We start from the raw sequence: 72,089 nt of genomic DNA, 5'->3' as shown, positions 1-72,089 counted from the left end.
CAAGGCTATCCCCAAAACATAAGATGGCTGTTGGAGCTCTGGCCACAGGTTCTAATCAAGGAGAGAAAAAAATAGGAGCAAGGGGGGTACATGCTAGTTGTCTGTTGCCCTTTTAAGTAGTTTTCCCAGAAGACTGACACATAAACCTCCACTTCTACCTTATTGGCCATGCCTATCTACAAGAGAAGCTAGGAAATAAAGTATTGTAGCTGGAAATATCTAATAAGAAAGGAAACAAAAACAATTCTCTTAGCAAGAAAGAAGATGGGTGGAAGGGGCAAGGACATTTGTTGAGTAAACAGCACTCTCTTCCACAAAGAGAAAAACAAAGGAAAAACACATTTCCTGACATCAGTCTTTCAATGTTCTTTTTTCTGCTTTGAAAGTTTGCAGGTAGGAGAGAATTTTCTGAGCAGAATGACTATAGAAACACAGAAGCATATTAAAAAGCAAGCTTCTGATCAGAGTACAAAGATTTCTAATCAACACTAATGTTCTCTATCTCGTTCCATTTCCTCTGCCTAACCCTTCCCCGTCTTTAACAGTCATTTGTTCAGCCACTGGATTCATGTCCTATGCTGTGGAAAGACCCACAAAAATGAGCTGCTGCCTGATCCTTTCCTCGATCAGGGTTTTTTTTTTTTTTTTAGATTTTATTTATTTATTTATTTGACAGACAGAGATCACAAGTAGGCAGAGAGGCAGGCAGAGAGAGGAGGAAGCAGGCTCTCTGCTGAGCAGAGAGCCCGATGCTGGGCTCGATCCCAGGACCCTGGGATCATGACCTGAGCCGAAGGCAGAGGCTTTAACCCACTGAGCTACCCAGGCGCCCCTCGATCAGGGTTTTAACTCCAAATCCAAAACATGAAGAGAAATAAACCTTCTATTTAAGCACTATACATTTAAATCACTTCCCTTTACCCTTCTCCCTGCCTCACAGCCAACACACAGGCTAGTGTGTTGAGGAATGATTACAGACAGAACCAACATGACTACTTGAAGATCAGATAGGCCACTTCACAGCAACTTAACTTGACAAGGAGAAAGAATGAGCTAGGGGCATGCTGAAGACCGATCTGCAGTGGACAGAAAGAAGAAGGTGGCTGGGAAGCCTCAGGCTGCAGCCGGTGTTGGAGGCAATGCCCAAAGCATATGAAGAGCTCACACATAAATCAGGCGGACTCTAGGACCCACTGGGTGACAGAACAGAGTGTTTAGGAACCAGCCACTGACATCTGAGGAAGTTCAGCCAAAGGCAGCAGGACTCCAGCAGTCTGGCTGGGAGACCATTTGATAGTTCATTAAAGATCTGCAGAAAGCCAACGGTTGAAAGTAATGGTGTAGAAGTATACTTGTTCCTTAAAAACTTAAGGAGTTTTGGGGAGCCTGGGTGGCTTAATGGGTTAAGCCTCTGCCTTCAGCTCAGGTCATGGTCTCAGGGTCCTGGGAGCCTGCTTCCTCCTCTCTCTGCCTACTTCTCTGCCTACTTGTGATCTCTCTCTGTTAAATAAATCAATAAAATATTTTAAAAATTAAAAAAACAAAAAACAAACAAACAAAAAAACCTTAAGAGTTTTGAAGACGGTAGACCAACCTATGCCTAAACAAGTAGAAAATGATATCATAAAAAATTACCCCCAAAGCACTAGGAATTAGAGAATAATTTGACTTTGGGGAAAGCAGGATATTTGAGATGCCTTCTTGAAAATGTATGTTGGGATCCCTAACACTGATACTACTGGAGGACAGAAAAGTACTTAAAATTATAGGATTAGGTCACAGAAACCTCAGATTAGTGTTCTCGAGCAACAACTGACAAAATACTGGTCAGGCCAATGGTTGAGGTAAGTTTCTTCTCTCTCTCAAATGCTTCATTTTATCACATACAAGGTTGTACGTTTGCCCTTTGCCCTATCACCTCCCTATAAAAAGTACCTAACAATGATACTAATCATAGTAACAATTATAATAAAGAAAAAGGTGGGGTGCCTGGTGGCTCAGGTTAAGCAGTTAAGCATCTTCAGCTCAGGTCATGATTTCAGGGTCCTGAGATCAAGCCCCCTAACCCCTTACCACCCCGTCAGACTTAGCTCTCACCTCGGAGTCTGCTTGTCCCTCTCCCTCTGTTCCTCTACCTCCTCTCTCTCCATCTCTTTCATAAATAAATAAAATCTTAAAAAAAAAAAGAGAGAGTAAGACAATGCAATAATCAGTTTCTTCCTTTCTTGGAGTCTACTTTTATTAGCTTTATTGAAGTATAATTGACATATGATAAATTGTACAGATTTAAAGTGTATGATTTGGGGTACCTGGGTGGCTCAGTCATTATGTGTCTGCCCTTGGCTGAGGTCATGATCCTGGGGTCCTGGGATCAAGCCCCACATTGGACTCTCTGCTCAGCTGGGAGCCGGCTTCTCCCACTCCCCCTCCTCCTGCTTGTATTCCTTCTCTCACTGTCTCTCTGTCAAATAAATAAATAAAATCTCTAAGTAAGTAAGTAAATAAAGTGTATGATTTGATAAACTTTGATATACACACACACACACACACACACACATATATATATATATAATCTGTGAAACTATCACCTCAGTCAAGATAATGAAACTCTAAAAGATACATCACTTCTAAAAGTTTCCCAATGTCCCTTTGCAATTCCTCCCTTCTGCCTCTCCCTGTCACCAACCCCCATCCCCAAGCCCTGGTGGATCCATCACTCCACATTAATTTGTGTATTTCCTAGAATTTTATATAAATGCAATCACAGAGTGTGTGAATTGTTGGTCTTACTTTTTCCACTTAACATGAGTTTCCTCCGAAGGATACCTCATATCAATAGTTCATTTCTTTTCAGTGTTAAGTGGCATGTCATTTTAAGTCACTTGTTTTTAGGTCTATCATTTTTGTTTCCTTTTTAACATCTTTCTTTTTTTCTTTCTTATTGTCAGCACAACATGCTTATTATAAAAAAAAACAAAACAAAACTTTCACAACTGTACAAAAGGATAAAGAAACAGGGAAAAATCACCAACAGAAAGCCTCGGTATTTAAGTTAAAAAGAAACAACCAAAATGAAACACAAGTACCTAAAGACTAAAGATCCTTTATGAGTGTCGAGGAAGTAAGTCTTTACCAGTTGGTTGGTGCACCTTGATGGAACCGAGGGATGCTACTGCGCTTGGGACGCCCTTGCTGAAAGCCTTGTAAACTACACAGTATGCGGCTGTCTACGTGGTCTGAAGGCTGTCATGTAACATGTTTTGCTTATACAAAAGTTGTCTCAATGAGGAGAGATTGTGAAATAATGCAAGATGCTACATCTAAGAAACACAAGGGGTATACATTAAAAAAGAAAAGTCCTGGAGATCCACAGGCTAAGGACAACCAATAATCTTCATAAATGGGTACTACCTCCAAAGTTTATGGTCTGAGCCAAGAGAAGGAAGGCAATTTGATTATCACGTATTATCAGGAATTTTTCTACTGTTGAACTGCAACGAATTTCCCTTTTTTTAACATTAAAAATCCTTAGGGATTCCCCCATTGACCAGGATATACACTCAGCAGCTGTTTCTTTTAGCCTAGCAAAGATCAACCTGACCTTGGCCCATCAGTTTGTACTTCGAAGAGTGTACTTTATGAAACATGTGAGTAGAGAAGTATTCATGCTTGGCAGAATTTGCTGTCTCTTTTGCTCAGTATTTTACCATGATTAATCCCCATCCATCTCTCTCTGCTGCTGCCGCTACCAATGCGTTCAGTCTCATATTTCTTCTCTATAGCAGATGCCTTTCAAATGTTGTTGGATTCTGGCTGGGTGTGACCTTTTATGGGGCACTGCTGCCTCCTATCAGGCTTTTATGGGCCTGTTGGTTTGTGCACATGTGCAGACATTCTGACCCCGTGACCTCCAGAATAGATTCTATGAGAACAACTGTATCTGACCTTTTCAACATTTTGGACACCCAAACTCTCTCAAGTGCATGGGTGCGAAGAATGCTCCCTGGTGGTTTTGGCTTACATTCTTCTCACATCAGAAGAAACAGTCTGGGAGAATGTGAGGCCAGGTCAAAAATGCTAACAGAACAGCGATGTCGCTGGCAGCCCTTCAAGCTGCCCGGTATGAATTTGAGCATAAGGCAGTGTTTTCACATTTTTTCTGTTTTTATTGTGGTTTCAGTGAGCAGTTCCAAATATACAAATTACACTTTCTAGTATAATCCAGTCTATAGAGAAAGCAATGGCTAACAAAAACTCTAGAAAACTTTGAAGCCATTTTTTAAAATTCCTTCTCAGATCTAATCTTTCCTCCTTTCTGAGTCCTGAATCCTATAGCTAAACGAGCTTACTTTATATATACTGTTTTAAAATGTAGGAATCCGTTTTATGGTATTTCCAGCACTTTTGATTTGAATGTTCTGTGCTGTTACAGCTTACCAACAGTGAGCTTACTTTCATAAGCACTCTAGTATATGCTTAAGGATGCAAAACAACTTTTAAAAATTGTCAGTCTACTTCTTAAAAAAAAAAAAAAAGAAAGAAACCTCTTAAATTGGAGTTTTTAAAGTTTTAAATGCCAGATTATAAAAAAAAAAAAAAAAACTATATAAAACCTGCTTTTTCCTAGTCTTCATCACTTTCTCAACTTCCCTCTGCTAATAAGGATCTGGGTTTTGCTCATAAATGCACAGTGTATCAGGATGAACGGGATCACTGAGGCCTGTTCCTTTCCTTTGTTTCTCTTGACATTGACCTCACTTTTTCCTCAATGAGCTTTCTCTTTCTCTCCTCAAAACTGAATACTTTTCTCCTCTTAGTCTAACAGCCATTTTCATCCTCTTTTTTGATGGCTGATAAAGTCAGGTACACCCAATTCTTCCTCTACCACAGTATTCAAAAAGAGGGATTTCTCATCCACTCACCTTTTTTCCCATTTTGAGATCTGTACTCATTTTTCTTCCTCACTGCTGGCATAATTCAAAAGAATATATTTGCCCTGGCCCAGCATACCAAAGTCACATCAGCACTTCTGCAATGGCTCAAGTACAGGATTATGGAGGGGCACATCATGGGACACTTGGGACAGCTAAATCAACATCTCAGGATTGGAAGGAATACACCATCAAGACCTAAAAGATATGATTTTTATTTTTCATACACCATACAAGAATCCAAAGCCAGTGTAACTATATACAGTGCTTCTCATCACTATCACTGGTGGTTTGTGAGGCTCATAAAAAGAAGGGTCTATAACAAATTCTAAGACAAGGCCAAGAAGATGAAATAGCACATTGTACCACATTCTGAAGTGAGATATAAAATAATTTGGGTCTAGATATTTAAGTGAAAGTCAGCAGGATGCTAGTTACGGGTAATAATATAATTTCTGATTTAGCATTACAGTTCAAGATGCAGTGATCTCTCTAAGCTATTACATGTATCTAGGGAGTAGGGAAAGGATTCTTAAAATATGGCAAAACATCAATTTAGCTACAGTCAAGTGAGACCCTACATCATATAATAATAGTTCAATGTTTTTGTAACTAGATTGAACACTGATAGGAGAATGGATAGCTATATATTTGTTACACGTATGAATCTTATTATTATTACTATATTTTGATAATAGACTCTAGTCATTATGGAAGAAGTTTACACTTGCTCTTTCACTTTATATTAATTTCTTGTAAAGTATGCTGGGGTGATATTATCTTGTTATACAGTCATATTAACTTTAATATATTAATATTTACATTTAAATAAAGATGAGCACAATATTGTCAAAGCACCAAAGGTAATTATAGTAATTCCTTAGGCATTATTGATGACTTTTTCAGATTTTATTTCTTGCTGATAGGATGTGATCAAAGATTTCAGAACAATTAAATGACAAAATACAAATTTTAAGTGCACAGCTAAAATAAAATGAGATTGTGCAAAACAGGGGAGTATTTTCTTATGGTATTAATCTGTAGCAACCTAGTTATGTACCATCATATTTGATGGGATTTCTGTTCTCGAAGTTTTGGCTTTTGTTCTCTATAGGAACACCTCTGAATATCAATTTTAAGCCTGCTAATTATTTTCTTGGACAGAGGGTGTTATGTGTATAAAAGATAGCATTTCAAACTTTTCTTTATGGCATTAACTTATAACGTAAAAATGATGTTACTTTAGCATATAACATATAACTTATACATAAAATATGATGTGCTATACACTTTTGATATCTTTCATATAGATGTGTGTGAGATATATACAATCCATAAACAAAGCCAGTTAAAACAGACCTCTAATACCATTATTATATTTTCACTTACTTTTTTTTTGTTTTTCTTTTTTTGGATCTAATTTTGTACTTATATTTTGCAAATATAAGTCAACAATAGACAACTGAGAAAAGGCGTCAAGGCAATTGTTACGTCTTGGCTGGTGAACTCTTAAATCAACAAAGGAGCCCGTCTCTCTGCTAATCAGCCCAGGCGGGTCCCCCGCCTGACAGTTGAGCTCAGAAGTGAATCTGCGCTGCGGGGGTTTCTCTCTTGTTTTCCAATTCAACGTTTGCAACACAAAGTGAATAGAATAAACTTGTGGGGGGGGGGGGGATGGCAACTAATACTTTGGGCTGTCTATATTTTGAGGATGATATTAAGAAATAAACTATTCTTTTAAAATATTGCGTACTAATAACTATAATGCCATTTCCCGACGCCGCCAACAAGGCGAATGCAGAGGGAATGCTGTCCTCCCAATTTTCTGGAATGTAGGCACTCAGAGAAAGTTGAGCCTCTGGAGATGGCATAAAGAGGTGATTTGACAGAGTTTGAAGCAATTAAAATGGTACCTTGATTCTTTCATTTCCACACGTGTATTCATTTTGGGGAAACCCGGCATACTGAAGCGCGAGCGGAGAAGGGAGCAACCTAAGACTGAAAGCTTAACCTTCCCAGGGGGTTTCATCTCTGAGGCCACAGCCGGAGGTAGAGCTTTCTTTCTCCACTCTTCGCCTTTAGGAGATTGGAAGGTCCCCAGGCAGACAGCCTCCAGGTGGCACACAGGGACTTCTCCTCTTTTAGTGACCGGAGCCTCGGGAGGCAGGATTCATTCACTTTTGTTTTCACGTCCCCACCTGGGCCCACCAAGCGCGTCGGAGGCCAGCCCGGGCTCTGGTCCCAAACGTGGGTGGCAAGGAAATTCACACTAAGGAACTGAGTGGCCTCTCCAGGGGCTGCGCTCGTCAGCCTAGGAAGGAGACAGGTCGGCGTGACGTTGATTTTCTCCTATAGCCTAGGAGGAGGAGTGAGGGCAAGGGGTGTAGATTCAGTTCGCTTTTTCCCCTTTTGTCAATGGGAAGACGAAATCGAAAAACGCCCTGGAGCGCAGAACACTGGGGGGGCGGGGGGTGAGGGTCCAGCTAGCAGAAGGTTGGTAAACTGGAAATCCTGGAGGGAGGAGACCCAGGGGATCCGGAGGGGGCGGGGGTTGCGTCTCTTTGTTTCACGCTTCTCTTATCCCGGGACCCCGGCTAGGCTAAATTTCTAGAGACATATGTGCTTGAACACGGAAGGGTGTGGGTTCTTGGAAATACTAGAAACTTGATCGCAGGACTGAGCCCGCAAAGAACCATACGACAGGAGCTCCTGGGCCCTGGCTGGGAGGCTACCTGGGATAGGGAAGTCGACCTCCGCGCCGCGCAGCCGCGCGGGTGGGAAGGGTAGGAGTTCTTGACCCTTTCCGGAGCAAGTTATTAACTCGGTTGAGTTGATCAAATGACATTCTGTCTGGAAGGAGTCGTCTCCAGAGCCCCTTTTCGTGGTATTTAGCAGGTAGAGTAGCAGGGCGAATCCGTCTCTCAACCTGAAGTCTCAAAGAATTGATGAGTTTTCTTAAGAGACAGGATCCGGAGGCGAAGATAATTCTAAACACACACCAGCCCAGAGCTCCAACCTCTCATTCACGTCAGCGGAGTCGAAGCAGACGGCAACCTTCAAATTTTTCGCTAAAATCTTATCTCTCGAATTGATCAACCACTTAGTAAGGTTTGAAGATTTTTCTCCAGCCCCGAATCCACCTTCTCTTCCACTCAGAATCTCCTTGCAGATGCCACCAATGGTTGCCCCTCCCCTTAAAAACAGCCCCTACCAACACATCTCTCAGCGACACTAAACAGCCCTGACACACACACAGTTCAGCCACCAGTTTAATTCAGAGCAAGTAGCTCTAACTCCTGATATCACCTTCGCAACCCACCCGAGGACTCCAGCCCAGGACACCTTGCTATGAGGCTGCTTTTTGAGCGCTGAATTTTGAGAGTAAGGGAAGGTTATTTGAGGCATCCTGATAGATTTCCGGGCTTCCAATTCCCTCCCCCGCTTGGCTGGTAATTTTCTGCTGCTCCTCCTTCTCCTCCTCCTCCTCCTCTTGACCTCCTCCAAGGTACCCTCGCCTCCCCTCCTCCACTCGTTCCCAGTAAACCTCCAGCGGGCGGTGGAAATCAATCCTTTGGCGCTAAACTCAAAGCTGCCCTTCGGACAAAATTGTAGTGGGGGAAAGGGTGTCATTTCTTTCAGAAAGAATGTCATTTGATCAACTAGACCGAGTTAACTTGCTCCCGGTTTCCTGAAAGCTCGGGTGAGCCCGTGGGTGTTTTGCTAGATTCAGTGCAGATATGTTAGCTTTCAGCAGAATCGTCCAGGACTTGGGAGATAAAGCTTTTTCTCCTCTCCAGACTCCCAACTACCCTCCACGAGAATTCGATACATTTAATGAAAGCTTTGCCAGATGTAGGTTTCAGCGCGTCCTTGGGCCAGAACCTCCCAGTCGGCACATTGCACTCAACTGGCTCCAACCTGGGCTCCACGCACAGCTCTGGTCCAGCTAAAAATTACCTGTGTCTAGTCACTAACAGCTCCAAAGGCAGTAACAAAAACAAACACCCTCCCCACAAAAAAGGGAAGAAAAAGATTTCACCTGACACTACCAGCTGCTTTTGTGTGATGATAATACTTCCAGAGGCAAAATTTTAAATGAAGGGTGCAAATTTACTCCTCCCTGCAATGAACAGCGAACCTCGCACGCTCAAGACTGAACTGAGGTTTGTGGCTTCCTCGGGGCCGGCAGCGTGGAATTCTCTCTGCCCTGGTAACCGAGCAGCAGACCGCACAAGAACGCTACTCCCCGGGCTGCCTCTGCCAGTAAAGAATATCGGGAACATTGGTGACAGAAACAGTTACCTGAACCCAGAAACGTAGGCTAACAAGTTCAGCCTGCAGAAGAAGATTCTTGCTAATTCACCCAGATTGTTTTAACTGGTTAATAAAGCAACTGACACTCAACAAAACCACATTCACAGCAGGAGTCCTAGTCAATAAAATGAGAATCACAACTGAAGGTTTGTTGTTGTTGTTGTGAACAACTGCCTTTATTATTATCATTGCTTGGTATTTTTTTAATGGACAATTAAAGGAAAGAGAGACAATCATTTCAAAACCCAATGGTACAGAAAGATCTCTTCCCTTTTCCTCTGAAATTAGTCTCTTGATTCATCCTCTGTAAGCCACCACCTAAAACAATTGCAAGAAGGGCAAATTGGCTCTAAACACCCATACTCTCATTCTGGGTGGAATATAAATGGCTAATCATTACCCCCTTTAAACGCACATAATTTTATCTGACCCTTGGATGTGATTTAACATGCGGATGGTTATAGAGCCTTATTCTACATGATTAAGACTACACAGAAAAAGCAAAAGTGAGAAGGGGATTGGAGTACATATACACTATATTACATGCCGATTTTCTGAAGTGAGTATATTCATTTTGACCTCCAAATTACACGTTTCTTTCTAATATCAGAAAAAATAAATCCTTCATATATATCTATTTTTTTTATTTTCTCCCTCCCCCGCCCCGGAAACTGGAAGACCAGTTGTTATTCTAGTTCTTCAATCCCAGTTCTAAAGAGAGCTTTACCTCCCTGGGAATAAGTCCCAAACCAATCCATAGTTCAGAGAAAGCTGATCAAAACCCCCTTTCCTTCCCAATCTTGGTTAGTGGGGAAGGAAAAAGCTTTTTCCTTTGCTGTACATAATTTTCCAAAGAATTGACCTAAAATTCACTTATATCTGCCTGAGCTTGTTGGGGAATAAATACATTCTAAATGTGTAATGCCACTTTTCAATTGCAATTAAAACCTATTTAGATTTCTGAAAAGTAGCCTGAGAACATATTCGTTCAGGGCTCTGTATCTGGCATTAAGTTTGATGTGGAAATGTTTAAATTTTAAATCAGAGAAAGGAAGTAACAGCACACAAACACATAGGCTTCAGAGCCCACCAGGAATTTTAGGTGTAATAGCTGCATTTTGGAAAGTGTGTACAAGTGTACATGAGTAGATGCCACACCTTCAAGAGTCAGAATTTACTTAATCTCAGCATACCTTTTATATTCAGACACTGTTAAGTATATTAGGGTGGCCTGGAGGTAATGGGGACTATACTTAATAGCTACCAATATTCTTCTTCTCTCATCAATAGAGGAGCTCACAACAGGGGATTCACAGAACTGCTGAGCTGAAAGATGTATTTTTGACCTAACAGAACATGCAAAGGTCAAAATAATTCCATTTTTGTCAGAAGGGAGAGGGTCCAATTTCCCCTTTGAACACAAGAGGTCGCTCCTGTGATCAAGTACTGGGGGAAAATATTGCTAATCATGGTTTGTTGTATTCTATAAAAACATTACACAATTTTTTTTACTGATACATTTGATGCGTTAAATGCACATGTAGCAGGCAGCTAAGGAAAGAGGAGAATAATATGTGGTCACATTTGAACTTTCGGGAGAAGTGAAAAAAACGTTTGCTCCCCTAACTTTGGTTCTGATGCAAAATGTATTAGCAGCAGACACAGAACTCCAAAGCACAATCGTCACGGAACAACATACTGGGTTCCTTCAACTTTCTCCCTTTATCAGGGAGTATCTTCCGTATGAGTAAAGATTTTCCTCCAAGCCACATGCCAGCTTTTCTTTTGGAATTGCTACCATCAGCAGCAATAATTCTTTGGAATAGGTTATTAGTTTAGGAAGTTTAAATACCACACTGGGTGACTGGTTTGAAGCAGAATGGATAGTGAGGGCGCTTTGTAGATCTCAAATATGTCATCAGGCTTCTGGCAGCTTCTGTTGTTTAATTCCATGTTATAAAGGTGGCATGATGGAATTTGATTGGTTAAGATCCTCTATTTACTTTCTGGCATTATAGTAGTATCTTTTTTTTTTTTTTTTTTTTTTTTTTGTAACTAGAGTCAACTTGGTTATCTGTAAGGGAAACCTGCCCTTATACCGGAAAGACTTGCTTAGATTTTTGATTACCAGCATCAGCTTTGCAACAGCAGCAAGACAAAAGGCTCCACGCATATAATACTGGAGACTAGAAACTTTAAACGAAACAGATTTTTAAGCAAAAAATTGGATAAATTTAACAACCTATATCTATTCCAATTTTCAGTTTCACACAGAGATATACTTTAAATAAAAATAGAAGGCATGAGATCCAGCTAAGACTCTTCCTTGAGAGAAAACAAAACAAAACAGATAATGTGTTCTTGGTAAAGCCCTGCTAGATCAGGAGGAAACTCAAACATCTTAGCTTTTTTTTTTTTTTTTTTTTTGCGCTCTGGAAAAGCATATCCACGCAAACCCAGCCACTGCGGCTAGCTGAGAGCTCACCGCTCTTATCAAGGGTTAGATCTAGCGAAAAGTACAAAGAAAGGAGTTTCCTAACACAACTGGGTTTACTAGCGGCAGCAAGACACCGAAATTAAGCCTTCTGCTGCTTGGGTTTGTGGACCTTTTTAGAGAAAACTGGCAGTCACTTTAGATAAAGATTAGCTATTTAGAAGCTTTGGGAGGGAGACGTGTGGGTGTTCTTCGTGGCCTTTCCTTTATCTGTTTTTGGGAGACTGTAAAAGGTGACGGGAACATGTCAGAAATTATTGAAAAAGGTTAACCACGAGTTGGAGCCAACGTTCTTCTCTCTCCAGATTGTTTCCCGAGAGAAAATGATCAGATAAACCACCCCGGTGAAGTAAAACAGGTATGTCACTGCCTTTCAGTATTAGATCCCTGCCTACGTACTCCCTTGGACTAACACATTTTTTTTTTTTTTAATCTCTAGAGACATGGAGAGCTGTCCTTTTAATTGCCGAAACACCGCCAGCAATTGCACACGTTTGGTTAAAAACAAAGGACAGGAGACCAGCATACAGAGGAACGGGACAGGATATACATAATCGCTTTACAAACTTTCCACTACCCCAAGATATTTCAGTCTTTGGCTTTGGGTTAGTGGGCTTCTAAATTCTAGGGCTAAACTGCAAAAGCAGACCTCAAGGACTGTTAGGAGAGAGTGGTCCGCGGAGCCCACCTGGTTTTACCTGCGTGTTCTCAACCTGATTCTCCGCTAAGGCAAGAAGCGCTCTTTTCCTCCCACCCCACCCTTTTTGGAGAGGTGGTGGGTAACGGGGTAGTGGGGGTAGCCGTAGAGAACAATTCCTGTAGGTTTATTCATCCCATTCCCGGTTCTTCTTCCCCTAGGCAGCTCCCGGCGCGCCAGGCGCGGCCAGTTCGGGAACTCACCCTCCCCGGCAGCCAAGCCCGGCCAGGCCCGGAGCTGAGCGCTAAAGCGCGAGACCAAACCGAGCCAAAAGGCCTGTTCTAAGTCGCCCGTTTTCCAAGAACCCTAGAAGGACCTCGTCATCAGGAAGACCTACCCACCAGCCACTCGCCACCGGCGGCAGAAAAGTGCCCCGCGCGCAGCACGGCCAGCCGGATTGCGGGGACCCCAGGAGCGCAGGGCGGAGGAGCAGCGCGACGGGAGGCGAGGGCGCAGACGGCACGGCCGGCAAGGAGCAAGGGAGGGGGCAGGAGGAGGAGGAGGGGAAGAAGAGGAAGGCCAAAAGCCAGAGCAGCCGGGCAGCCCGAGCTTCGGGAGAGAGCGGCCTCAGCCCGGAGCAAGTTGCCTCGGGAGCCCTAATCCTCTCCCGCGGGCTCGCCGAGCGGTCAGTGGCGCACGGCGGCGGCGAGGCTGAAATATGATAATCAGAACAGCTGCGCCGCGCGCCCCGCAGCCAATGGGCGCGGCGCTCGCCTGACGTCCCCGCGCGCTGCGTCAGACCAATGGCGATGGAGCTGAGTTGGAGCTGAGAAGTTTGAGTAAGAGATAAGGAAGAGAGGTGCCCGAGCCGCGCCGAGTCCGCCGCCGCCGCAGCGCCTCTGCTCCGCCAGCTCCGCCGGCTTAAATTGGACTCCCAGATCCGCGAGGGCGCGGCGCAGCCGGGCAGCGGCTCTCTCAGCCTTGGCAACCCCAGGGGCCACTATTTCCCACTTAGCCACAGCTCCAGCATCCTCTCTGTGGGCTGTTCACCAACTGTACAACCACCATTTCACTGTGGACATTACTCCCTCTTACAGATATGGGAGACATGGGAGATCCACCAAAAAGTAAGAGGCTCTTTTACCTTGTGGGGCTCGGTGTGCTGTTCTTGTGCGGGGGTCTCTCAGGCACGGGTGCCAAGGGCTCTTTAGAGTTGGAGTCATTGCCTGGAGAGAGAGAAAAGGTGGCTTTTTCTTGTGGCCGCCACGCCTGCATGCTTGCTGTCGGTTCTGATCTTCGGGAAACTGATCGTACCTGGTGTTTTGAGTTCGCCTGTGTGCCCTCCAAAACGATAGCCTTCTGGGGCTAAGAGGTGATTTCCTCCTCGGGAAGCTTGAGCTCTCCGAGAAGGTTATTCTGTTGCAAAGGTCTGCCTGTACATACAATACCCGGAGATGTGAATTAGCATTAGACTTGCAAAAGAGAACGAGTGACAACTGTATTGATGTCTGCTCTTACTAACAATATCCAGTCCTATGTGCTATTTAAGAGCCTGCTTCATGGAAAATATAAGCGTTTACTTAACGCTTCTAGTCAAAACCTTTTCTTTGACTTGACTTATCCATAATCTTTCCCAATGATTACGGCAAAGAGGGAGGAGGGAGGAAAAAGAAATACAAAATGAACGGGTGTGATTGCGTGCTAGGCTTACAAATGTAGACTATTCAAAAATGCGTTTTACATATATTCCACCTCCTTTTTAAAATGAGTCAAGGTTTTGATGGCACACTTCAATTACCATCCCAAAGTGCAATACTCTTAAAAAAAAAAAAAAAGAAGAAGAAGAAGAAGAAGAAAGAAAGGAAGGAAGGAAAGGGGGGGAAAAACTCCCAGAGTACGCCCTATAAGAGAACGACACTAAAAGTGTGTTTATCTCTGTAGGAAGTAAACGGTTAGTCAATCATGTATTTATTTTCATTTCAGAAAAACGTCTGATTTCCCTATGTGTTGGTTGCGGCAATCAAATTCACGATCAGTATATTCTGAGGGTTTCTCCGGATTTGGAATGGCATGCGGCATGTTTGAAATGTGCAGAGTGTAATCAGTATTTGGACGAGAGCTGTACGTGCTTTGTTAGAGATGGGAAAACCTACTGTAAAAGAGATTATATCAGGTACGCCATTTACATTGCTTCCTTAATTTTGTGAGATTTCCGTCTCTCTCCACTCTTTTCTTATTATTAGATGTGGCTTTGTCTTTTTGCGAAGTATGCCTTAGTAGGGGTCTAGTGTGCAAAAGTTACCCTTTAAGTATGTTACATAAATTATTCTGTTTATCTCACTTTTTAGGGGGCATCCCCCCACAAACTCAGTAGTGGTTTTCGTAAATTGTGTGGTGTTGAAGCTTGTTTAATTGCTCTTGAAATTTGTGATGCTCAAATTATTTTCTTCTTTCATCCTTCCTCTTCCAAAACAAGCAGAAATTCAAAGATGGATAACTTGGGCTTTCTAAACTTTCTTTTTTAAAGGTTGGTTTTATTGTATCGTGCAGTGTTTTTCCCTATTCATTTATTTTTATAGTTCAGTGTTTTATTAGTAATTTACAAATTTTGTGGAGATGTCAGTGCAATAGGTAAAATAAAAGTTTGACCTAAGGATGTTTAGAAGTGCACTTTGAAAGTGCAAATAGAAATATTGCCCCATTTATTTTTAGGGTAAGAGTCCTTTCTTGGAAAATTTCAAAACTAACCCAATATTCCCTGCAAAAAGACTGGAAATTTAATCTTTTTAAATATTAACCCTTTGGTGACATCTGACTATCTTTTCTTTCTTATCTTATCTGAGCTGATGAATTAGACAGAGCAGATCAAATTGCCCATCATCTGTCTACGAACAATTGGTATATTTAGATAATTGAACAGCTTCCTTTCTCACATTAAAATCTGGTAACTGATAAAATGAGCGAATTGCCCATACTGACAAGACTAAAACCACATAGGGGACTTTCTGAGTTTTTTTTTTTTTTTTCCTTTCAGCTTATTTTGTGTCTAAACTTCATGCTTCACAAATCTCAAGTTTTCTCTGACCTGTGTATATACATAGGTCAGAAATTTCATTTTCTGCCTTAGGAAGCCAGTAGAATTCCTAAAGAAAATTTTATTGTTTTAATAACAAACAGAAGAGATAACACCTTCACTATTATATTAAATAGTATCAAAATATTATATATTTTTAAAATTTCTTCAGTGGCTATTAACAAGTAATTAGCTTTTGTAAGTTATAGATTTTCTGGAGCTGAGAAGTGTAGTCAAGAGTTAAGTATGTGGTCACAATTTTTACCTATTCACTTAGTGTCCGGCACTTTTTCTTACTGTAAAATCATGAAATAGAGAGTATAATCTTGATAGGTAAAACTGAACAGTGTGTGTAAGGGTTTATTGATACTTTGTGGAGTGGGGGTGGGGAGGAAAGGAGAGTGGGAGGAAAGAGGGGAAGTGGGGGACTGGAGAAAGGGGGAGGGATTTTCCAAATTGTTTGGTCACAGGCAAGGTAAAGTCCTCCTCCTATGAAATGGAAGATCTCACAAAAAGTAGGCGGAGGGAGGAAAAACTTTAGAATCTACCTTCTAACCTCTGACAAATGAGCCGTTTTCATTGTTTACTTGATGAGTGTGTGAACTCCCTATTCTGGAGAGGGAGAACTCACTTTGCACCTCTAGGACGGTCTTTCCTCCTGTGGAGATAGTGTTTTCCTCAATTGCATACAGACCTTCATGTAGCCAATTTCATGTACACATTCGTAGAAAGAACCAATCGCTTTCGCCTTTTACCCATCTCTCTCTCTCTCTCTCTCTCTCAGTTGTGTGCCTATGTGTGTGTGTATGTATGTGTCTATGTGTGTCCCCCTTTGAACTCCTATAGTTGTAAAAGCAGAACAGAGACAGTATTTAGGTCTGAACGCCCTGCTTTCCTTGGGGGAGTGAGGTGCCCTCCTCCCATTTTGTGTGGATCTTTTCCTCTGGTCCATTCTCTGTAGGAAAGCTCCCACTTCTGTTATTACTGATACATGGAGAGGGGGTCAGGGCTGTGCCACCTAGGTGGAACCTACAAGGATTGTCCCTTGGTAAGGAAAGGTCAGGAGTGAGGAGGACCTTAGAAGTGGGTCTTTTCATTCTTCTGGCTGGTCATGGTTCTCAAGCACACTGAAATAGAGGTAGATGCTTGAACAGCTTGAAAAAAAAAATTGAGGGAGCAGGAGCAGATTTTAAAGATGCTAAAGGAAGAATGGAGAGGAAACTTTCTGTTAACACTGTTGCCCGAGAAAGAATCTGTAGTTGGAGAAAAACTGCAACATGCTTATTGTGCAGAAGGGGATCTGGAAGCCCTCGGAGGTTTCATTTTGTTACTCTGCTTGCGCATCTGTGTATATTTACAAATGAATGGAGGGACAATCTTCTCCCCTCACCTCTCTTTCTCTTGGGAGGAGTTTTTGTAGCAATTTTAGAGACATTTCTAGCAGCAGAAATTGGGGGATAAGAAGGCAAAAGTGTGGGGCCAATGACTACGAGAGTCCCGCCTGACTCCTTTCTGCCAAGATCTGCCTGTAAGAGTAACCCCGGGACTGGGCTAGAACAGAGGTCCAGGTTTCCAGCACATCAAACATTATTACTTTGGGGGTGTTCAGAAGTAAGAGCTACAGTCGGTGACACGGAAGTTTGTGGGGGGGGGAGGGAGGAGGTAAAAGAAAGGGAGGAGAAGAGAGAGAAACTTAATGATTTCTTTCCTCCCATTCCCAGCCGGTCGGCTAACGCTAACTTCAATGTCCCAGGGCACTGTGGCCCTGGGTCCCCAGCAATCTTGGGCCGGGGCAGTGCCGGCTTGAAGTGACCCCCTCTGACCCCCTTTCTGTGTTTTCCTCCTGGTTCCTGCCCGGCGGCGCGCAGGTTGTACGGAATCAAATGCGCCAAGTGCAGCATCGGCTTCAGCAAGAACGACTTCGTGATGCGCGCCCGCTCCAAGGTGTACCACATCGAGTGTTTCCGCTGCGTGGCCTGCAGCCGCCAGCTCATCCCTGGGGACGAGTTCGCGCTTCGGGAGGACGGGCTCTTCTGCCGCGCGGACCACGATGTGGTGGAGAGGGCCAGCCTGGGGGCCGGAGACCCACTCAGCCCTCTGCACCCGGCGCGGCCGCTGCAAATGGCAGGTACTCCTTGCCCGGAGGGAGGCCGGCCGGGGGAGGCTGGTGCTGGGCTAGGCCAGGGCGCACCCAGTGCACGGGTCACCGCGGCCACCTCGGTAGCCACAGGACAGTCGCTGGGGCCCCGGCCCGCAGTTAAAAGAAGTGTTCTGGGAGCAGTTTGTGCCGTACTTTGCTCTTTTGTGCACGATTCAGTGCACTCACTGTCTCCCCAGACCCCCCTCCCCAGCACATCTCTCATCTGCATGAATAAATATGGGTACACATGAACATACATCACTTGTGCATACATGTATACACACATCCAAACAGTACTTCCAGCTCACCTTGGCCTCCAAACCGGGGCTTACTGAAAATGGGCTTCAGCTCCAGCCAGGTATTCTTCCTGCCGCTGCCTAATTAAAGGGGTGGAGCTCTGGGCCCCCAGAGCTTCCTCCTTTAACCTGGTGAAGGAAGCTTAGGTGGTCCTAAGTCATTTAGCCTTTGAAATCTTCTTTCCTTGCAACTGTCCTGCACTCTAAAACATTTTTAAAGTTTATTTTTATCCTTTTGTGAAAGAATGGATATGAAAAGATACAGTCTTAATAACTGCCGGCCGTTGCACAGAGCTGTAATTTAAAACTGTCAACAAGCTAATCTGCAGTAATTGCCTTTTAAAGGGAGCCTGCCTCTTTAAACCGTTCGTTCTATGTGATTTGGTGAGAATTTCATCTTCAGGCCTGTCGCTGTAACACTAAATGGACCCAATAGATTTTGACCTGACCCTAGGGGTCCTGGAAGGTGCAGGATTTGTACCATACGTTTCAGAGAACCCTTTCCCCAAGAAGGAGAGTAGAAACAGAACAAGGTTGGCCAGGAAGAGGACCTGCATTAGAAGGCAGACAATGTTTCCAAACCTTACTTACCCTCAGGAATAGATCTACTCCTCAGGAATAGATCTTCCTGGTGCATTTTTGAAGTATTAATTCTTACTAAACACTGGCAGTGAGGAAACAGAGCTGTCCACTCTACTTTTTCAGAGGCTGTAAGACTTCTGTTTTGGAGGATGTATGGCTAGCTTGCACAGGGGCAAAGCCAAAGTGGCAATTTCTGTTCTGTACAACCTGTACTCTGCTTGTGGGCAAATACAGAAGAGGTGGAAATATTGGGAGGAAGTCAGGAGACAGAACACTTCCCAGCTATCATTTATCTAGAGCCTAGGCAGCTCAACAGTTTCAGTTTTCTTTTGCATGGGGTCAGCCCATCTCAGGAACAGCCAGGTAGATTTAGTAGTAAGAAAAATCAAGGACTGGGGTTATGGCCAAAATACTGAATTTCTTTAGCCCCTTGACATGATTGCCCTCTCTGGACTGAAGTTCAAGGCTTTCTGGCATGATTCTCTTTGACCTTTGCATTAGAGACCTCCTGGCTGGTATAGTGTCTCTGGTGGACATTGGGGTGTTCTCCATTTCCCCTTGTCCTATCTGTGCCTGTTGTCCAAGAGTCTGGAGGTGGTGGGTACTCCTGTAACCTGGGCCCAGTCTGGGTATGAGGACAAGCGAGAATGGAGGAGAAACAATGCTGAATGATGCTGCCCCTGAGACCTGAGACTTAAGCCCCTTTGCTAAGGCTGTGTTGACAAGAGCAGGGTTGGAGGCAGTGTTCTGGGCCTGAATTACTCAGCATTGGCCTCTTAGATTAGAGAGCCAGGTATTATTCTCCCGTTTGCTTCCTTGGTCCCCACGTCTGCCGAGAGGCTGCAAAGTACTGTCCACTGACTGGGAGCAGCACGGGAGGGCGAACTGCCCGGCCCGCGCTTACCGCGCCCCTTGCCTCGCAGCTGAGCCCATCTCCGCCCGGCAGCCAGCCCTGCGGCCCCACGTCCACAAACAGCCTGAGAAGACCACCCGCGTTCGGACTGTGCTGAACGAGAAGCAGCTCCACACCTTGCGGACCTGCTATGCCGCCAACCCCCGGCCAGACGCACTCATGAAGGAGCAACTGGTGGAGATGACAGGCCTCAGCCCCCGCGTGATCCGGGTCTGGTTTCAAAACAAGCGGTGCAAGGACAAGAAGCGGAGCATCATGATGAAGCAGCTCCAGCAGCAGCAGCCCAATGACAAAACTGTGAGTGGCCCTTGGGGGTGCGGGACCTGGGCGGGGAGCAGGGCAACGCTTAAGGTGCAAGGGGCTGCCCAGGTTGGCCTGCAGGTGGGTTCCATCCTGCTCTAGGGCAAAAGCCGGCAGCCCCTTACAGCCTCTACCCATGCCCAAGGGAGAAGCAACCGGCAAGGGCCCCTGCTGAGCCCTGCACCTCCACCCCCAGCCCACGTGGGTGGGCTTATGCCCTTCAACCTTGCCCCCACCCCACCCAGGGACCAGAATAAGTCCTGGTCCTGTTTTGCCAACATTCAGGTTGTCAGTTCCTCAAGCACCAGAGTGAGAGACTCCTCCTTGGCTCCCCATCTAATTCAGGGGTCGGTGGGTGGGTCACCCTGGCCGTTGACCTCATGGGTGTGCCCCTTGAGCCTGGGCAAGGCCTGCCTCAGCACCTTCAGACAAGTCAGGTCCACCAAGGTGACCTATGACGACAGGGCACCCTCTGCTCTAGGTCAAGCCCAGGGCTCCATAGATCCATGGCAACACCCACTCCACAGGATTTCTGGTTGCGTTAAACTAAAGAGGTTCTTTTTTTTTTTTTTTTCTTTTTACCGCTTTAGCCCTATTTTTAAATGCCATAAAACCCCCGCTGTCATTCAACTTGGCAGGCCAGCCAAGCCTGGGCCGGGGCACTTTTCAAGTTGGTGAGTGTGTAATAGCACACAATAGCGGCCAGACCCAAATGCTTGGGGGTGGGGGTTGGCTCTGTGAAGAGAAGTGCCTGGAGAAAGTATAACTGAAACTGCCCAGAAAACCCACCGTGTCTAGAGGCTGCAGCTTTCTACCGCTGTGATGCCATAGTCTGTGAAGGCAGATGGGAGGAGCTGGGATGAGCTAGCTGTGAACATAAATGGAAAGGAGAAGTCAGAATAGAATTTAGTTTAATAAGGTCCAAGCAGACCGACTAGTCCCACCCACAGAAGCAGAAAAACCATACAATAAAACAAAACTGAACTCTGGCTAATATCCATACATGCAGCAGATTAACTGAGTCAATAATGGCCACTATATAGATAAGATAATGCCAGGGTGTATTTGCTTAGCCTGTGCAGACAATGGAGGGAGGGAGTCCGGTCATTAACATGTTGGGATTGGGGGGGCCTATTCACAGAATATCCAGGGGATGACAGGAACTCCCATGGTGGCTGCCAGTCCAGAGAGACACGATGGTGGCTTACAGGCAAACCCAGTGGAAGTGCAAAGTTACCAGCCGCCTTGGAAAGTACTGAGTGACTTCGCCTTGCAGAGTGACATAGATCAGCCTGCTTTTCAGCAACTGGTAAGTGTCAGTCAGCTCTCAGAGTGAGGAGGCTGAATCTCTAGCAAAAAGAAGATTCTGGTGTAACTGTCACACCATGAAAGATTCAAGGGGGAAAGGGTCCCTCCCTGGCTCCAGGGTTGAAGAGAGATGAAGGAGGTTTGGTGTAGATGAGGCAAGTGCTGAAGGGAAACAAACTTCTTGTGAGTCTTTTCTGTGAGTTCATAATTTGACCATACAGGTTGAATTTTCTATCAACTGGCATGCTTTGAGGGATAACCTCCAAGGTATCTAAGTACCTAAACATGCATGGAAGGGTGTATGGGGTTGCAGAATCATACATCTTAGACTTTTAGAGCTTGAAAGGACTTTAGAGATCACCTTGTCATTTTGATCAGCAATGAGTAAATTTACTCCCTCTCAGCTCTTAGAGAATGGTGTATTTAAAGACCAAAATCAAGCTGATAGTATTAATAACCGATGTTATAAGACATAATCAGTGTTCTTATCAATGGGAAGCAGGCACCTGTCTGAGTACTGTTTTCACATGTATCAATAGAGAGTTCAGTTATTTAAAGACATGATGGATACCTTTCATTATTATTATCCCTTTTCTGGGACCAACTTCATCTACAGTGTAGGCCTACTTTAACATTTGAAGTGTATGAGTTCAGATGTTATATACAGTCACATACTGTGGGGCATGTCTGGCCAAAGGAACATGAGTTCTACCAATCGGAGAGCGCATGAAACCTGTTTAGCATTAATATGTTTTACAGACCCAGAGAAGAGAAAATTAACTCACCTTATGCCTACAAAAGGCTTAAAGGTCAAGATAAATAAGATTATTAAATATATGTACTTTGTGATATGGCATATATTCACGTATTTTTTTTTTCTTAAGTGGTCAACAGTCCTGTGGAATCTCGTTCTATAAAACAAGATCTATTCTAAAAACTTGTTCCTTTCTTCTAAAATAAAACTTTAGTTGAGGTTAACTTTTTACCCTCGCATTTACCCGAAGAACATTTTCTTTCTCTGTGGCAACATTTAGGTAACAGGCCAGAGGCAGTGGTTACAAGGACTTGGCCTGGGGTTTACATTTGTAAGTATACCAGTCTAGAGGCTGGGCAAATTTGAGAAGCCCCTTGACCTCACCATGGGAAAGTTTAATAGGATAAAAAGGAAGGTAGACTCTGGGATTAGGAAAAAACTTATTTTAAAGTGAGGTTAATCTTATGAGTTATTTGAGCAAAACCTGGATCATAGAAGGCAAGTAAAAGGAGGGCTCCGGGCAGCCAAGTGTTTGTACCTTCTAAAACTTTAGTGTTAGATGAGAGCAGTGGGAGGGAAGCCAAGGCAGGAGGGGGTGGTGTGGGGGCAGAGCAGAGAAGGAGGTTTCCAACAGCAACACAATACTTTCGGTTTAAAAGAAGGAGCCAGATATTTATAATGCGATGACGTTATAATATATGGGTCTCCTCTTGGAAGGAAGAGCCTGATTTAAAGAGAGAGAGAAAGAGAAAGACAGAGGAAGGCCAAAAGACAGCAGGACCAACAAACAACAAGGAAGAAAGCCCACGCTGTGAACCCTCTGAGGAGTTAATCATTGTTCTGTGGAGCCTTCTCTGAATCTCCTGTCACACGATCTGAGCGTGTGTTATGGATTTTCCAACTAGAGAAGAGAGGCTTTGATGCCTAGAGACTGAGAACTCCCTGCTCCCAGGGCAGCATGTAGCCAGCAGGATAATTTTATTTCGAGCATGCATGGTAGAGTTGCGATGCCATTTTACAGTGGGAAACACATTTGTTCTTAAATAATTTAATGCAACACAATGTTGGGAATTCAGTTTCAGATAAAACAGAGATCTCTTGAAAGATGGGAAAGCAAGAGGATTTCTTCTCAAGTTCTTTCCTTTGTGGGCTTTCTTTAAGCCTGTTAAAATTCAGTCATATATGTAGATATCTTTATCTGTATATCCATCTACACATGCAAACCCTCGCACGTATGGATACACATATGGCGTGTTTATAATCCTTTTAAGAATACAATCGCAGCCTCCTTTATTCATTTCTCAACCTTCTACACAGGTGAATTTTTCAGAAGGAGGACCGGGCTCTAATTCCACTGGCAGTGAAGTGGCGTCGATGTCCTCTCAGCTCCCAGATACACCTAACAGCATGGTAGCCAGTCCAATTGAGGCATGAGGAACATTCATTCAGATGTATTTTTTTTTTCCCTGTTGGAGAAAGTGGGAAAGTATAATGTTGAACTCCGAAACAAAAGTATTTAACGACCCAGTCAATGAAAACTGAATCGAGAAATGAATGCTCCATGAAATGCACGAAGTCTGTTTTAATGACAAGGTGATATGGTAGCAACACTGTGAAGACAATCATGGGATTTTACTAGAATTAAACAACAAACAAAACCTAAACCCATCATACGCTATCCAATGACCTTAGGAGTACTGAAAAAAAAAAAAAAGACGTTTTTAAAACGTAGAGGATTTATATTCAAGGATCTCAAAAAAAGCATTTTCATTTCACTGCACATCTAGAGAAAAGCAGAAATAGAGATTTTCTAGTCCATCCTATTCTGAATGGTGCTGTTTCTATATTGGTCATTGCCTTGCCAAACAGGAGCTCCAGCAAATGAGCAGGAAGAGAAACTGGCCTTCTTGGCTGAAAGAGTCCTTTCAGGAAGGTGGAGCTGCGTTGGTTTGTGATGTTTTTAGTTGACTTTAACGAGGGGTTAATTGAAATCCTGGGTCTCTTAGCATGTCCTGTAGCTGGTTTCTTTTTTACTTTTGCCCCTCCCCCTCCTCCTCCTCCTTTTTCCTCCTCTTCTTCTTCTTCTTCTTCTTTTTTTTTTTTTTTTTTTGAGATCCATCCTCTATCAAGAAGTCTGAAGCGACTTTAAAGGTTTTTGAATTCAAATTTAAAAACCAACTTATAAAGCATTGCAACAAGGTTACCTCTATTTTGCCACAACCGTCTCGGGATTGTGTTTGACTTGTGTCTGTCCACGAACTTTTCCCCCAAAGATGTGTATAGTTATTGGTTAAAATGACTGTTTTCTCTCTCTGGAAATAAAGAGGAAAAAAAAAGGAAACTTTTTTTTTTGTTTGCTCTTGCATTGCAAAAATTATAAAGTAATTTATTATTTATTGTCAAAAGACTTGCCACTTTTCATGTCATTTGACATTATTTTTTGTTTGCTGAAGTAAAAAAAAAAAAGATAAAGGTTATACCGTGGTCTTTGAATTATATGTCTAATTCTATGTGTTTTGTCTTTTTTCTTAAAATATTATGTGAAATCAAAGCGCCATATGTAGAATTATATCTTCAGGACTATTTCACTAATAAACGTTTGGCATAGATAAATAAATGCAATGATCCAGGGTCCCTCTTTTATATGTTTACAAGTAAGCCATTAAAATGTCTGAAATTAAGGACTGCATGTAAATGGGGTAAACTGACATACAGTAGGGGTGATATTCAATTGCAAATAGTTAAGGTCGAATTTGCCAGTTTGTATTTTAATAGTTGAATCAAAAGTGGATGGAACCCTTTGGTTCTCAGCAGTGATGTTACTGTTTTTTTTTTTTTTCTTTTTTTGAAAATAAGATGCTGTCTCCCGTTCTGCTCCCTGCCTCTCCTTCCTCCTTGTCTCTTTCTTGCCCTGTCCACCCCACCCAAATAGGAAGAGGGTCCTGCTTAAAACGGGTTTTTATTTCGAGTCACTATTTTATTTTCTGGGAGTAAGTGCTTTATGCCAAAGTCTCCTGCTTAGGATTGTTGAAATGACCTATATTTCAAGTATAAGCTCTTGCTAAAAGAGAGCCTTTCTGCCTAGTCAGTGAGGTATGACCATTATTTACCAGTGGCTGCTGTCAGCCGATTGAGAAATGCTGCTTTATTTGCGCAGGAAGAGCAGGCCTAGAGGGGAGAGCGTTTTCTCAGCAATTCCCAGACCGGTCAGCGTGTGTCTTTTCTTGTCTCTCTTCCCCACCCCCAACTTGTTTCCAGCCTCCTCCCCTTCCCTTTTTCTCCCCCAACTCGAATTCCCCAAACCTTGGAAGTATCTCGGGCTAGGGCTGAGAAGCACGGTGGAGGCTCCTCGGGGAAAGAGCCCTTTATGGGATGGGGCCGGGTGGCGTGCTCCGCAGGCCCCCTCCGCGTTCGGACTAACGGGGACTTGCTTTCTAACACTCCCCCTTCCCACTCCCCGCCCCTGCATTTAGCAGTAGTTCCTGTGTGAGAGCTAGAACCCGGGGATAGATAAAGGGCCCTGCCCGAAATCAGGCTTCTTGGCGCTTCTTCGTTTGCGGGTGCAGACTTAGGATTTGAGGCTTCACACTGTCGCCTCCACTTTCTCCACCCCGGGATGACACTCCGACTCTTTAGAAACCGGGTTCATTTGTACGCTCCAGTGTCATGCCGGTTTACGTAATTCTTAAGGAATACGAGAGCTAACGTACCCTAGTCGTGTGTCCTGTGGCGCGTGCCCCTTCGGACCCCTGACGGCGGGCAGCGCGGAGGCCCGGCTGGAGACCGGGGGAGCCCCGCGGCTCCGGAGCTCTTCAGTTGCTTTCACCCTCTCCAAACCTGCCGCAAGTCGGGAAACGAGCCTCAATTAGCCTTTTGTTTGGCATCGTTCTACATAACGGGTTAATTACAGGCTCTAACGTGGGGGCAGAGAGAAAACAAACTTTGCATTGAAAATGTTACAGTGCATTAGACATGCCCGTTGATTACTTTGATTGTTGTGTCTAATTCTTCACACAGGGGTAATAATTTGGCCGGCGGTAATAATGGCTTGTGGTCTTCTGTTGAGAAAAACAGGAGTTACGTCTTATCTCACACAGATCTTCTGCTGGAAAGATCTCGCTCGCTCGCTCGCTCTCTCGCTCTCTCTCTCTCTCTCCCCTCTCCCGTCTCCCATCTCTCTCTAATGTCCCCCATCGGACTTGGCTCTTTTACCTTTCTGTTCACTGTTTCTATCTGCCTGCCTTTTCAGTTTCCCTTTTTCTCCCCGTCATACCTGGGGTGGCTAACTGATTAAGCGCAAAGATGGCAGGTCCAAGGCGGATATTGGTGTCTGCAAAGTTACTGACCGCCCAGGTCCTCGTTTGGAAAACATTAAATGCCCTTCCCCAGCCATAGCCTCTGGTGGACTCTACAGAGGTTAGATGGGAAAAATTTATTTAGGGTTTGAACGCAATGGAGGGACTTAAGTGAGGCACACAGCTTTGTGATGCTTTCTCATCCTGACGTTTATTCCTAAGGTTAGGGGGGTGGGGAGTGGGGAAGGAGGTGATGTTTTACATAGATAGATGTCAGATTTTCTGAGGTCCACAGCTTGAATTTAAGTACAGTAATTTGGGAGGGGAGTGATGAACGATTTGGTTTCACTTGCTAGATTCAAGATATTTGTTGCCTGATGGCTGAGAATGGATTGATGGGTCGATAGCATTCCAGTTCTTGTATTATTCATATGAAAGGTGTGTTCCCCTCTAGACTCCTCAGCATGTGCTCTAAAATGTGTATCTGAAATGTCTCCTTGTTTGCAAACCATCTCTTGCGCATACTCTCCTTTTCCCTGCACACCTCTGGAGACCTAGCTTTGAGCTGTGCTCTTCTAATGAAATTCTCCTGTTTGCTATTATCTTTGATCCTCCCTCTCCTTATTACTCTGAATTCTTCCTTCTGGACATTATGACTCATTTCCTCCAGCTTCTGCAAGCTAAAACTTAATGCAACGGAAAACATCCAGGATGCTCTCCTTAAATCAGGGAATCCATATCTATACTCAGAATCCCCCTACCTCCCATTGTTTCAGAGCAATAACATCTTCTATTTCAGTCTACTCTCTCTCTTTCCTTTTCATTACATGGGCCTGGTTTTCCTTACCATTAAAAAAGGTCCTTTCTAAGTTAGAATCATATTTGAAGAGACTTTTTTCTTCGTTGAAATAACATTTCTGGTTATTTGACATACTTTGTGGGTGTGTGTACCCACTTACCAATTCACAACTTGGTTTTTTTTTTTTTTAAATTCAAGATTAAATGGATGACTTTGTAATGCTCTGCTGCTATTCACCCTAATAAGCCTGTTAAACTCATTGCATTGACCTCTTTTTTGGTCTATCTCAGCCCTTTGACTACTAGCTAAAAGACAGTGTGCTTTTAAGGTACCTAGAAGTACTTGGCATTTCCCTACCATCTTGAATCTTGAAGCCATAAGATCGTTCTCACTGAAATAACTCTTGCAAATCCATGTGGATTTATTTAGCCCTTTCCATTTTCTTAAAAAAAAAAAAAAAGGAAAATGTTAAAAACTCTGTTCAAACTACCAGAAGAGCTAAATTTGGATAGAACTCAGTACTAGGGGTTTTTAATCCCACCCCTAGAACTAGTAAACTAAGCAGAAAGTACTTATTTTCTTATTTTCAAGTTTAGCCAATTTTTGTAAGGGAGATTTATAATCCAAATTATGCTTGAGTTGTATTTATTAAGGGCTATTTACTTCCTTTCTGCTAATCAACAATTAAAGATTAGTCACAACAAGGCAAGTCAAATTTTCTTTGGAAGTGCCTAGAGAAAAGGGCGAAGGATTTTTGTGTGTGTGTACCTTTATTTAAAAAGTGTTATTTTTTTTAAAGTGTTACTTTTAAAAATGGCCCCAAATCTTGAATTCTCGTTAACTATTTAAAATAAAAACAATTCACTTATACAGTGTGGGTCAATGTTTTTAAGCTAAAATGCAAGTAGTTAATTCAGGGCGCTGGCAGCGATTCTGTTTACTGATCTTTTCTGATTGTTGTTTTCTTGATAACTGAGCAAGCCACTGAATGGCTGTTTGAGCCCAGGCGCCACAAACATAAACTTCACAGCTTACAATGTCCCAAGTCGTGATGGAGGATCTCTCCACACCTCCCGGAGACTTCTGAAGTGTAGACAGAGAAGTTGGTTCACAGGGAGAGAAGGAGGGGGAGGGGGGGAGGGACCGCTGCTGAGTGTTTGCTGTGAGCATTGTTACCATCACATCCTTTAATTTTTATGGCGCTTAAGCTGTTAGCTCTGAGAAGCCAGTTTCTGTGCCTTGGAGAAGCCAGTCTCTCCCCAGAGCCGCACTTAAAACTACTTGACTCTTTTTATTAAAAATTTTTTTTTTCCAAATCTTTCTGCCTAATCATCCTTTGGAAAAGCCCTCGGCAATGATAAGCAAAGCGTTCTAAAAAGAAAACCTTCTCTCCCCCCACACCCCTCTAAAAGAGAACGCCTAGATTTGGAGAAAAAGTTGTGGGATAAGATTGCTTTTCGCCAGGTGGGGGAAAGGCACTTTAAGACAGTCCTGTGGGAGATTGTACTTAGCCCTCTCCTTGTCTGGGATCCTCTTTCCATTCCATTGATTGAAGGTTCCTGTGTATTTCAGGGTGGTGGTATTTGTGGATTTGATTGAGATGGCTACTTATTTTTGCCGATCTTCCTTGTGGTTATTCCCTCTGGTGCGTTTCCCGTGGGTGGGTGGGCGCAACGAAGCGGGGACCGACACTGGTCTAACCAGCCCCGCGACTCCTGCAGGCAAGTCAGCCCTTGATCCCTTCAAGAAGGGACAATCGTGGTCCGTGAGAGGAAAAAAGGGTGTTGCTGGGCCCTTCTCTTTCAGGAGTTGATCAGGTTGGCAGATCTGGAGGGCTAATCCAAACAAGGCGCTTGACTTGTGAGGTCGCGAGTCTAGACAGAGCTGGTGGCTCGGCGGCTCCTTATCTTTCCCTGGAATCAGCCGAAGAGGCGCTCCCCCGGCCCAGTGCGCTCCGCTCACCCTTGCCGGAGCCAACGTTCAGCACAGACGGCACAACAAACACAGCACCTGAGGCTTTACAGCTCGCTTTATTGTTTAATGGGAATGCTGCAAAACAGTCATTTGTTTTCCTGGACCCGCGCCCCGGCCTCTTCGCGTTCTGGCCACCGACTCTGGGTGGGGGTGTGCACCAGCGCCGGGCTGTCCGGTCCCGCACCGCGAGGGAGGGCGCTTTCGGCGTCTCTGTCCTGCCTCCTTTCCTTCTATCCAGGCCCCCAGAGAGGGCCTCTGGTTGGGGGTTGGGGGGACGCTGCTGCCCTTTTCTTTACTCTGAACCCCGGAGGCGGAGTGGGTGGAGGGACTGTGGAGAAAGCCTAGGACGAGGTGTCTCGGACTAATCCGGTATCTCTTCTTGCTGCCTGGAAATGACAGTTCTGCGCTATAGCCATTTATGGTTTGCGGGGTCAGTGAGCTCTGACTCAAGGGCGATCAATAAAAACATTTAGTTCAGTAATAAGCTGCTCCCCCCACCTCTCAATGCACCGAGAAAGATGCGTCACCATCTTGGACAGGGTGTCCCTGAGCGGCGGCAGAGCGCCCTTCCTTTTCCCAAGAGCACAAAGAAGTGACGTGACTCTCCAGTGTTTTCGTGAATGCTTCATTGGGCAAACCATGGGTCTTCCTTGATCCTCCAGCTGGCTTTTACCACCGAGAAGCTGGCACTGCCATCCACTTGGATGCAAGGGAACCATTGGGACAGGGTTTGCTCACAGTGCCCTTTTTTAGAAGGACAAATAGCCAAGCTTGGGGATTTATAATCAAGAATTTGTGGCTCGCATCTCAGATTAATTGAGGTTAAATTGATTATAATTTTGGTCCATCCCTATGGGATTTTTCTCTTGTTTCAGAAAGGAGGGAGTTTCTAGTTACATCTTGTTATTCACTATTCTTGTAGTTTGCAAGCAACATTCTGTGTCTGTGTGTGTCACTGGCATGGAATAAATAATATTGCCTCTGTTTGAAAACTAACCATAGATGTGAGTGAGAGTGATTTGGTTATGTGCTTAATGTGGTGGTAATACAAACACCATCATCTCCCAGGTTTGGAGGCACCACAAATCCATATCATGCTTTTCCCTGCCAGGTCTCAGCCTCACAACTGTGTGTTAGATGAAAAAAGACAAAGCAAGACAAAACCCAAGTTTCATGAAATTGATGAATTTCAGTAAGGAGATGGAAAAAATAGTCTTTCTCCAGAAAATAATTCTTAACTGTACTTAGGCACTGACTTGTCTTGTTCTCATGGGTAAGGGTTGCTGTTTATTTTGACCTGTCACAAATACAATGTGTTGGTTGAAACTTGTTATACTTAGCAGGTATATGGAGATAATACTAGACAGGCCACTGAATATGATAAAGTAAAATATGGTGGGAATTAACTTTTAAGGGCTCTGAAGGATTTTACTTCTTCCTAGTAGCTTTTTAATTAATATTTCTTCAAAATGTTGTATCTATTTGCTCATAGTCCTAAAATATCTAACAGTAAACTAGCTGTTCAGTGCACAGTAAAGGCATGACTGGCAAAATGTTACTTATTCAGGTTCTATCCTGAAGTCATTTTATTAAGCTACCTATATTCTTAATTAGTTTTAAATAAGTCTTCTTTTCCTTCATTAAAAAAATGCTCACAACTAGGTAAAAACACTTTTTGTCTTAAAAATTCAATTATTACTTATTAGAACAAATATTAATTTGTTTTTTAGTATGTACAGGAGGTTTACTTTAAAAATAGCTTTAGCAAAGCGAAAAAGTGTATTTGATTTTGGGAGAGTACTAGCAGGAAACAGAAAAAACTGAGACAGATTTGTGAAAAAAAGTATATATACTTTGAAACTGTGTATTTTAAGCAATAAAGGGAAGAATACTTATGGACCAAATAGTGAAAAATCTCACTTCAAACTCACAAAATGTACCTGCTAGTTATTTAACATTTTATATCAGTAGTCAGAAATTTTTGTTTTGGGATATCAATTCTCAAAAAGAAATACTTGAAATTAAAATAACCTGTCAACCCAAATACATTTAAGATTTAATTCACAAAACAAGACAGGTGACTTTATTTGTAAAATGCAATAATTGCTTTCACTAACAATGAATGCTGATGTCTAAAATGATCAAATATGGAATATATAGATTACCATTTTCTGGAGAATGAAAATGCTTAGTAAATTCTGAAGTCATTCACTTTCTAAATTAATACATGGAAATACTTTAGAGATCACCACTTAGAATTCTGTATTTGTATCATAGTACATTTCATATTTTTAAAACTATAATGTATCCTTGAAGTCTTTACAACTTCAGAGACAGTAGTCACTCTTGCATTTTATGCATGGCCAAATTTCTGCCTATTTTACGAGAAGTTAAACACTTGGATGAAAGATGATGTATCACCAATAAAACCTTACCTTTTAGTTCTGTTATCCCATCAATGGATTCATAGGTCTCATTAATGTTAATGGAAAATGTCTTTATGTGTCATGTGCAAAACAGGGTTGGGAGATATTTCACCCAGCAATGTCTTTATAGCAAGTATGCTAGGGCTAAAATGACCTAAAAAGTAGTTTCCTTCCCATCTAAGCCCAGATAAGGTTAGTCTTCCAGGTAAAAATGAGCATATGAAGTGGCTAAATTAGAATTGACTTTAAAAATAGATGTATTATTTTTTTTAAAAAGGCCTGAACACCCCCTCCCACCACCACCAATCCACCACCTTTAGAATTTTTGGAGTAACCCCTACTTAACTAATAGTTCAGAAATATTCCTTCAGGCAAATCCAGTAGCTTCCCTACCACTGAGACCTGGAACCAAAGCTGGTTATATACTGCTTACTCAACATATAGGAAGTTGTTTCCATTGAATTATTTACTGGAATTTGAGTGATGCTTTGTTTATTTGTTTTCATTTTGTAGTGATGGACTGTATGAAATCATTCTTGTGGATAAAGGTATGCATTTATAATGTGTATTATGGCAGCCTTTGGCCGCGGTGTAGAGTTTTCTCTAGGGCAAAGCTAAGTGTCTAGCAGCAGAATAGAATCTGTAACATTACAGAATTGAGTGATGGTCCAAGAATATAAATGATGAATATTATTCATCACGAATGTTGTTTTGGTTATTCAAGTTGAAATCTTCCAGAATCACTATACAGACTAAGAATATTTTAAATCTTCTTTATAAGGAATATCAAGAAAGGAGGCAGTTTCTCCTAGAGAAGAAGATGCATATTGGTTGTTTCTGCCGTGGCATGACACTTTTCTATCTGGAAAGCCCTTTACAGTCATTAGCTATGCATGAGAGTCCACAGAGCCCATTTTCCTAATAACCTCTGTACCTGTTTCTCAGCACAGTTCTCAATTCCTTCTTCTTTCCTTCATATGTTTAAGAGCAGAACATCAAAGAAGCAATACTCTGTCCCTGATGACTTCAATGGGGACTATGTTAGATCAGAGAATGGAAACTATTTTATCGACATCTTCAGTGATGCCCACTCTCCTTACTTCCAGGAATTGAGGGGGGATGCTGCATGGTGACACGGGTAGATACAATAAATTTAAAAAACTGTAATTTATCTCCTGAAAGCTGGGACTCTCAAAATTTTGACTTCAGGACCCCTTCACAATCTTCAAAATTATGGAGGATCTCAAAAAGCTTTTGCTTATCTGAGTTATATCTATTAATATTTGCTGTATGATAAGTTAAAAATGAGGACTTTGCAATATTTATTATTCATCTAAAATAACGTGTTACCATAAATAACTTTTTCTTTTCATAAATAACTTTTTAATGAAGAGTAAGTATAGGTCACAAAACAAAAAATTTAGTGAGAGGAGTGGGCAATTTTTCCAGTTTTCTAATTTTGCAAATCTTTGAAGTATCTGGCTTTATAGAGGAGAGCTTAATTCTCATATCTGCTTCATTATTCAGTCTTTGGCAATAACACACATCATGCAGCCTCTGGAAAACTTTATGTCCACTTGTGAAATAATGAAAGTTAAAAGATAAATAATTTTTCAGTATTATTATGAAAAGAATTTTGACCTCCTAGACCTGCTGAAAAAGTTTCAGGGATACCCCTTTAGAGGTCCTCAGGACACACAGTGAGTACTTCTGCCTAAAAAACAGCCTTAAAAAACTTCTGCCTTAAAAAGAAGGCTTATAGGGGCGCCTGGGTGGCTCAGTGGGTTAAAGCCTCTGCCTTCAGCTCAGGTCATGATCTCAGGGTCCTGGGATCGAGCCCCACATCGGGCTCTCTGCTCAGCGGGAGCCTGCTTCCTCCTCTCTCTCTCTGCCTGCCTCTCTGCCTACTTGTGCTCTCTGTCAAATAAATAAATAAAATCTTAAAAAAAAAAAAGAAGGCTTATAGAGAAACTGTTGTTCGAGGGAATTTTATCGCTTATATTAATACTGTAGTGATACGGATTTGTTTTTAAGCCAAGTCTGGGTCACGGTTTTATTTTGTGACTTTTAAGTTTCATCATCAACTACTAATCTGAAAATCATTTATACTCTGGGCCTTGAAGAACAAAAAAGGGATATTGTGATGTTATATAACTGAAAATTTAAGTCTTATTTCTAAAAAAAACTTTATTAAAGACAGACCTATGAATGTGGACTGTGTATGTAATATGTGCTGGACTCCTTTATCTTTTTACCCTTTATCCTTGTGAAGCTGTGGAGGAGGAGAAGGAGGAGGAGGAGGAAGAGGAGGAGGAGGAGCAGGAGGAGGAGAAGGAGGAGGAGGAGCAGGAGGAGGAGGAGGAGCACCAAAATCCACAACAAACAATTCAGACATGGCATAGGTAGGAATCACTAACCACAGCATTCTGAGACAAGGAATTAAAAATAGTTATAATTTGGAGGAGTCATTTAGTTTTTGGAATGAGATAGGCTTGTGTTATGAAAGACTGAGGTTTAGGAAAAGAGCAAGTCAGGATCTTAGCAGTTTCACGCAAGGGATGGACTTTTCTATAGGCAACATGAGGAGAAAATGAAAACATTGGTTTGAGAGATATTCTGAGAAGTTGACTGATGTGGAGGAGACTGGCAGCTGCCCGTCAACATTTGTTTTCCATTTCTTCATAAACACAGATCGGCCACATAGCCCTGGTTCCCTTACAGGTTGGAGGGTGGGTGCCCGTGACTTCATCCTTGCTGACGGAATCTAGGCAGGAATAACGTAGGTTATTCTAGCCTTGGGGATGTGCTTCCTTTATGTTCTCTTTTTCCTTCCCACTAGCTGGAACCTATGAAACTCCAGCTTTAATTGGGCAGATGATGAAAGTGCCCTATGGGTACGGTGGAACAACATGGTGGAAATAACTAATGTTCTAAATAACTTTGGAGAATGCAGCTGCCCACTCACCTAAAGCATTCAGCCTAAACTCTAATTGAGAAACAAATGTGTACCTACTTTAAGCCACTGAATTATTACTGGCCCCATTTATCACATTGGCTTAGCCTTACCCTCACACGACAGAATATAGAGTAGAGCTTTGAGATAGTAAGAAATCAAGGATAACTCTAAGGTTCTGAATCTGAATGACAGATTCTGAATAAATCATGCGTGTGTTCACTTCCTTACTCACTTATTCATTAACTCACTCAAATATTTATCTAGTGCTTATTATTTGCCACACATTGCTCTATGTGCTGCCTCTATGGCAGTGAACAAAGCAAAAAGTTCTTGCCTTCATGAAGCCTATATTTTTGTGGTGCATTCCAATGCCCTACAAACAAATGCACACCATGATGAGAGTAGTGACAGATGCTGCAAAGAAATCTCAAGCAGGTAAAGGGTGCAGAGAATTTAAGGAAGAGTGACCAAGTTAAGACTTCTCTGAAGAAGTGACTTTTGAAGAAGTGGTGAGCACTTGAGAAAGTGAAAATGAGATCTGTATATATTGCATTGATTCTATATTGAAACTGCATATTTGAGTTTTGATGTGCAAAACTCAAAACGGTACAAAAAGTGGATCAATGGCAGAGCGTATCTGTAAGTTTTTCACCTATACAACTTCAGGAAAACAAAGGAATCTGTGTAGAATAAAAACAAAAAGCAAGAGGATACAAGGACTATAGTAATTATCGAGGATCTGTTGGAAGAAAAGTGACTGGGAAGGTGTAAGACAAAAAAAGACATATAAATGTGGGAAATAGGTGAAGAGATCAGGGCGGTGATGAAGAAAAATAAAAGACAATAGAAGTGTCTCAGAAACTGAAGCCAGAAGTCTTCAAAGGGGCAGGTATGAAAAGCTGTGCCCCATACATCAGAAAGATCAAGGAAGATAAGGACAGAGAAAATGCCTTTGAACTTGGCTGAATTGAGATCATTGGATACCATAAAGAGGCAAAGATGGAAGCCAGATTTAGGAGGGGAATTAAGGGGGGAAATACTTTAAATATAGTTCATCTAACTCCTCACCATTGTTATTGGACATTTATTGAGTGCAGTGATTCTATAGGGCTCTACTCTGATAGCCGGAGTATTCGCTGAGTCTAGTTACCACGTTTGTGAAGAATGAGTGAAGAAGAACCAGAGTCTGGCACCTCTGTTAACCCTTTTAGGAAGGCTCTGGAGGACAGAATTACAAAATGTTTTTAACCCCTTTGGTTGCCTGGCTTTGCTGAATTTAGCAAGACTCAAGAATCCACAACCTAAGCAGACAAGGCAATTAGATGTTAAAATCCCAGAGGCTACAACTAAGCTGTCAGAAGAAAGTGAGTGTGGAGAGATAATTATCCAGCAATTATAAGAAACTAGGCAAAAATCTAAGAGAAAAAAGGTCTATTGGCATGTTGTAAAACTGAGAGGTTAACAATTTGCTTAGTTTTGTTGACACTAGGCTAAAATATGTGTTTCATCAGAAGGTGGTGTTCCTTGGTGTCTCTATTACCATACTACTAAAAACTCAGCTGAAAAGACTCTGAAAAAAAGCAACACATGTGAAAATGACAGGAAGTAAAGAAAGCAGTTGGGCCTTAGAAATTCAGGTAGCAAGAAGCAAAATCCTCCTGCATTTTGTATTGTAATCCATCATCCAGCTAATGCTTTGCCAATCTGAAAACACTGGGGAATCACAAGAAGATAAAACATAAAATCTTTGGTAAAAGTAGCCATGAATCGAGGAAGAAGAAAAGAGGCTCACTGGATTTGAGGGCCAACACAAAAGAAACAGGAAGGGAACAAACCCTCATCTGATGGGTAAATGCACAAGGTGGAGTATAGAAAAGTACGACTAGACAAAGCAAAAGACTTCAGTGAGGATAGTTGAAATACTTTCTTTTAAAAATGTTTAGTCGTCGTGATTTCTTTAATGCTGTATTTCCCTCAGAATGATAAGGATTCCATTTTTCCCCCCTGGGCTCTAATTTTGGGATTATGTTAAAGTACATAAGGCAATAAAATGAAGACACCCCGGAACTGTAGAGGTTTTACTTACTCTATTCCTTGTGGAATCCAGAATGGTTACATAAAATATTTTCCAACTTAATCTATAATTTTTTTTTCTGAAAAAATTAGCATTTGTGTTTACCCTGTGTACTTTCTAAAATGCACATCATGTACAAAGTATATTAATAGTGGAAACATAGTTTACCTCTTTTAGCTAGATTAATTTGCAATCACCTGACACTGGTGGTCTTTTTTTTCCAAAGACAAAATTTTGATTGTCTTTACGGGGAAAAAAAAAAAAAAAAAAAAAGCCACAACAAACCAAGCTACGTTTGTTTTCAGAAAACTGTTTTTCTTCTAGAGAGAAAAAACATTTTCTTCACAATGAATGATGATATATCTATTTTTACACTTGAGATTTAATGAAAATCCTTTCTTTTGCCACCACCTACTAAATCAGAATGGCAGCCTGAAATCACTCATTTTTGCTTAGCAAGAATACATAAGCAACATATTTTAGAAAGTTGTAAAATGAAGGTCTTGGTTTTGTAAGACATAATGCAATTAACAGTTTAAAAAAATACCAGGATAAATAATGAAGTTAGAATTCTACAAAAGTCCCCAGACCTCTTGGCATTGAGCTAATTAGTGTTATAGTAATAAGCCATGCGTAAGCCAGGTAGGTGGCTGGATGACAAAGGCAGTAAATGAGATCTTTTGTGACACTTTCTTCTTAGTTTAGGAATGTCCTTACTGTCCCCAGAAGCTGTATCCTGAATGAATCAAGGATTTTCTTGTGACCTGTAGCCACACATCTATAGCACTTATTCCTATATCAAACAGGAATGGATAGAAAGTATGGGAAAGACACGAAGGCTTGCAAATCATCAACCCGGTTGAAGTTTGCTATGTGTGAAATAATCTTATATTTGAACAGCCAGTCAGGACTGGGAACCAAGTGTGAGGCTGATGAGAAAATGGCATTTCCTTCTTATCGCAAAAATGAGACTTATGGGCATTTGGCTCTCTAAACTCTTCTACTGTAACTACCATTTAATAGTTGTTTTCTGTGTACCAGGTCCCAGACTAGATGCTGGCCTTATATTGTTTCTCTCTCTCATCTACAAACATGTAAGATAAGTGTATTCTATTTTGCAGAAAAGGAAAATAATCTCTAGTCAAGAAAAGTTGCACAACACCTCAGAATTTGTGGCTAGAGACACAGTTATATTTAAATTAATTGCAACTGTAACACTTAATTCTGATGTGTTTTTTCACAAAGCCATTTTTATTATTGATATGCAATCAAGGAAAACCTAAAAAGTTTTAAGTGTTGATTTTTGACATCATGAGTCCTTTTCTTCCTTGAAAAGAAAACCCTTCAGGTCTTCAGAAAACAAGACTTGTAGGTTACAAAAATGTGTGGTTATCATTGCTCTCCAGGTCCAGCTCTGTGGGTCACTTTCAGTTTCTGGAGTGTCCTGTGTTTGTTTTGTCTTGTTTTTGTCTTCTTTTGATTCTTCCCCCCACTTGGTCCTCTACAGGGATTATTTCCTCTGATGCACCATCCATCTGCCTAATCCCAAGTCAGTCTTTGGTTTCTCAGTTCAGATGCCGGTTCCTCAAGAAGCCAAGGTCAGGGGCCCCAGGTGTGCACCTTTGCTACTTGCATGCTTGCATCCACCACTTGCCTGTGGGTGCCCAGAGTCATTTTTTTTTTTTTTCCAGCTTTGTATCCCCAGGACCAGCACAATGCAGAATAGGTACTCAAATATTTACTTACTGTGTATACATTAAAGTATGAGTGACTATCAGACCTGCCAAAGTCAGATGAGAACTGCACTGCTTTATTAAGGGCTAAAGGCAAGGAAGAAACAGAAAATAGGGCTATTTCAGATTGAGGACTGGAATTTAATAAAATAATGAAAGAAAGTCAGACAGAGATAAAGAGACAGGGTTGGGGGCGTAGAGAGAGAGAGAGTGCTATAATTTATTGGAGTCAGGCAGACTGGGATATTAATACTTGCTCTTTGACCTGGGGCATGTTCCTTAGTTTCTCTGAACCACTTTTTCACGTGTTTAAGAAAGGGTTGTTGGACAAGTCTGATGTGTGCCTACTATGTAAAAAACCCTGATGTGGCATTATTATTATTATTAAGAAGGGTATAGGAAAAATATTATTCTCTTGGATGAATTTACTTGGTTTTGTGCATCTTTTTCTTTGTTCCCTGTTGAGATGGATGCTGAGTCTTTATGCTTTTTCTTGATTTTAGGCAGAATAGAGGATGCTTTATATTTTCACATCTGTTTTCCTTTTTGTTGTTGCTAGTTCCTTCATGAGAATGTTTGTATACGCTCTTTTAACTGAGGAGAATATGCAACTTTAAAAGGATTTAAACAAATAATGAAGAGACAATAAAAAAAATCATACCTGCCTAGAACAACTCCTTTCTCATTTGCATATAACTTGCCACAAGCACAGATTTCTTATCTAGTTATGATTATTATGTGAATATATGTTACATATATAATATGTACAAATATATATTGTATTCTGCTCTTTTGCTTAACATCTTATGGTAAATATTACCCACATGGACTTCTAGAATCAAAAACATTTGGAAAAAAGTCTTTGTTACATCAGTTGGCCCCTTACGCCCTTCTCATTGGTTACCATTGTACAGTTTAAATGTGATAGTCCATCTAACATTATTGTGTATGTTCTATTCTTTGACAGCATTTCTCGTGGCATAGATTCCTAACCTTTTAATTATGACAAAATATTCAAAAGGTTAATGAAACAACCCCAAAGGAGCTTCCGGTACATTATAGTAGCCCAGGCTTATTGTCCCTGGCTTAAAACTGATTATGTGAAAGAACAGTGTGCACCTCTAGAAAGGCTGGCAATTCTGCCATCAGATAAATGATTGCAGCCTTCAGTGGGCTGGCTCCCTTTATTTTAGCTACCGGTTGTAGAGCTGCGAGACAGAAGCCTGCATGGAGAATGAAGGCCCAGACTTTTTTTTTCTTTTTTTTTTTTTTTTTAACTGAAATGTCAAGCTATGTGACTATGCCCGGCAGAAGACGACCCCCTGCGAGATGTGATAAGCCCCAGGCCCTCTCCACACACTGCTCTGAAAATGCTGTGGGAGGGCTTCCCAGGCTGATGGAACTAATGACAGTAATAGCTCTGGGTAATTTGTCTTTTTCCTTACTGTGCACATTCTCTCCATGTGGTGCACTTTACACCTACCACCAGGCTCACATCTGGAATGCTACGACCCTCTCAGTCCTGATTCAGATAGGTCGAATTCTCCTGTAAAGTAAATCTGACCTCTCATTTTCTTAATAATTCAGGATTATGCTAATGCTACTCAGCAACCAGTGTAGAATGGTACAGGAGCACTGAAGAAAGCTTAATCCCTTGTCCTGGAAGCATGGCCAAGCTTTCCTTGCATATTTGGCTATAATTTGTCTTCTCTATCATTCTAATCGAGAAAAATAAAAATTTGGAAAAATGTGTCATTACCATTGTTTATGCTTTGTTTCTGGTTGTAGCGCATCCCCTGCTTAAGAAGAAATTTTCTGTTTCTTTTCCTTGGTAAACAGATTTTCCACTAAGGATTTATAAGAATACTAATGATAGGTTTGGGTTTTTAATTCTAACTGTAAAAAATACTTACATAGTTAAAAAGACTGACAAAATAATTTCAGGGATAGATAAAACAGACTTCACAACAGCTTAATCTCATAAATGCAGAGTGCTTTCAGGAAGATTTTAACAATAAAAATCCTTTTTTAGTGCTGGTTGCACAACAAGATTATACTTTTAATATTGTATTTATGTCTTATGTTTTTTGTATTTACGTTTACAATAGCCATATTATTAAAAGTGTGAACATCTGAACATATCTTTTAGAAAAACATGAATGATCTTAAGTACTAAGAAATGTTTGTGTTACATTAAAAGGATAACCTCTTCAATCTTAGCTCTGTGTGAATAAAGGGAGAATAAATTAGTATGTGAAATATTCCCCCAGAGAGCGAGAGAGTCTCAGCCATTATAGAGGTACAAGAACCACACTATTTGCCAGGAAAAACATGTATGCTCATTAGTATGGGTATCTGGATCATTCTGTCAAAATATTTAATAAAGTTATTTCTAAATTATAAAAAGACACTTTATTACTTTCTTCTCCAGTTCAGGTGTAAGAAGGCATAGCCTTGTTTTGAGGACCAAAGATTGTACACAATTAGGAATTGTTTATATTGGTTAGTAATTTATGTTTCTTACAAATGATGTAGAGATTATTAACATTTTTCCATAGATAATATATGTGGCTATAATTGGTCAATAAAAATATAATTCATCAGTGGTGTTTAATCTCTTTTGGTGCCTTTCACTACTGTCTCAATCACTCAAGATTCACACCAGTTTGAAGGCAGAAGAATTTGCATCTCTAAGTATTGGGTCATCTCAGAATTTAATCATGGAATCAGACCACTCCATAAAATCCCAATTTCGCCAGGGTGGCTCAGTGGTTTGTGTCTGCCTTCGGCTCAGGTCTTGATCCCAAGATCTTGGGATCAAGTCCCACTTCGGGTTTCTTGCTTAGTGGGGAGTGTGCTTCTCCCTCTCTCTCTGCTGGTGCCCCTGCTTGTGCCCTCTCTCTCTCTGTCAAATAAATAAAAAAAAAAATAAGTAAAGAAAACCTTAAAGAAAAATAAAATAAAGTCCTTATTTACCTTCTGGATGGATGGTACAAATGGATTCTGGGGGGGGGGGGAGGAAATATATATATTATTTATTATATGTATTATATATATATTACATACGTGTGTGTGTGTGTGTATGTGTGTGTGTATATATATATATTTCCCCCTAACTTGGGTATCCTAAGAAGTCAATGCTTCCCTATTGGTTTAGGATAAAACCAGTTTAATTAGGGAGAGAGAAATAGGGAAAAATGTTATCCTGTGTGTTCCAGTGTCCTCCCTAGAACATTTCTTTCTGTCAGGTCTGAGCTTTTAGGAAGGATTGCTCTAGGAAAAAATAATGATCATTATCCCTGGGTAAAGTAAAACAAGCTGCAGAAAGGCTGCTGTAGAGGCTGATTGTGACAGGTGTACAGCATTGACCCTTCCTGAGTTTCATCCCTTTGGGCAAGATTTGTGCAGAGTGAAGCTTCCGCTTATGTGACAGATAACGGGAGGGGAGGTAGTTGAGAGCAACTTAACTGATAGGTTTGGGACTTGACAAAGATCTGCAACATTTTCATATATATATACATATATATATATGTATATATATACACACACGTATATGTATATGTATATGTATATGTATATGTATATGTATATGTATATACATAATGCTTTAAGATATTTGACAAGAAAACTCTCCAAAGAACAACAAACTAGATAGTGATTTCAGCAGAATCTGTGTAGGGTGAAAAGTCAGTCATTTTGTTTCACTGAAACAGTTGATGACCTAGTAACAAGAAATTTACAAGAACACCCTGTTCAGGATGAGACTGAAGTTGACCCCACCAGTTGCTTTTACCAATACCTTCCATTTATTGAGCCAGGATCCTCATATGAATCACATTACACAGTCCTCACAACAGCTCCAAATGGTTCATGTTACTACAGAGAAGGAAGCTGAAAATTAGAGAGGTCCAACACAGGAAAGGTGGTGAATGGGAACCTAGATCTGAAAAGCCCTCTGTCTTGTTTCTCATCCTCTAATCCACCCACCTTTCTCTTTCTCACTCCTTTCCCTAGCCATCTGTGGTTTTCCTCTCAAAATATAGGAGAGTTCTAAGAAAACAAAGGTGTATAGCAAAGGGGCACCTGGGTGGCTGAGTGGGTTAAAGCCTCTGCCGTCGGCTCAAGTCATGATCCCAGGGTCCTGGGATCGAGCCCCACATCAGGCTCTCTGCTCATCAAGGAGCCTGGTTCCCTTGCTCTCTCTCTGCCTGCCTCTCTGCCTACTTGTGATCTCTGTCTATCAAATGAATAAATTAAAAAAAAAATCTTAAAAAAAAAAAAAGTGTACAACGAGAAAGAACCAAGCATATGAGGGCTTGAATCCCATCTCTGCCAGTTGAGTGACCTGAGCACTCTACAGGTCTCACTGTTCTCCTTGACGGGCTGTGGATAATCCTAACTCACAGAAGACTGAGGGAGAGAATCAGGTCAACTGCTGAGCACAGCAGACACTCAATGAGTGCCATGCATTAATTTATAATGATAAGCCTCCCAATCAAAGTTTGAAAGGTTTTCGTTGTTGTTGTTATTGTTGTTGTTTTATCATTTCTTTCAGGAACTCGAAGTATAGGTATTTATAAAAACATACCCCTCTTCTTTAGAAGACTCATAAAATTGTAGCATATTTATACATAAAAGCATATTAATTTACATTTTTATAAAACGTGGCCTCTTAGGATAGTCAACAGTTTTTGGACACAGTTATTATATGTAAAATAGTACTTTGCAATATTTTTCTTTAAACAAATTTCTTTAGCTTGTAAAAATGGTAAGCATGGCATTTTGACTTAGATAGTAGTAAAGATTTTATAGCTTATTTGGCTGATTCTTGAGAAATGCTGATAGCCTTTTATCTTGAGCTGCCTTCCTCCCAGTACCACCTTTCTTAGGGAAGCTTCTTTGCATACTGAGGGCAGAATGGAGAAGTTAACTAGTTCTTAAGAGAGCTTACAGGGTAAGTATCCGGACACTCTCAACTGTTATGTTTTCATTACTTCTTGGATTTAGCATAGGCTTACTGAACTCTTCAATATGTCTAAATTCTGTGAAATTACAAAGATATGTAGAAAAGACTTTCTGACTTAAAGCAGCTTATTGTTGAGTAAGAGAGCTGAAACATTATATACAAAGAGATAGAAAACCAGTGGAAGGGCGAAAAACTGAGTTCACAGGAGGAAGAATCCCTTCAGCTGAAGGGATTAGGCTTCATGGATGGGTGATTTTTGAACTGGGTTATTGAGGAGGTATGATCTGGATAAAGATAAGGGGAAGACATTTCAGGTAGAAGAAGGAAGGAATAAAATGAACAAAACCATGAATGGTAATGTGAGGGTTGTGTACAGGGAACAATGAGAAATCCCCCTCTGATAGCATTTTGGCATGAGTTCATAGCACAAACACATACTCCCAAGGCCCCCTTAGCCTCCTGAAATTCCCTCTGAGATGAGACCCAGGAGTCAGCATGTGTTCTCAGCATGGATCCCAGTGCATTCGGTTAGAACCCCTGAGAAACAGACAAGGCTGAGGAACTGGAAGTAATGGAATAGTTGGAGGGTCGACAAATGGTTCTTAGCCCAGGCTGCGTACACGGTAGGAGGGAGCAGAGGGGTGGCTCTACTCCCTCCCGCCCTCTCTTCCTCCCTTTCTCCTTGCCTTCTTCCCTTTCCTCTTCTTCCTCCTCCTCCTTCCTCTCAGCCTCTTTCTTTCCTATCTAAGCCCCAGGTCAATTAAATTAGAATCTCTGAACACGGGGCCTTTGTATCAATGTATGTATCTTTTACTTTTTATTATAGAATTAAAAAAATTGAAGTATAATGAACACACAGTGTTATATTAGTTTCTGGTGTACAATATAGTGATTCAACCTCACTAGAAGAGTACACTTAATGCTCATCACAGTAAGTGTACTCTTCATCCCCTTTATCTACTTCACCCATTGCCCCCTCCCCCCATCTATTCCCCTCTGGTAACCATCGGTTTGTTTTCTGTATTAAAGAGTCTGTTTTTCTGTTGGTCTCTCTCTTTTTTTTTCCTTTGTTTTGGTTTCTTTGTTTTGTTTCTTAAATTCCACATATGAGTGAAATCATATGTGATATTTGTCTTTCTCTGTCTGACTTATTTCACTTAACATAATACTTTCTAGATCCATCCACATTGTTGCAAATGGCAAGCTCTCATTCTTTTTTTATGGCTGAGTAATATTCCATCGTAGTATTATGGGAAAATTTAAAAAATATATATATTTATTTAAATATATATATATGTATCTACACATATATATACATATATATGTGTGTGTGTATATATATATACAGAGAACACTATAGTGAACACCCATGCACCCACCACCTAATTTCAAAAACTGTACCAGCTATATTTTCATTTGTACCTCTACCAGCTTTCTCACCTTCTATATGATTTTGAAACAAATCTTTTACATTATAAAATTTCACCTATAACATTTCAGATTTCTAAAAGTTCTAATTTTGTGCTCTGGACCTGTATCACTTTCTGGTAGCCGGCTTAACGAGGCTCATTCCCCACGCTATTTATGTTTTGATATAGCCCCTTGGATCCACTTCTCCACACCTCCTACCTTGCAACAACTGGTGCTTTTCTATTTGTAGAATTTCAGCAATTCTTTTCTTACATCTCAGGTTGAATTCATAGGTGTTCAGGATGATTTGATAGTTATCTAGCCGAATTCAAGAGATCAGATTAAATGAATTCCCCTACCCTTCTGCCATCTTGCCTCCCTCAAAATTTCATTCATAGCATTTCAGTATGTATCTCTAAGTAAGTATGTAAAAGTGCCATAATACTCTTTAAACACTTAAAGAAAGAAATAATTTTTTTAGGGGTATCTGTGTGGCTCAGTCTGTTGAGCATCCAACCCAGTTTCAGCTTAGATCATGACCTTGGGGTCTTGAGATGCAGCCCCTTGTCAGACTTTGCCCTCAGTAGCGAGTCTGCTGGACATTCTTTCCCTCTCTCTCTGCCCCTTCCCACCATGTGTGGTCTCTCTTTACAAAGAAATGAACACATCTTAAAAAAAAAGTAATCTTTAAAAAGATTACTTATTTGTCAGAGAGAGAGAGAGTGAGCAAGAGAGAGATTGTGAACAAACAGCGGGAGCAGCAGGCAGAGAGAGAAGCAGGCTCTCCACTGAGCAAGGAGCTGAGTGCGAGATTTGAACCCAAGACCCAGGGATCATGACCTGAGCAAAAGTTAGATGCTTAACCTACTGAGCCACCCAGGCATCCCGACCAGTAATTTTTAAATATCATGAAATAGCCAGTTGTGTTCTGATTTTTTACTGTTTCATAATTCTGTGTATGTGTATAATTTTTTACAGATTGTTTGAATTACAGTTTTGACTAGATCTACACATAATGAGTGGTTGATATGGCTCCTTCAATCTATGTGTTTCCTCTCCATTTCTCTCTCTCTCTCTTTTGGTTTAGTTTTCTTCAAGAAACTAGATTGTCCTACAGTTTCTCTCACCCTGCATTTTACTGATTACAGTCGTGTGGTATCATGCAACATATTTTCTAATCATTTATAGATATTTGGATCTAGAGGTTTAATAAGATTTAGTGTCCAGAGCTTTTTTGTTTTGTTGGTTTTTGTTTTGTTTTGTTTGCAAGACCATTTTCTAGGTGTGTTCTTTCAATAGGAGCACATAATATCTATGTATCTCTCTTATTGAGGTGTTAGCAACCACTGATAATGCCTGGAGCCATTTATTTAATATACACTGTAAAATGATGACATTCCATCTTATCTTCATTAACTTGCTGGAATACTGTAGAGGCATTTTCTCTCATCTACTAGTTGCTTAAAAAATAGTTCAGTTTAAATAAGAAAGGCAGGATACGTGACTCTTTCCCTTATTTATCAGTTTTCAAAATAATGAATTTGTTCATTAGCAACATGTAATGGAATCTAATTATTAGATTAATTATTTGACTTGCTATTAAATATGAATTTAAATCTGTATGGGCTTTTCCAGTCCATTTCAATGTTACTGTTATTGATGCTGATATTGTTCTCTCTTTGCTTGGTGGGAACCTCTTCCATTTGGCTCCTGAGTTCTTTTGACATGACCCTAACAGTATTTAAAATATTATCTGCTATCTGATATGACAAGATGTTTCAGTATCATCACATACATCACCTACATTTCCTGCCCCAAACCTACACTCAGTTATTTCTCCAAAGAGCTCTTTAGTAGGAAACCATATTTTAAGTCTACAGTCTAGATGCTAGGGGTTCTCATTGCTATTATGCAACGTTTCTGAGCCTCTTCAATAGAAAGAGCTAGGGGAGAGTTTCTTTTTTAAGGTAACATCATATCACAAATTTATGCTGATACTTTTAAATTCAAAGCCAGAACCACAGAGTATCTCCTTTTCCCTAGCTTTCCCCCAAATTCCAGTTCTCAATGACATCAGGAAGATTAGAAAGAGAATGTTTTACACTAAATCATTTGATTTGCCCTATAAGGCACACATGGACGTTTCAAATTAACAATACCAGAGCCGAGGGGACCCAGTGTAGTGCTGCCAGTGTCCTGGTGGATCACCTGAGGGCAATCACTGAATTTGAAATGTTTAAATTGGATACAAAACGGTTTCAGCAATGCAGACAATTAAATGTGTTGTTTTGGGCGATGGCGCCGTTGGTAAAACATGTCTCCTGATATCCTCCTGCACAACAAACAGATTTCCCTCTGAGTATTAACCAACTCTTTCTGACAGCGATGCGGTCACAGTAATGACTGGTGGACAGCCAGATGCTCTCGGACTTCGTGATACTGCCGGGCAAGAGGATTCTGACAGATTAGGACCACTGAGTTATCCACAAATAGATGTGTATCCAGTCTGTTTTTCAGGGGTCTCTCTTTCCTCATTTGAAAACGCGAAGGAAAAGTGGATGCCAGAGATAACTCACCATTGTCCAAAGACTCCTTTCTTGCTTGTTGGGACCCAAACTGATCTCGAGATGACCCCTCTACCACCGAGAAACTTGCCAAGAACAAACAGAAGCCTGTCACCGCAGGGACTGCTGAAAAGCCGGCCCGTGGCCTGAAGGCAGTGGAGTGCGTGGGCTGTTCTGCGCTCACCCAGAAAGGCCCAAAGAATGCATCTGACGAGGCAATATTGGCTGCCCTGGGGCCTCCGGAACCGCAGAAGAGCCGCAGCCGCGTGCTGCTGTGAACGGCTCTCCAGAGGCTTGCCCGCACAGCTGGTGTCGGCCTTGCGCTAAAAGCAATGTTACATCAAACTCAAGAGTAAAGATTACAATTCGTTTCTGCAGTCATGACAGATACCCTGCACCTACTCGCGTGCACTCGTGGGAGACAAGGCCCATAGATATGATCCTCGTCCGCCTCTCAGTACTAGTTCCTTTGAATAATTGTGTCTTAGGAGAACAGTGAACAATACTAGTTTTTGTTTGGCTGTTTCAGGTTTTTTTGTTTTGTTTTGTTTTGTTTTGTTTTGTTTTCCTTAAAAGCAAAGCATGCTTGTGATGACTCTGTAACACATGAATTTGGGTCGTTGAAGCTGCTTAATCTGACACATTTAGATTTTTACTTTTTTTCCTTCCTTCCTTCCTTCCTTCCTTCCTTTTATCTTTCTTCCTTCCTTCCTTTTAATTTTTATTAACATGTAATGTATTATTTGTTTCAGGGGTACAGGATTCATCAGTCTAACACAATTCACAGCACTCACCATAGCACATACCCTCCCCAATGTCCATCACTCAATCATCCCATCCCTCCCGCCCCCCTCCCCTCCAGCAGCCCTCAGTTTGTTTGCTGAGATTAAGAGTCTCTTATGGTTTGTCTCCCTCTCTGATTTCATCTTGTTTCATTTTTCCCTCCCTTCCCCTATGATCCTCTCTCTTGTTTCTCAAATTCCTCATATCAGTGAGATCATATGATAATTCTCTTTCTCTGATTAACTTATCTCACTTAACGTAATACCCTCTAGTTCCATCCACGTCATTGCAAGTGGCGTGATTCTGCGTCTTTTTGATGGCTGCATAATATTCCATTGTATATATGTACCACATTGTCTTTATCCATTCATCTCTTGATGGACATCATAGTTTGGCTATTGTGGACATTGCTGCTATAAACATTCAGGTGCACGTGCCCCTTCGGATCACTACATTTGTATCTTTAGGGTAAATACCCAGTAGTGCAATTGCTGGGTCATAGGGTAGCTCTACTTTCAACTTTTTGAGGAAGCTCCATACTGTTTTCCAGAGTGGCTGCACCAGCTTGCATTCCCACCAACAGTATAGAAGGGTTCCTCTCTCTCCACATCCTCGCCAGCATCTGTCATTTCTGGGCTTGTTAATTTTAGCCATTCTGACTGGTGTGAGGTGGTATCTCATTGTGGTTTTGATTTGTATTTCCCTGATGCCAAGTGATGTGGAACACTTTTTCATGTGTCTGTTGGCTATTTGACTGTCTTCTTTGCAGAAATGTCTGTTCATGTCCTCTGTCCATTTCTTGATTGGATTATTTGTTGTTTGGGTGTTGAGTTTGATAACTTCTTTATAGATTTTGGATACTAGCCCTTTATCTGATATGTCATTTGCAAATATCTTCTCTCATTCTGTCAGTTGTCTTTTGGTTTTGTCAATTGTTTCCTTTGCTGTGCAAAAGCTTTTTTTCTGGATGAAGTCCCAATGGTTCATTTTTGCCATTGGTGATAATTTATTTATTTATTTATTTTGTGGGGCCAGGGAGGATGTGGGAGGTTTGTTTTTATTTAGTCATGTTTTTAAAATTCATTAACCACTGGGCAGCCCTTAATGGGAGAAGGATGGATTGATTGCATATTCCACTTCCTAGATCTAGTTTAGAAAACTTGCTCTCTACCTGGTGCTCTTAAAAGGAGTATAGCAGGGGCGCCTGGGTGGCTCAGTGGGTTAAACCTCTGCCTTCGGTGCAGGTCATGATCCCAGCATCCTGGGATCGAGCCCCGCATCGGGCTCTCTGCTCAGCAGGGAGCCTGCTTCCCCCCCCCCCCCACCGCCTGCCTCTCTGCCTACTTGCGATCTCTCTATCTCTTTCAAATAAATAAATAAAATCTAAAAAAAAAAAAAAAGGAGTATAGCAAATGCCTCATTTAATAACCTACTCCTTTTTGAACTTTGCCTTTTCTCTCTACCCTTAAGTAGATCCAGTATTTGATGAAACTTGTGAATGTGGGTAGAAGCTTTCTTGCCCCTCCTTTTTTCTAGGGTGCACTATATATGTGACTCTGACTTTCAAGAATGGTTTGCCATTTGCTAACTTTTTTTTTGAAATTAATTTCTTTTTTTAAAATATTTTATTTATTTATTTGACAGAGAGAGAGATCACAAGTAGGCAGAGAGGCAGGCAGAGAGAGAGAGAGGAGGAAGCAGGCTCCCCGCTGAGCAGAGAGCCTGATGCAGGGCTCGATCCCAGGACCCTGAGATCATGACCTGAGCTGAAGGCAGAGGCTTTAACCCACTGAGCCACCCGGGCACCCCTTGAAATTAATTTCTAACTCTTTCACTGATAGATGAAGAAAAGTATTTCACCATTTGAAATACACCAAATGAATTGAGTACATAATTAAACACATTTTTTTTCACTGTCAGTCATTGTCTTGTATACTTAGCATAGATGTCTGGTTTAACAGCATGGGATATGGTGTTCTTAGAACACTGCTGAAGATCAGGTAAACTGAGAAAATGCAAGGGGTGGCACCAGAAGACAGAGGTCTACAGAATGATACACGTCCTCTTTCAAGTTGGGAGGGTGGAGACCTGCTTCATGAAGAAGATGGGAGTGGGGAGAACATTTAACAACAGGGACACCAGTCAGAGGAATCCCCTTATTTCTGTTTTGTATATGAGGAACCCTAGAGTAGCTAGTTAAGGCCCAGTCGTTTAATAAAAAGATCATGGAGTCTTATGAAGACTTCATAACTAGTAGCTAGTAGGGATTTTATCTGCTTACTTTGGTTGCAATTTCCAATTTTTTTTTTTAAGATTTTATTTATTTATTTGAGAGACAGAGATCACAGGTAGGCAGAGAGGCAATCAGAGAGAGAGGAGGGGAAGCAGGCTCCCTGCTGAGCAGAGAGCCCGACGTGGGGCTCGATCCCAGGACCCTGAGATCATGACCTGAGCCGAAGGCAGAGACTTTAACCCACTGAGCCACCCAGGCACCCCGCAATTTCCAATTTTTTTAAAATGTTTAGGTAATCTTGTCCTCCTTCCCCAAATCCTGATTCTTGTAGGTTCATTGCTGTTGAACCAATGCTTTCTCATGGCTCTGTTCTTTGTACATGCATTCTTTTCACGTGTATTAAACAAACAAAACCCCCTTAAAAATACTAATACCTTTCTAATAATATTACTGCTGAAATGTTATTCTTTTAACCTTTTTGTTCTTGATGTATATGCCACTAAGGATGTATAGACATTTGTTCTGTCTTAAGATTACTTTGAATAGTTCATCTATTTGATTTTTATCAGCAGTTTGTTACATATTCAGGCTCATTTATTTTATCTTATTTTAATTTTTAGAAATTAATTTATAAATGTAATTTTGTCTTGTATCTATGTACAATTTTCACATAGTTTCAAAGTTACATTTAGAAAACAAATTATTGTCAAAGTAATTCAGCCTGTCCCATCAGCCTCTCTGTTTCCTTTCCCTGTGGATAGCCATTTAAACAGTGTATGGATTGTCATTCTATTGTTTATGTTCAGTACATAATTGTAAATCTGTCCTGGTGATCTTATGTGGAGCCAGACTAGAGAGAGCCTTTACTGTAGAAAATAATGAGCTAGAATGTTTGTTCGTCTTATAGAGCAAGGACTCTGCACAACATTTTAAAGGCTGTGTTTCCTGCATCTAGGTTAGAGGCTGGCACATAGTAGATGGTTGGTAACATGTGTTACGTGAATGAATGAATGAATGAATGAATACTTGGTAGAATTTTGCAATCAGAAGGGTGAGAGAATCAAAGCTGTTCTTTTTTTGAAAACTTAATCTGACAGTAATGGTTAAGGTAATTTGGAAGGAAAAACTGAACACTGAGAATTACTTAGTTAAGTGGATGATAGCAATTTTGAAAAAAAAGAATAAAATGAAAAGAGTACGTGTGTGTGGGTGTATGTGTGTAAATTTTGTGGGCAGGCAGCATGCTGTCCGGATTGGCTCTGTTGATATCTGTTGGGTGTGCTTATGTTTCCGTGGTCAGCTCTCCTCACTTTCATGGCTGGCAGGTGGCGGGCTTTGGCAAGAAGGATAGTTGTTGTCTGCGTCACCTCACTTCTCTTTGAGGTATTTCATCTTTCATCCTTCAGTGGACTCGCTTGGGTTCCTTCCATCCCTGGTAGTCTCAGGGTATTGAGAACAGCAAAAGGCTGTACAAGGTGCAAGTGTTTATTAAGCCTCTGCTTGTGTCATGCTTGCCAAGTTCCCATTGGCCAAAGAAATCCACAATATCAACCCTGATTCAGGAAGTGTCTCATCTAACTCTTGATGAGAAGAGAATTTACAGCCATTTTGAATTTTCTGGTGTGGGATGTATGTGAAACATGTGAATAAGGTCATCTATTTCCTACAGCTTTTAGTTCTAGTCACACACTTCTGTTAATTTACACCTCTGTGTCCTTTCTATGTTTTTTTCTGAAATGTTTCCGAGCCACATAGTCCATTTTGAGTTCTCTATCTTCCACAAAATCTGTCCTTACCAATATTTCACTTATGAGAGTTTCTTTAGTACTTCTGGCTTTTGTCTCAGTGATTGCCTTTTAATTTTACACTTTATAACATATATTTATATCTTTTATATATTTGTATTACATTTTATATTTTTTGCATTTTTTTCTAAATTTTTTATGTATACTTCTAAATTCTCAACCAATTTGCCTTTTCTATTGTAACCTCAATGAATTTAGAATAGTGTTATAAATACTCTATAAATAATTGTTAACTTGAACTTTGGATTGACCTAGAGAACACTTCGGAAACTGGCTATCACCAAAGCCCTCTTTATTTTGCTTTCCAATGGATCTGTCCGCTTATGATTTACTATGTCTAAAAACAGTGGCTAAGGAAATCTGGTTAAATTCAGTAGACTACCTATTTTTAAGTAGGATTAATGGGATTGAATCCATTAAAAATAAAATATTTGTAATTATGTTTTTGGAATTACCTTACATGTGCAATAAGACCAACTAGAAGTAAGACATAAAAGATCTGTGCTGGGGCATGTGTATGACTGAGGAGGAGTCTTTCAGTGGTTCAAGTAGTGAAAACAAAACAAGCAACAAAGATTGTGATGATTCAGGATGTGTCATTGGAAAACTTCTTAATTTCCTTTAGCAAAAGGTCATGTTGGGGACATCTCAAGGAGAGCTGGAGGTATTTGTGTGAGGCAGAAAAATAAAGATAAGTGCTAAGAGGGAAGGTAGAAGAGAGGAGAGAAAATAGTGCCAGGCTAGAACAGCAGTATCAACAGACATCTCGTTCTGATTTAACTTCCTATGGCCTGGGGAAGAGTACTCAGGAGTTCCCAGAAGAAGAAGGAATAAAGACACCCTTTCCTTCTTATCTTCACTGGAAATTTCAGAAGAGAGTGACGGTAAAGGGAGAGAGCCGGGGTGGGGTGCGATCATTTTTGGTTCTAGAAGACAGAAAGGAGAGTTGAAATGGAATTTGTGCAGGGGCACTTTTGTGGCTCAGTCTGTTAAGCATCTGCCTTCAACTTAGGTCATGATCTCAGGTCCTGGGATCAAGCCCCACATCAGGCTCCCAGCTCGGTGGGGAGTCTGCTTCCTTCTCTCCCTCTGCCCCTCCCCCCCTCATGAGCACGTGCTCTCTCTCTCTCCTTCTATGTCTCTCTCCTCTCAAATAAATAAATAAAATTAATTCAAAAAAGAAAGAAAGAAAGAGAGAGAGAGAAAGAAAGAAATGGGATTTGTGCAAAAGCATCTTCTCTTAAGCCAGCAGTGATCCGTGGTTGAAGAGATCAGTACCTAACTTTGGATGAATTACATTAAAACTAAAACTGCCTATGAGGTCTGACTCTAATAGGTTTTTGTGAAGTGCTTGATCATTGGGGAGTATGGTGATTGGATATGATAAATTGTAGGATTTTTCTGCCTGAGAGATCTATAAAATTTTTGTTTTGTTTGTCTGGAGACTGTCAACCTAGACTAAAGTAAACCTCAAAAGTCTTCATTGATCTCCGGTAGAAGAAAATGACTACAAAGGAGTTAACATGTATATATGGAAAGAAATGAGGCTTAGCAAAAGGCATAGCAATTCATCAATGAGAGCTATATTAGTATCCAGAAGTCTAATGGATGCTATCTGTCAATAATTGTTGGAGACTGCTTGTCAACAAATTGGATTGTTTGCCATAGACACTGACAAATTGTATTAACAAGGACCTTGAATTTTCACATACATTTAAAATATTTTTGTGAATATACATAGGCACATATATATTTGTAATGAGAGTGTTTTCCTGCATTTTAAAGTTTCAGGATTTGTCCAATAGGGCCTGAAGTCTTTTCATCAAATGGTGGAACTTATCATGACATTTATACACTCTAACATCCAATCATCTTGGTTTTAATGAAAATATTTTCCTTAAATATTTTGAAAGTAAAGCATCTTCACTGAATCAAAACTGACATTTTAATTTGAACTTTCCAGTCTGAAAGAAGTTCGCAGTCAAAATTTGTCATTAAAAAAACTCAATGAAATGAAAAATAATGATATGCTGGCTTGTGCCTACAGGCATTTGGAATAGAAGTGCTAAAGATACTGTATTTTAATGCTCAGTTGGCTTCTTTTCAGGCAGGGATTAAGTGGGAGGCAGCTCCTGGAGCCGTGGAAAGGGCCACGGCCTTAAACTCAGAAGAGCTGCATTTAAGACAGAGCTGTGTCATTTATCAATGGGATGACTTTGCTCAAGTAACTTAGTTTCTTCATCCTTAAAATTGGGATGATAATAGATATGTCACAGAGCCTTAAACAAAAATGCATGCAAAGTGTTACAAACAAAATTTTATGTAAATGTAAGATTGTTGGAGATATTCCCTATTTTCTAATAAATGGTATTGTTTATATTCAAGTTCTATAAAAATTAATACACATTTATTTTAATTACCTCATTGAAAGAGCAATACATGGTGAAGGTAAAATAGAAAAAGCAGAAAATTAAAACAAAACAAAAAGAGGAACTGAGAATCACCCATCATCATTCTAAATAATTATTATCAAGTTTATGTGATTTTCACCTAAACTTTTGCTTCTGCATATAGTTTTTAAAAGTATACTATTATTGTAGCACACAATATACAGTGTGTAGTTTGTACCTTTTCCCTTAACGTTATATTATGATTATGTTTTTAGGATGTACTTCATAGTACTTCATGTACTTCATAGGATTGGGTAAATTCATATATATTCCTTTACGTGAATGAGCCATAATTATAATTTACCTATTTCCCTATTAGCTGAACAAAGACTTCAGGATTTTCCAGTCTCTCAAAGAGATGACTATTCTTTTCTATTACTCCTTGTATACATTCACTAGTATTTCTGGATGAAAGAGTAAATAGCATTTTGAGCCTTTTAATATAAACTGCCAACTTGCCTTCTAGGCTGACTGCCAGTTTCTCTTTTTCCTTGTAGTATTTAAAGGTGCCTGTTTCCCCACATCCGAATCAATATTGGGCATTACAATAATTAAAAAAAATCCGTATCAAGGTCATAGGTGCAAATATTATCTCACTTTTTAATTAGCATTTAAACCAATATATCGAATACAGTTGTAATTCTTTTAAAATTGCTTGTTCATGACAATGGTCCAACATTTTCTCATTAATTTTTAGGAGATCTTTACACATTAAAGTTATTAAACCCTTCTCGTATGTGTTGTGAATATGTTTTTCCACTTTTTCATTGCTTTTAAATTATGTGTATGATGATTTAAAAAAATGATGTATGCATTTTCAATTCATAGGTAGTGCTTTATTTATCTGGTATTGTCAACCAATGAGGAATGCCACCTAAAGAAAGTTTCCAAATAATTGAGGCTTTTTTTTTTTGTAATGGAAAGACAATTTTTAAATGAAAAATTGTTAGAATGAAAAGCCACCCTAAATTGTGTAATCTACCTCCTTCCCTCCTTGCATAAATTGTACTGCACAAAATTATAAAAATGTTTCCTATATATATATATAAATTTGGTCTTCCAAACAACCTTGCAAAATAGTTACTGTTATCTCCTTTTGTAGCTGGAGCCACTGAGGTTACAGGAACAATAGATAAGAGACCCAGCCTATGATCTGAACCTAAGTTTAAACCCACTAATTTTTTTGGTATACTCAACACACTTCTATTGTGTATTCATATTCGGAGGCCCTCAAGTCTATAAAAACATGCAGGGCTGTATTTGCATGATATCTGCTTTTTAGGTTTGTGGATATTTCTTTTAAAATAGATTTTTGTATGTGCTCCCCCAGTTTCAGCAAGGGAACGCTAAATGTGTCCTGCTTTCAGCTTCCTTGCTTCTGACATGGGCAACAATAACAAATAAATACAGATGGTCACTGTGTGCCAGCCACTGTAATGACTGCTTGGCGCTTTTCCGTACCTGTGTTTTAATTTGCTACTCTTAATCTGTCATAGGGTGGAAAATGCATAACCAGGTTTGTAAAAACGATGTACAAGGAATGAGTAAAACTCTTTTTTGAGCAAAGTCCAAGAGGCTTTTCTGTAAGTAAAACTCAGGAGTGTCTTTTGCCTCCACCTGACTCTCTAATATTCTGATGTTTGCAGCACTCCCTGCAATGGATAGTTTAGTAACTTTATCCCATTTAGTCCTTAATATGACGCTGCGGATTAGAATAATTATCCATTTTTACCTTCCAGTCGAGGAAAGTGAAATTTAAAGAAAAGAAGTAACTTGTCCAAGATCCTGTTACCTCGATTGTGTGGCTTCTGTTTGGAACTCTTTAATTGTTAATCTTAGGCTAGATGGCAAGGCAAGTGGTTTTAACTGAAGAATTACTGTGTCTCAGCATTCAGTGGTGGTGATGGGACTGGAGAATGTGAAAGGTAGCATGTGGTCACGATGTTTGTTTATGAGCTGTAAGCTTTAAAGAAGATCTATACGTTTTAAGATAAGGTTGACTTTACACTATAACGTGATGTCTAGTTTGAGAGTGTTCTTACCTTGCCAAAAGACTAACATCTAGTGCTCTGCTCAAGATATTTGCAGTGTACTACAAATAATGGTGCTATTGTGATGAGAATATTTATGTAGAATAAATAATACACAATTATCACTTGTATTTTTAAAAAGATTTTATTTATTTATTTGACAGAGAGAGAGAGAGAGAGAGAGAGTGAGTGCACAAGCAAGGGGAGCAGCAGAGGCAGAAGGAGAAGCAGGCTCCCCACTGAGCAGGGAGCCTGACTCAGGGTTTCATTCCAGGACCCTGGGATCATGACCTGAGCCAAAGGCAGTCACTTATCCAACTGAGCCACAAAAGTGCCCCTGTAATTGGCATTTGATGGTGATGATTCAACTCTCTCTCTCTCTCTCTCTCTCTCTCTATATATATATATATATATATATATATATAATGTTTATCATTATACCCAGCACCATGTTATATGATAGAGTTGGGTGGATGAGAGTATAGTTGGGGAAAGAGTTGGATAACTATATATTACAGAATAATATTAGCATGCCCATCTGTATTTACAAAGTGCTGTTGTTTCAGGTTTATTCCTAGGTGGGTTCCAAACTCAAAGAGATCAATGGAAGTCAAATAAAGACTTACTTTGGGTTGCACATGAAGGTCAGATTTTAATAGGGAATGAGAGAAAAATCTTTTTGCTAGGTAGGCAGTAATATTATATTGGTTGTTGGTTGGTGGCAAATAACAAAACTGACTCTTGATAACCAGAACTACAAAGAGATTTTAGGTAGCTCCCATAATAAATGGCAGAGTTTAAAAAAAAAAATCAGCCCCCCCTTTTTTAGAGAGAGAGAACATGCGCAAGCACAGGAAGACGAGAGAGAAATAATCTTAAGCAGGCTCCACACCCAGTGTGGAACCCAATATGAGGTTCTGTCTCACAACCCTGAGATCATGAACTGAGAGGAAAGTAAGAGTTGGACACCTAATGGACTAAGCCACCCAGGTACCCCAAGAGAAACATATTTTAAACTTTGGCTGTGTACTAATATTTAAAAGCTGCTGGGTGGTCTACTTCATGTGGTATAACTCCTTCCATCTTGATTTGAGATATGGTACTGTGATGGCTAATTCTTTGTGTAATTCCTTTAAGAAGTAATTCTTAATTTCTTAGCTGGGCCATGGATTACCCAGATATTTGATCAAATATTATTCTGGATGTTTCTGTGATGGTGTTTTTGTTTTGTTTTGCTTTTTACAAACTTACTGATGTTGTTGTTTTTTATATCTCTGCATTTTTATTTAAATTCCAGTTAGTTAATATGCAGTGTAATATTGGTTTCTGATGTAGAATTGAGTGATTCATCACTTACATACAACACCCAGTGCTCATTTGTGATGGTGTTTTTGAATGAGATTCATACTTAAATTGGTGGACTTCATGCAAATCACATTGCCCTCCAACATGTGAATGAGCCTCATCCAGTCAGTGGTAGACATGAATAGAACAAGGTGGACCATCTGGAGCACGAGAGACTTCTCCAGCAACTGCCTTTGGACTTCATCTGCAACATCGGCTTTTCCTGGTTCTACAGCAAATAGCTTTTAGACTTGAACCAAAATATTGGTTCTCCTGGGTTTCCAGCCTGCTGCCCCCCACTTTAAATTTTGGATTTGCCGGTCTCCATAATCATGGAGCCAATTCCTTACAATAAATGTTTTTCTGTATATTTGCACATGCTACAGTATTCTTGTTTCTGGAGAACCTTGACTAATGCAGGTATGGCATAACATTTTTGTGTAAAAACTCTTCAAAAGTGCTCTATTACCTACAGATTGAAAAACTTCTTAGCTCCTTAGTGATCTAGTCTCTTGGAATTATGAAATACTTGGAATTCTAGAAAGGGGTCATGCTTTTTCTTGCACATGCTGACCCTTCCATCTCGTATGCTTTTATGCTGCTCGTTTGCCTGGAAAAGTCTTATCCTTTGGTTCTCAACCAGTTATCCTCAACCAGTCTGGGGAGTATTGCCAGAAAACCAGTTTAAAGCTAAATTCTATTATTTAGAAGCACCGGTTTATCTTCTCACACCATTTATCATATTTTTATAGTTATTTGTTCATATGTCTGTCCTCCCCATCGAAGTCCAAACTTCACGAGGTAAGTGATCTTATTGTTCATGTTTATAGTATTGAGTAAAACTCCTGGCAGCATTAATAACAAGCCCATACTGGTATAGTATCCTTCCAATCAAAGACCTCAGTCATTCTGTTGTGTGTGCTTCTGGCCACACAGTAATTAGCCTTCCTGGGCATATTAACAGTTGCTCGAGTCTGAACTTTTGTGGATGTTCATTACCATCGAATTTCTAATACATGCCTCAATAATTGTGAATAATAATAACAAAAGCTAAATAGACAGCCTTTATTTATTTAGAATAGTACAGATTGTGGGGTATCTTCAAAGATGATATTTGAGGCCCTAATGGCTCACAAATAAGTTCTCAGAAGATGTGTTTTGAATGTTGAAAGCCTAGGTAAATATGGAAGGATTTTCTTTCTATCACAAAAAATTTCTAGGGCATACTTAATTGTAATACCTCCTTGTGTATTTATTTAAAGTTGATTTTTACCTCCTTGACAGCATGATTGGCTGTTGAGAAATAAAAAATTTCAGTTTATAAACCTCTGTAGTAAAGATCAGTCTGAAGTAACAATGAGAAAAATATGCTGACATTGACAAAAATTACATTAACGTGTATCTCTCAGAGAACATATTTATCAGTTGAAGTTGGCTTTATCTGAACCCGCTGGTGGAGGGAGAGATGTAAAAAAAGTTATGGGGAGGTTCTGGGTTATTGTGAGTCATCATATGTTCTTTTCAAGCGAGGTGTACTTTTTTTTTCTTAATGTGATTCTTTCATGAGAAAATCTTCTGGGGGTTTCCAGCCCCTTCTGGTGTGTCTCTTTTGTCTGCCATCCTACTACCACCAAATCATCATTCAAATAAAGCTGCAGAACCTCGATTCTTAATCCCTTTCTTAGCTCACACAAACTATTGTTTCACCAATGCTTCAAATCCACTAAATACACAAAAATTAAATTTTATAAATATATATATACACATATGCACACGTATGTATGGATGGATATTGGCATCACTTCACAAAGTCCCTGGAATTGGACACTAACTGCTGCGAAATGGAGCATTTTATCAGAGTGGTAGCAACTTGTCTTCATTGGCAATTCTTATTGTTACTCATTGCATTCCATCCTGTTCTGCCATCTTAGCCTAGTCTCATTTGCTCCCAACACTACTTCTGATAATGAAATTTCTAATAACAGAACATGCTCCCGAGGTGCAACCTTCTCATAAATGAAGACTTGATTGTTCTTCTCAATGGAGCCTGACAGCTCTGTGCACCCGGTCTTCTGGAAAGTAAAAAGTTCTTTCTTTGTACCTGCCCTAAATCCTCACGATCAATCAAAACTTTACACAGTTCCTAAAGACATTGTTCCTGCAGACAAACTTCAATATAAGATCACTAAGCAAATACTTTTCTGCTTGCAGAGATGTCCAGCGGGCCTGGTGTGCCCAGAACTCTGTTAGGAACAGGTCTTTGAGGGGGAGGGTAAGACTCAGTTGCAACAGCTTTCAGCAGGCTGACTTTGTTTCCTCCCTACTTTGGAGTATAGACTTTCATCATTTTTAATACTTACACAGTCTCCCACACACTGATTATTTATTTATTTATTTGACTTCTCATTGTTGGGACATCTTTATACATAAACTACTTTGAGTAGTTTCTGCAAACTACTCTTATCATTTCCTTGGATTCTTTTCCAGACTTGTAGTTGCTGAGTCAAAGAATATAGTTGTAAGGTCTTTGGTTTATACTGTCAAATTGCCTTCTAGAAATGTATCAATTTATATTTGTGCTAGTCATAATTGATCAGACAGTATTCTGTATCTTGCCCTAAAACATATTTTTTAGCAGATTCACACTTAATAAACAATAAACTATTCACAATTATTTCACAACAATTTAGTAAAGATTATGTCACATCTTTCCTTATTTGGAAGAAATCCAAAATTTATAGTAGACCTTGTATGAAAACAAATTAAAAATTAACTACTTTTTGAAAAAGTGATATGCTCTGATTTCAGAATCAAGAAAGACAGCAGGAATACTGGAAGAGCCTGCCTTGTGGAAATTCTCACATTTTCAGTATTGTTTCAGTTTCTCTATTTATTATGGGTGTCTCAAATTTTTTAAAGTTTTTTATTTAAATTCCAGTCAGTTAACATATAGTGTAATATTAGTTTCAGGTACACAATATAGTGATTCAACACTTCCATACATCACCCCGTGTTCATCACAAGTGCCCTCCTTAATCCCTATCACTTATTCAACCCAAACCCCCACCCACCTCCTTGATAACCATCAATTTGTTCTCTAGAGTTAAGAGACTCTTTTTTTCCCTTTTCATCTTTGTTTTGTTTCTTAGATTCCACCTGCGAGTGAAGTCGTACGGTATTTGACTATCTCTGACAGACTTATTTCGCTTAGCATAATATCCCTCCAGCGCCATCCACGTTGTTGCACATGGCAAGATTTCATTCCTTTTTACGGCTGAGCAATATTCCAGCATGTATATATCCCACATCTTCGTTTTCCATTCATCAATCAATGGACACTTGAGCTTTATCTATAATTGGGCTATTGTAGATAATGCTGCTATAAACATAGGGGTGCATGCCTCTCTTTGAATTTGTATTTTTGTAGTCTTTGGGTACATACCCAGTAGTTCAATTGCTGGATCATATGGTGGTTCTATTTTTAACTTTTTGAGGAATCTTCATGCTGTTTTCCACAGTGTCTGCACCAGTTCGCATTCCCACCAACAGTGCAAGAGGGTTCCTCTTTCTCCACATCCTCGCCAACACTTGTTTCTTGTGTTGTTGATTTTAGCCATTCTGAAAGGTGTGAGGTGATATCACACTATAGTTTTGATTTGCATTTCCCCGATGATAAGCGATATTGAGCACCTTTTCATGTGTTTATTGGTCATCCGTATGTCTTCTTTGGTGGCATGTCTTTTCATGAACATATTTAAAGTGGGTTATTTGTTTTTTGGGTGTTGAGTTTTGTAAGTTCTTTATACTTGCCTCTAAGAACTGCTTTTGCTACCTTCCAGAGGTTTTGGATGTGTTTTCATTTTCATATGTTTCCATGTACTTTTTCTTTTCTTCTTTTATTTCCTGGTTGACCCAGTCATTGTTTAGTTGCATGTTATTTAACCTCCATTTATTTGTGGTCTTTCCAGTTTTTTTTCTTGTGGTTGACTTCTAGTTTCAAAGCATTGTGGTCAGAAAAAAATGGTATTTTCTTGATTTTCTTTACTTTGTTGAGGCTGGTTTTATGGGCTAATATGTGATCTATTCTGGAAATGTTCCATGTGCACCTGAAAAGAATGTGTATTCTGCTGTTTTAGGATAGAATATTCTGAATATATCTGTTAAATCCATCTGTTTCAGTATGTTATTCAAAGCCGTTGTTTCCCTGTTGATTCTGTTTAGATGAGCCAACCATTGATGTAAGTGGGGTGTTGAAGACCCCTATTATTATTGTATTATTATTTATTTGCTCTTTTGTTTGTTATTACCTGTTTTATGTATTTGGATATTCTCATGTTGGGCACATAAATATTTATAATTGTAATATCTTCTTGTTAGATGGTCCCTTTTATGATTATATAGTGTCCTTTGTCTCTTACAGTGTCCCTCTTTGGCTCTTTGTTTGTTTTTTTTTTTTTTTGTCTGTTGTTTTTTTTTTTTTTTTTTTTTTAGATTTTATTTATTTATTTGACAGACACAAGTAGGCAGAGAGGCAGGCAGAGAGAGAGGAGGAAGCAGGCTCCCCACTGAGCAGAGAGCCCAATGTGGGGCTTGATCCCAGGACTCTGGGATCATGACCTGAGCCGAAGGCAGAGGCTTTAACCCACTGAGCCACCCAGGCGTCCCGGCTCTTTGTTTTTTGTTTTTTTGTTTTGTTTTGTTTTTTTTAATTTTTTTTTTTAAATTTATTTATTTGTTAGAGAGAGAGAGCCGAGCACAGGCAGACAGAGTGGTAGGCAGAGGCAGAGGGAGAAGCAGGCTCCCTGCCGAGCAAGGATCCCGACGTGGGACTCGATTCCAGGACGCTGGGATCATGACCTGAGCCGAAGGCAGCCGCTTAACCAACTGAGCCACCCAGGCGTCCCCCGGCTCTTTGTTTTAAAGTCTGTTTTGTTTGATATTGCTCCTCTGGCTTTCTCTTGACATTCGTTTGCATGATAGATGTTTTTCCATCCTCACTTTCAATCTGTCTTTAGGTCTAAAAGGAGTCTCTTGTAGATAGCATATAGATGGGTCTTATTTTTGTATCCATTTTGTCACCTATGTCTTTTATTGATTGGAGCATTTAGTCCATTTACTTTCAAAGTAATTATTCGTGGACATGTATATATTGCCATCTTATTACTTGTTTTGTGACTGTTTCTGAAGATTTTCTTTGATCCTTTCTTGCCTTTCTTTCATGTTTTGCTAATTTTCTTTAGTGATATATTTGGATTTCTTTCTCTTTATTCTTTGAGTGTTTATTAGTGATTTTTGATATATGGTCACCATTCAGTTTGGTAACCTCCTCTGCATATAGCAGTCTATATTAAGTTGATGATCATTTAAGTTTGAACTCGTTCTTTTTTTCCCCCTGAATAATCTCTATGCCCAACTTGGAGACTGAACATTTGACCCTGAGATCAAACATCACATGCTGTACTGACTGAGCCAGCGAAGTACCTACCCCATGAACCCATTCTTTTCTCCTGCCTCCCTATGTTTTAAGTATGTATGTGTTATTATATTTTATACTCTTTTTTTTAGTGAGTTCCTTGATTGGTTCTTTACAGAAATATTAACTTTGACTGCTTTTGTGTTTCCTCCCTTTATCCCGTCACTTTTGGTCTCTCCTTTCCATTCAAAGTGTCCCCTTTAACATTTCTTGCAGGACTGGTTTACTGGTCATGAACTCCTTTAGTTTTTGTCTGTCTGGGAAATTCTCTCCTCCTCTATTCTGAATGATAGTCCTTCTGGATAGAATATTCTTGGCTATAGACTTTTCCCATTTAGCACTTTGAATATATCATGCCACTCCTTTCTGGCTAGCAAAATTTCTGTTAAAAAAAAAATATACTGCTAGCCTTATGGGTTTTCCCTTCTAGTTTACTGACTTCTTTTGTCTTCCTGCTTTTAAGATTTTTTTTTTTATCACTATACTTTGCAAATTTAATTACCATAGGTCTTGGTGTGGGTCTGCCTTTGTTGATTTTTATGGGAGTCCTCTGTGCCTCCTGAATATAGATATCATTTCATTCCACAGATTAGGAAAGTTTTAGGTATTTTTTATTCAAATAAATTTTCTGCCCCCCTTTTCCCCTCTTTTTCTTCTGGGACTCCTATAATATGAATGTCATTACATTTGATGGAGTCACTGAGTTCCCTAAGTCTATTCGCCTTTTGTGTAATTCTTTTTTCTCTCTATTGTTTAGCTTGATTAGCTTCCATTACTCTATCTTCTAGGTCACCAATGTGCTCCTCTGCCTTTTCCATCCTGCTACTCCTTCCTCCAAGTGTGTTTCTCATTTTATTTCTTGAATGCTTTACCTCTGGTATGTTATTCCTTATCTCTGTGTTAAAGGTCTCACTCATATCTTCTACTCTTTTCTCAAGTCCATTGAGTATCCTTATGATCATTGCTTTAAATTCTGTATCAAGCATGTTACTTATATCGGTTTTGCTCATATGGCTTTGTCTTATTCTTTAATTTGGGATAATTTTCTCTGTCTACTCAGTTTATCTGCCTCTCTGTATTTGTGTCTCTGTGTTAACAAGGTCAGCTGTGTTCTCTGCTCTTGAGAGTAGTAACTTTATGCAGAGGAGGCTCAAGTGCCCTGCAGTGCAGTCCCCTCTGTTCACCAGAACCTGGTACCCCAGGAGAGTATCCTATGTGTGTTACTTAGGCCTTGCTGCTGTGTCTGAGTCACTTTTGCTTTCAGTGCAGTTGTCTGCACTGACTCTCTGCCTGTTGTAGTCTGTGTTTTCTCTCTCTGTTATTAGTGGGACCCAGGGAGGCCAGATCTAAGTGGGGGGGGGGGGGTGTACCCTCTGTGGAATTTGTCACGGGGTGGCAGTATTAGCAAAATTTGCATTGGGCCACTAGTCCCATGCCGGATCCCCCAAAGCACTGTGGTGGCTGGAGGCTGTGCACCAGGGTGGCTGATGGCATGAGGCTAGGAGCAGCATGTGACCATGGCTGGGCATGTGGCTGAGCACTGTGCTGCCGCTGGCTGGGGCATGCAGAAGCATGCGTACCTGGCTGCTTGGTGGGGCAAGTGCACAGCTTTGATAACAGTTTCCCTGAGCCCTGGGCCAAAGCTAAAAGTGACTGGGCATCCCTTCCTCCCACAGATGGCTCTGTGTTTATGCTGGGGGGTAGAGGAGAAGAATGGCACCTGACAACTCCCTTGATTTCAAAGAAGTTCTCTAACATGCTCTGAAATCAGTATGAACAGATCTGTCTCCAGTTTGGCCCCAGTGCTGTGTAAATTGTCATTTTTATGTTTCCTCTCCATACAGGCTCCTGTCTCTTTAAGGGTAATGACCCAGCTATCACTCACCCTCTCGGCTTGCCCAGTGGTGAGTCAGATGTCTTTTAAAGCTCCAGGTTCCAAGTCCTAATGGTTTTACAAACTCATGGAATTCAGCCCTTCTGGTTGTTTTATTTATTTATTTATTTATTTAAGAGAGAGAGAAAGAGTAAGAGGGAGAGAAACAGACTCCTCAGTGAGTGGGGACCCCAACACAGGTCTTGATCTCACAACCCTGGATCTTGATCTCAAGACCCAGGGACCATGACCTGAGTTAAAATCAAGAGTCAGTTGTTTAAAGGACTGAGCCACCCAGGCATCCCAGACCTTTTGACTTTTAAAGCCAAATATTAGGGGATTAGTCTTTCCTCTGTGAACTCACTGGTGCAAGGGCCATTTCTCTGCCCTCTCTGAGCACACAGCTTCCTCCCTCCTGCAGGCAGCCTACCCTCTGATTTTCTGAACTTTCTAACCTTTTTCTCTATATTTAATTTGGAGTTTGTTCTGCCAGTCTTCAGATCACTCTCTCGCTTATTGGCTTGAATGTGGGTGATATTTGGCATAAATGTGGGATGGAGTGAGCTCAGGGTCCTCCTACTCCACCATCTACCCAAGCTCCTCCTTCCAGTGGTTTTCTTAATTTCATCTTTCTCTTAGAAATTGCATTCCTTAAGTCAGTCTATTGAACATCATTATAATCTTTGTATATTAAGCTATGCCAGTTTCAGCGGCATACATTTTACTGAAGTAACTACAATGCCTCCAAAGAACATCAATACATTGAAGTGAATTGCATCCTGATAGCTGAAATATACCTGAGATTGACTGATCAGAATAGTCCTTTCAATGCATGCTCAACTCTTAAAGATATAAATGTTATTAATAAAATACTATTTTTGAAAAGTTAAAAAAGTCAATACATAAATTGTAGCCTTCAAGGATGACCCCCTGTTGTGCTAAAATCAGAGTTCTATATTAGATGTGTAATAGAAGACGAAAACTAAGTTCTGAGGGGTTTTCTTCTCTCCTGCTGGACCCATAGTTTCCATATACACATTGGAAATTTCATCTCCCACAAATGTGGAAAAACATCTTGAGCCAAATTGTACATAAGAGAGACAAAAGGAAGTTTGGGCAACCATATAGGCAATGCAGATACCATCTCTACTTTGCTATGTAGCTAAATTATATAAATGATTCAATAAGGCATATAGTGTTTTTAATATTTTCTTTCTTTTTGCAACATCGTATATGGTTATGTAGATCTCCTATTATTACTGTATTATTTTCATTACTATGTTTTATTATAACTATGATGATGGATAATGAAGATATACCCTATAAAAATATACTGTATTCTCAGTGATAAGGAACTGAAGAGGGGCAGCCATGTGGTATAGAAATAAGTTGCTAAGAAAGACATTTTGAAGCACACCATGATGGCAGAGTCCCTTGTCACTAGGAAGCAGCACAATAAACAAACCATATTCAAACTGAAAGAAAATATTTTTGAGTCTGTGTGTGTATTTAAGAGGGAGGTTGATACTGAAGACCATACAGTCATAAAATATGGCAAAAGCTACATTAGTCTTGAATAAAATATTGTAATCCTTGTGTTAGAATTATTTTTGGCAGACTCAACTAGTAGTATTGGTTCCTTCAATCATCATCTTTTGACAGGAAGAGCAATTTAAAAAATTCAGTACTTTTGCTTCATGCTATAGATTTAAAGTGAGTTTTATATTCCAAGTATGAACAGATATAAGACCATTTTTCCTATGTGGTGTATTATTTAAATATTTAAATTTTATATATTTTAATATATATGCCACATAAAATAAAAAATCTTATTTTCTTATCATTTAATTGCACTTCCCATTTTCTATGAAAAGTACAAAGAAAAAGGCCCACTAATATCACTCTGCTTGGTGCCAAAGCACAGTGCTTATGTGATATATGGGCCATGGTTCACTTGCTCCCTGCATTCTGAGCTAGTTTGGGTTTCCCACAATTTGGAGGATTATCTCAATGGGAGAGCACCACAGGAACCCATCATGCGGTGTCTAGGAGACATTCCCTGAGCTGGAGTCATCCCAGACCCTATGGTTTTGTTCTTGGTGTCAATGTCCGAGAGCCAATATAAATATTTAGAGTCTCTCAAGATGACTTGACTCTCATGGTGGGTCTGTCAGCCTGAGAATCTGGGTTGTTGAAGTCTGATGCAAATCCAAATGTCATTGTCACTAACTAGATCTATTATCTCTCTGACTTGCTTTCTCTCTGTCTCCTTGGGGCTCTGTGGTTCTTTGGAGATTCATTGAGGGCTATCAGAAGTATGTGGGATAGGCCTGGCATCAGAATCTGAGCACAGTTCTTGTTTGATGTGTTATTTCACTGGAAAATAAAAAAAATTGAGAGAAACTATAAAAACCATAAAATTAGATGATCTCAAAAACTCATCCTAGTTCTATACTGTGGTAATTTCATAAGTTTCGAAGAATTTAGTCATTGACTCTTAAGGTTCCAAGGTTTTGAGGGGTGACCCTAGTTGTTTTATACAGCGGTAGATGACTGAAAAAAAAAAGCCTTTTTTTTTTTTAAGATTTTATTTATTTATTTGACAGACAGAAGTCACAAGCAGGCAGAGAGGCAGGCAGAGAGAGAGGGAGGCAGGTTCCCTGCCAAACAGAGAGCCTGATGCGGGGCTTGATCCCAGGACCCTGGGATCATGACTTGAGCCGAAGGCAGAGGCTTTAACCCACTGAGCCACCCAGGCACCCCAAAAAAAGCCTTTTTAAAAAATGGATTGGTTCGGCCTTTGATTGGTAGCACAACTATACATGAGACATGTGATTTTGTTTTGCCATGACCTTTTATCCATATTCCTAACATCATAGATATTTGCAGTATTATGTCATCTAAGTGGATTCAACTAAGTAATAACAAAAATGTGTGCTTCCTTCAACTGATATATGATACAGACAACTACAATATATGTTTGTCCCTTAACATGCCCTAAGCTTCTCTTCCATAGAGAGGAAGAAGTAAGTGATATTCTATCAGGCCTATAATTTTCTTTGGAAAAACTTCATGTGTTTTTAACCATATATATTAATTTTCTATGAAATGATTCATATGTATTCAGAGACAATTTTTCAGGGAGTTACCACAGGGAAGGATGAGTGCTCTATTTGAGGTTAATTTAATCTGTTCCTAAACTAACCTTCCAAGTCAGGATGGGTTAAAGATTAATACTTAAACACCTTGGGGAATTGGACAGAAAATAGAGAAAAACAGATCATTAAACGCTAATTTTCAATCTTCCTTCCTCTAGGACTACAACTTGCCTATGCTAGGATCCATGTTCTCCTTTTCATTTCTGTCACAATGGCGGAAAATTTTCTCCAGCCCCTGCCTCAAGTTCTGCATTTCTTTGATGATACAATTATTCTTACATCATTTTCTCTCACTTCCTTCTGGATTATTACCACTAGTGTTCAATCATGTGGTAATATTTCCCAATGCCAAAAAATTTTTTTAAAGTCTCCCTCCTAGTCTGAATAAACTTCTCCAAAGAACCATCTACACATGTCTCTATTTTTTTTTTAACCTCTCATTCACTTCTTGTGATTTTAGTCACACTGAAATTGCTCTAGTCAACATCACTAATAGCTCGCATGTTCCATATCTAGATTACTTTTTGTCCTCAATTTAGTATTTTCCTATTTGATTTATCATCTTTTGTTGGGTTAGAGGACATGCCTTAGTGGACATGCCTTTCTCCTGGTTTTTCTTCCCCATAACTGACCCTTCTCTATCAGTTCCTTTTGCTAGTTTCTCCTTTACCGAAGTTATGAATATTGGCATTCGTCTACGTTTATTGCTGGGTTCACTTTTCTACTCTACACTTCTACCATAGATGATCTCATTAAGTCTGACATATCTGTTTGTTCTGATGACTCCTACATGTATTACTCTAGTCCTCACCTGTTTACATGCATTCTACTGTCTACTTTGCATCTCTTTTTATATGTTTTATAGTCACCTCACAATGGAAACCTTGGTTCTTTATCCCACTAAGCCCATTTACTTCTCCCAGTCGTTTCTCATTCGGTAAGTAGTATCATCCTCCATTTTGTTGTTGAAACTAGATGCAGGAGTCTATGTTGATTTCTTTCTCGTTCTATACCCTACTCATCTATTAACAATCCTGCTTATACTCTCTACAAAGCAGATACGGACCCATTCTCTTTTCTCTAGTTCCACCGCTATCACCTTAACGGAGGCCTCTCTTATTTCTCTCCTGAATGACTGCAATAGTCTAATATTGGGTGTCCTCCCCAAAGGCTTTTCCTCTCTTCCAACCTAATTCTGACTTGGTAGGAAAAGTGACTTTATCAAAATGAACCACATCACTTTCCTTGTAAACGCCCTCTGCTGATTTCCCACTGCACTTAGAATTACATTGAAACTTCTTACCAGGGCTGAAAAATACCTATGTGAGCCAACCTTTGCTTAACAACATTCTCTTCCTCATTTGCCAGGTTACAATCCAGCTCATCTTTTCCTTTGTTACAAGGTCTAAGGCTTTTCTCTCCAGAGGGTTTGGAGATGTTCTCACCTCTGCCAGGGAAATTCACCCTAGCGCTCATCACCTGAATAGATCTCTTTCTTCCTTCAGGTCTCTGTTTAAATGGTCTGCCTCTAGAGAACCTTCCTGACTACTCTCTATCATTCCTGTCCTCAGACTATTGCTTTTCCTTCACAGCACTTACAACAATGTGTTTATTTTTTTCTAATTGTTCTAATTGTCTAAGCTCCATGAGGGTAGAAAAGATGTCTGTATAGTATATTGTTTTATCTTCAATGAGTAGCACATTTCTTTGCACATAGTAGTTGCTTAATAAATGTTGAATAAACAAATATATGTCACTTTATTTTATTTGGGGATGCACAAAAACATATACAATCTTGTGAATTTTTCTAATTCGAAAAGAATACAGAAATACACTGACTCTGATAGAACTAAGTGAAATGGGAAGTAGAAAAAAACACGTTTCAAGAAGAATTTCAAAAAGAAATTTGCATTTTTTATTCAATCTGTCTTTCACTACAAAGCTAATGAATGGTATTATATATTTGCCATAATTTTAGGAACTTTGAGGGTAAAAAGAATAATGTATATATGATCTATTATGATAAATATTTTATTTTATTATTTTTTAAGATTTTATTTATTTATTTGACAGACAGAGATCACAAGCAGGCAGAGAGGCAGGCAGAGAGAGAGGGAGAAGCAGGCTCCCTGCTGAGCAGAGAGCCCGACATGGGACTCGATCCCAGGACCCTGGGATCATGACCCGAGCCGAAAGCAGAGGCTTTAACCCACTGAGCCATCCAGGTTCCCATATGATAAACATTTTATAATGTAGTTTTCTTCAACTAAGTTATTTGTTTTTTAAAAGATGTTATTTATTCATGAGAGAGGGGTGCAGAGAGAAAGCAAGAGAGAGCATAAGCACAGGGAGGGGCAAAAAGAGAGGGAGAAGCAGACTTCCTGCTGAGCAAGGAGCCTGATACAGGACTCAATCCCAGGACCTTGGGATCATGACCTGAGCCAATGACAGGCACTTAACTGACTGAGCCATCCAGGGGCCCCATCTAAGTCATTTGTATAAGACGAATCATTTTTGCTTGAATGGTTTGGGTAATAATTTCAATATAATGATTTCAATAAAATATTCATAGATAATCTTTCCATTGGCTTCTGTTTCTCTTTTGTACTGGTGGTTTCATACTCTGCTAGGCAGAGGGTGAAGGAGAGTTTCCTGTTAACATAGACCACCCTTTAGGTCAGGCACTTTCACTTTCTTTTCTTTCTTCTTTTTTTAAAAAGATTTTATTTATTATAAGAGTTTAATTAATTAATTAATTAATTAAGAGAGAGAGATAGCGAGAGAGAGCACAAGTGGGGAAGAAAGGGAGAAGCAGGCTCCCTGCTTCTGATGCAAGTTTCCATCCCAGAACCCTGGGCTCATGACTCGAGCTGAAGGCAGATGCTTAACTGACTGAGCCACCCAGACACCCCCAGGTACTTTCATTTACTGCTTTAGAAATGTACTTCTGACCCATATCCAGTGGAATGTGGATTTCAAGTTTTTTTTTTTTTTCAGGTATAACCATATTTTTTATGGTTTCCATTTGTCCTTCAGTTAGTATTGAGAAGGTGTTGACTGGAGCTAAAGTTGCCAGCAAAGACTGTTATTGCTGCATTTTCCTCCCTGTGAAAATAACTGTATTTTCAACCATAGCACTGACTTTGTTAATAATATGCTCACAAGAACTTCTTTTTAAAGCCAGTCACCTGTATGCTATCCCTCTTATTCTCTGAATCATCTGGGAATGAGATACCTCTTGGTGTTCCATCTTCAATGGCTGTAACAAAAGTGGGACTCCTTGAACGCATGAATAAAACAGGTAACTTGTGTGTTTCTTTGCCATGTTAGGATTTTCAGAAAACATAATTGTGAATTTTATTTACGCGTTTTACATCAGGGAATTCTGGGGGCTTCCCTTATTTTTCCTGGTATTTAAGAGGTGAGTATTGATGGTTTTAAAAATTATTTTAAATATACAATTATTTGTTCATCATATCACTTATGATAGAAACACCTTGCATGACCATATACTACTATTCATTTAACGTGTGGTCAAAGGTAAAGAAATAATCCATTTCTATTTTGTTTATCTTTTGCATTTTTGAACAACCAGTCTCTTGAATCTTCTATATTTATAGAAAAGCAAATATTAGAAAACATTATTTTATAAAATTCTAGTTTACTTTTTAAATGTCAACCTTTTGAGATATAATTCCCACACAATAAAATGTACCCATTTAAAAGTACAGTTTAGTGAATTTTGAAAAATGTGTCTCACCATGTAACTACTACCACATCAAGATATAGAACATCATTATCCCAAAAAGTTCCTTCTAGCCTCTGCAGCAACCGCTGATCTGCTTTCTTTATGTATACCCATAGTTATTTCTGTTTTATTGCTGAATAGTATTGCATTGTATGGATATACCACTCTTTGTTCATTCAACTCTTTTGAGTGTATTTTCAGTTTTTGGTTAATATGAATAAAGATTCTGTGGACATTGTGTATAAGTCTTTGT

At 40.2% G+C, this 72,089-nt stretch overlaps 1 protein-coding gene and 1 pseudogene across 2 annotated transcripts; both read left to right on the top strand.

Annotated features, from left to right (window-relative positions):
• Nucleotides 1-13,649: 13,649 nt before the first annotated feature.
• Nucleotides 13,650-23,442, top strand: ISL1 (ISL LIM homeobox 1; the record flags this gene model as incomplete). Its single annotated transcript, XM_080804371.1, has 6 exons — nucleotides 13,650-13,686; nucleotides 14,360-14,549; nucleotides 17,318-17,577; nucleotides 19,391-19,677; nucleotides 20,822-20,989; nucleotides 23,060-23,442. The coding sequence occupies 6 exons, from the start codon at nucleotides 13,650-13,652 to the stop codon at nucleotides 23,174-23,176; spliced, it is 1,059 nt and encodes a 352-aa protein (XP_080660497.1). The 3' UTR covers nucleotides 23,177-23,442.
• A 23,197-nt stretch (nucleotides 23,443-46,639) lies between these two features.
• On the top strand, nucleotides 46,640-47,217 carry LOC308343058 (cell division control protein 42 homolog; annotated as a pseudogene). The gene has a single exon. The product of its transcript is annotated as a cell division control protein 42 homolog (transcript).
• Nucleotides 47,218-72,089: the final 24,872 nt, after the last annotated feature.

Source organism: Martes martes (assembly GCF_963455335.1).
Source record: "Martes martes genome assembly, chromosome: 5".
In the NCBI taxonomy this organism is placed as follows: Eukaryota; Metazoa; Chordata; class Mammalia; order Carnivora; family Mustelidae; genus Martes; species Martes martes.
Note: the sequence above shows the minus strand (reverse complement) of the source record. Positions and strands in the feature narration are given on the sequence as shown.